This window comes from Odontesthes bonariensis, chromosome 19, assembly GCF_027942865.1.
Source record: "Odontesthes bonariensis isolate fOdoBon6 chromosome 19, fOdoBon6.hap1, whole genome shotgun sequence".
Classification (NCBI taxonomy): Eukaryota; Metazoa; Chordata; class Actinopteri; order Atheriniformes; family Atherinopsidae; genus Odontesthes; species Odontesthes bonariensis.
Window position 1 is genome coordinate 21,226,559 of NC_134524.1, and position 71,574 is coordinate 21,298,132.

A 71,574-nucleotide genomic window follows, 5' to 3' on the forward strand; every position below is an offset into this window, starting at 1 on the left:
TCTTCATCTGTCCATGGACACGGAAACCGCAAATTGGCCCTTCAAGACAAAAGCGAATTATCGCCTTCTCACTTTACCGTCCAACAGAAGGTGAGCAAACAAATGATCCTCAACTCAAACTGTTATTTCAAATATGACAATTATCAGAAAAACTATTGTTCAATCTACAGAGAATCTGACAATGGAATGCACTGATTTTTGGTTGGTGAAAACTATCATCAAAGTGTAGTTTAGAAAAACAAACATTTTCCCCTCATATCCTGTTTCAGTTTTCAAAACTTTATGATGATTTTAGTTTTCAGTGTCAGTTGGGACTCTTGAGCTGTGCAAATCAAATCTAAGCTACCAAAAGGTCATCACATTTCAATCAGTTTTAACCTGCATGCCTGCTCTTATTGCCTCACACCACCGTAATACCCAAGTTAACGTGGTATTAACATCCATCTGCAGAATTGGGGAGTACAAACTATAAACAAAAAGGTTGATGTGACTTAAAAGATACAATGAGAACCACTTGCATTGAGCCGAAATTAACATTGTATGTGACATAATAATGCGCCTTTATCTGTGCTGGGGTGGATTGGTTTTCCAGTTGGTACCTTTTTCACAAGATTTCATTGGGCTACATTTCTTACTGTCCAATGCGTGCATTGTGGGTAATGTGGTTCTTTAGTGGAGTCCATTTATCAAGAATCCTTCTGTCTGGTCCTTCTGTTGGTTTCGACTTCAAGAAATAAAATATCCCCCCCAAGTTTGCTTATTTGCACTTTTCCAGTGTCCCAAATGAGTCTCTGTAGTTCAGGCAGACTTGGCTGTTAAGGTGCTTTCTGGCTCCAACATTCCTATTAATCCAGTGTCCAGAAAAAGATAGAAGATTAGGAGTTTCTGTTCTAGTCCACAAGTCCATCTGGGTCAGTTGAGCTGTACACATTTCTTCCTGCTGTAAAAGTCCATTAGGGTTTGGATGGATGAAGCTGCTATGGCATAGTGTTATTTAACAGAATGATAGTGGATGTAACCATGTCAATGTCATTCAGCACACTGGAGGCCGGAATTTCTCCAAAGAGAAAATAGCAAACAAATTCACAGGTCCAGAGAGTTGACAGTTCTTCCCTCATTATATGTAGGACCTCCAGGACTCCTCCATTGACTTTTGGAATGTGGAGCGAGATATCAGCACAAGAGAGACACAACTTTATCAAGCAGGGTTTAATTCAAGCGTGCTGAATATAAGTATATGAATAAAAATGCAACAAAAAAAACCATCTTCCCTTATGTGATCATGTCATTGCATATTGAGAGGCAGTTAATGGGAGGAGTGATGATGAAAAAAAAGAAAGGCAAAATAAGAGACTTGTCAAGTTTTGATAAAGAACCGAAAATGGATCCTCTTTCTAAGGCCTTTGCAAAACTTTCAGGGAGAGCTTTACAGATAAGAAGTCAAAACAAAGTTCAAGTTCAATTCAATCCTAGGTGCCCTCGAATGAGCATCCGCGAGCCCTCCCTTCTGAGAAATAAAACGTCTACAGAAGTGGAAAGAAACTTCGGAGCCATTCACTCATGTTCGAGGTGCCTTTCGACACCACGTACCAGCGTTTTCACAGAAAATCCTCAAACATCCCATTATGCATCCAGTTTGAAGGAAGATCTACAGAGGGTGACCAACAGTTTCAATCAGCCGACACCTCAGTCTGTCTGCCCCCCCCCCCCCCCCCCCCACCCGAACCTTCACTCCCCTTAAAACCTCCAGTCCCATCGTCCAAAACCCTTCCCAGATCAGCAAAGACAGCGGCGGTCACTCTTGGTCACCTCCTCTGACGAATGAACCACGTTGGGCACAAAGCCGCTCTTCACGCCCTCCCAGCCCTCCTGGATGGTGATGTCGCCAGACCGCACCAAGGCGAAGATGTCTCTGGTCAGCTCGGTGAAGGCATGCTCTACGTTGATGGCGTCGCGGGCAGATGTCTCGATGTAGCGCATCCCGTACGCCCCCGCCAGCTTCTCCGCTTCTTGCCGGGTCACCTGCAAGATTGATTGTGTCTACATGAACGTCAACTATGTCGAACCAATCGTGCGCTATTCGCTATGCATTGCCTGCAAAGAAACATTTATAATGGCAAATCACATGTCTCCTCAGTTGCGAAGAAACGTCTACATTTTGCTTGCACTGAAAAGAAGGGAGACTGCTCACTGAACTGAATAGCATCACTCCAGAATTTGATATGGCAATAAAGTAGCTGATATATGAGCCTTCCAGTACTACATCAAATGATAGAAGTGAGCAGTTTTGTTTGGTGAAAATCCTGCTAGAATAACAGCAGTACACACTGCCGTGCAGAGCAGTTTGTACTGTCGCCCTGTCATGTATTATTCCTAATTGTGATATTTTTGCTTTCTCTCTGCTTGCTGTTTTTCAAAAAAACAATGACAACTCACCTTTGAGCCAAATGCGCGCTGCGCAAAAGGTTATTTTTAAAAAAACGGGAGACTTTGGCAGTGTTCAAAAGAGACCATGTTCCCCCAGAAAAGGACTTTTTGTCAAATTTGTGGTTTTAACATTTTTTTGGCCACTCCTGTGCTGTACACACCTGGCGCTGTGCCTCCAGGTCGCACTTGTGGCCCACCAATAGGAAGACAATGCTGTGTGGCTGGACGTGGCTGCGAGCCTCCTCCAGCCAGTCGTGGACATTCTGGAAGGAGCGGCGGTTGGTGATGTCAAAGAGAAGGAGCCCACCCACAGAGTTACGGTAGTAAGCCCTGGTAATGGACCTGCACAGGACGTAAAATACATTTAAGTCTCTTAGTGCCACAAAGAAGTATAAAAGAATAAATAGTTTGCCTAATCCCTGTTTCCTTCAAGTTAACGGCTTGCACCAAAACAACGCCCTGTTGTCTTTTCTTTGTTGCTTTGGATGGACAATAGCTTTCCGGCCGTCAGAAGTAAAAGTTTTAAAAAGTTGTGAGCAAGCAAAGTGAGTCCTGGACTTCATTTTGGTTGGCTGAACTAGTTAGCAGGACATGCTAACGTTTGTGGCTTAGCTCTTACGGCGCTGAGAAAGACGTTGATCAGGTCAAGCTGCGCATTTTCGCCCTTTGGTTTTGGTTTTGGAAAGTAAAATACTGTAAAAGGACAAAGTGTCGTGTCAGATGGAGAAGCAGAGGAGTTCATTCACTTAATAACTGTACATACAGTGAAACCTTTCATATCATATCAATATCAGCCATTAGGATGTGGTGTAAGCTGAGCCCGAGGGGCAGCGAGAATCATGGTGTTACGTAACTGCTTCATCACTGTAGCCTGACTGGGAGAAGAAATGTTGTTAGATTTGGCTCTTTTCATGCACACAAACATATACCAGACCACCCCCCCACGATGGATCTTGTGGACCTTCCCACAGAATCCTCAGAGACATGAGTTGAGCATGAATATAAGGAGAAGGACAATTATGGGCTTGAGGTAGAGTTGTATACAGACAAGTGTTATGACAGACTAAGAGGGGAAGACTCTTCAGTGGAAAGAAGACGGTAAGAGAGGATAACAGATGGTAAAAAAAAAGTTCTACCTTTTGAATGATTCATTTGATCTGACACACACATTCCTGATATATACAGGCATATTTATGGCAGCAGGACCACACAGATGAAACAACAATGACTAATAGATCTGCATCACTGTTGGGGAGGCAGTGAAGAGAGGATATCTAAGTTAACCTTACAGGACCTATTAGAGGATTATTTTGAATTTTAAACTAGTTTGTGGCTCTAAATCAATACCACAGCAGAGATGAGGAGACACACTTGTGACAAACTGTAACAAATTTCAATTAGAATATTATTAAGGCAACACTATGGAAGCAGGGTTTATCAAATCCTGCAAAAAAAAAAAAGGAAAAACCAACAATTTCACCATCCTTATTGAATTTAGTTTCTGTCCTAAAGTCCCATCATTTTCTAAGCAAGCTGAGCATTATAGTTAAAAAAAAAAAGTTTTTGCAGATCTGATTTATTAACCACTTTGTTGGTGGCCAAAAAATTGAACTTCAGGTCGCAAGACAGTTTAAAGGTTCAGCTCTAATCATTGTACGGTGCCCATGTTCTGCATAATAAGGAAACACGTCGCTGTCGCTGAGCACCAGAGCTCAGATATTACAGAAAAGTACAATTTGAATCCACGGATGCTTCTCAGCCGTAGGAAGAATCTTTGTTTGGTATTTGTTACTTTGTTGAGAGTTTGAACAGAAATGAGCGAATGCAATATTTTTCTGTTGTATTAACCTGTTGCACAACGAAACTGACACAAAAAGCGACTCATTACAGACAACAACAAAATATAAACGCAGCTTGTGCATAATAAGACGGATTATGAGACGGATGCGGATCAGCCGCTCATCACTCTCATTCTTGATTATTTTCTAAATGACCTTACTTGTCTCGCACCAGCTCTTGCCTCAGTCATGTAAGAAGCTCATTCGTGAGGTATTCCATCTGATTTGAAGCATAAACTTAGAAGCATACAGAGAAGAGATGAAGGGCTGCTCCGTGTGAAATGAATAGGAGAAAAAAATACTCAATTACAGATTTAAAAAAAATAATTTTCTCTCTTTTAAACTCAAAATAGCATCGTGCGGTTTTTGCATTTGGGCTTAAAAAGCTTTGACGTGTCTTCTTCCTGCTTGTTACCATGAAAACACTCGTCCTGCTGGCAGGTGAGATCCGTCCCCTTCTGTCACGATGACGAGTCAAATTGTGCGTGAATGTGCAGGGATGTATTCTAACCTATGAGGCACGCTTTCCTATGGCCATATCCTACCCACTGTGTGTTACAAGTTGTGTTCTGGGAGGCGACTATTCTTACTGCAGTCCATCAATGAATCAAACGGATAAAGGAACAGACGGCGATAGAGCAATTCCAATGAAATTTCAGACTGAGTATGACAACAAGAGAGTTCATTTTTACATAGATTAATAAAAATAAACCAAGATTTTAAAAAAGACAAAAAAAAGATGAGAACAAGAAGATGATATACTGGGAAAAATGGGGTGGAAATGGGAGGAAAACGTCAGAAATAACATACCAGAATAACAGCAGGCTAACGCGTTAGCATGAAATTGTGCTATTTTAACATACAACACACAGAGTTTTGCTGTTTGTAAAGACCGGTTTTAAACATTTCAGGGCTTTCTTCCTTCCATATTAAAATTTCACATCGAATCCCATTTTCATGACTCAAACCAGCACATTTCGCTTTCCATCAAACAAGACAACGTATACAACAACCTGATTTCATGGCATAATGTAGGATAGCCGCGTCGTAAGCTGTGCCATGGCCTGTACCAATGCTTCACTCTATCCCTTCCCTTTGTCTGCATGAGGAAACGGCTCACGTCTCGACAACCCAGCTTGACGGCAAAACGTGAGATAGTCACGGAACAGAAAAAACGATCCGCTCAATCCGGTCCTTTCAATTCTCTACTTTAGAACTGAGAGACTCTACATGTCACTCGAGAGCACTTCAGGTTTAGAGTTAGATGCGAATGCTCGGGGTTAGATTTGATACACAGGGTTCGTGCTTACACCTTTCCATATTCTTGTGTCATGTGTCACCCACCCCTCCATAAAAGAACAGCCAACACGTGTGCTGCCATCTCACGATTTTCAATGAATAGTGAAAAAGACGGGGTGAGATGGATGTCCCACTTTGATCTTATACCAAGTTTCTTCCAGAAGCTTCGATTCGTCAGCACATCAATGTGTCTCCATGCATCATCGCTCCGTCGTGACGTCCACTTCCCGCGTCTTACTGCTGCTCACTTAGCCACAAATGTTAACACAGGTGAAGGAATCTTATGGCGCTTTTCCACTAGCTCGCTTCGGCTCGGCGCGCTATTGCGTGTTTCCACTAGCACGCAGTACCTGCAACCGGGTAGATTTTCCGTATCACCTCAGCCCTGGTTCCAAGCGAGCCGAAGCGTTACTAAAACGTGACGTCAGCCGACTGCCTTCCACTGATTGGCCGATGAGTGTTGTTACTTTTCAACGCTGTTTTGTCTGGCGGCCAGGAGTCTTCTCTGGCTCTCTTCTCTTGCCTTCTGTGCGACAAAAAGCCACAGGGTGAGCAGCAACACGAGCGCCTCGATGTCCTCCATGCTATCCTCCTGTATGTTGTTGTTGTTGTTCTGGTCGCGCAGCCGTGTTACGACGACCCCGCCCACGTCGAGGAGGCACGAAGTATACTCTGTTGTAATGGAAACACAACCAAACCGAGCCGTGCCGTGCCGAGCCGTGCAGAGCTAGTGGAAAAGCGCCATTACAATCACTGCTACAACTATCTACAGAATCTACTGCTTCGTTTTGGACGTATGGATAAACGTACGTGTAGCACATTTTCTGATGAGGCTTGAAATGCTAAAAGCTACACACTACTTTTGAATATATTTTTGGATTTTGCTTACAAATGCGATTAATCATGATTAATCAGGGAAATCATGTGATTAATTAGACTAAAAATTTTAATCGTTGCCCAGCCCTAATAAACATATTAACTTTAGAAACAACCTATCTTGTTGTTTTCTCTGTTTGTACAAGGTTAATCTTTTAAATATCAGCTCTATCAAATTGTGTGCCGCTCTATGTGTGTGTGTGTGTGTTTTTAAGCGGGAAAATGGGGCCTTTAATTGCATGCAGAGAGTATGCCATCTCAAGTGGTCGTGGGAGCAACTGTACACGAAAGATAAAAAATGGCCCCATGATGGTCGTATTCCTAAAAAAAGATGGATTTTGGTCCGAACCATGGAAATTTTCTACCCCTACCCATGTGATGTTATTTTATAAAGCCAACCAGGAAGTGTGAAAGCTTTAAAATAAAGCTGAATTTACATTGTAAGCAGCATTGTGTAAAAATGTAAAATATTTTTATCCCTAACCACGACTGCTCTCTCACCTTAACTGAGTCATGTTGTGGCCAACCGGAAAGCAGGAAGTGAAAATAGAGTTTTAGCAACGTGTTGTCATAGTACTGACGGAATGTCTGTTGGTTTGGATCTAACATCACCCAAAAGCCACATGGCTGAAAAGTTCAGCTGCTCCATTCAGCTTTTTTTTTTTTCTTTACTCCATTCTCAGGACTCCAGTGCATGTGCAAACGCAGCTTAGGAGCCAGTTTAACTTTCCAAAGAGGTCCGAGGTCTGTTACAGCCTCCTCTGTGAAGGAAATGTCTGCAGTTCTGAAAAAAGAGGCGGTCGGATTTCTTACTATACATATGAAAAAAAAAAAAAAGACACTTTCATGCTGGATGGTTGTTTCAGTTTCTAGATAAATCCATTCAAAGCGATAAACCACAAGTTCCTCATTCTCCTCCCTGCTGGGGACATGTGATGCTAAGTCGCAGCGGCTCTACTGTTTTTCCCAGGAAAAATATTTTCTGTGAATCTTCCTCTGCTGAGGTTTGAGTTCCTCCGCTGTGAGTGACACAGCCGCTCGTGTTTTCTACTCACTTTTTCATTCTGTATCAATTCCAACGAAAAAAAAGGCCTTTTTAGAAGCTTATAACGTGACAAATCCTACTGTGCAAGCCTGATGGATGGATGGCTGAATAGTCCACTCATGGATCCAGATGCATAAGAAGGTCTGTAGTTTCACGGTTAAAACTGCATGCGTACACAGCTGTGTACGTACGGGTCTCATTGAGGTATTACACCGTATGTGTTTTATCTGAAATACATCTATTATGCATGTCATCTCTGTATTCAATCATTCAGAGAGAAATGTTGAAGCCTCAATTCAATTCTACCTATTCCTCATCGACTGTTATTTACTTTTCATATTAAGATTGCACACACACACACAAAACTGTTTTTTATTTATTCAGCAGCTTGTAAAACCTCCAACAGACTTGTTGTCTCCCTAAGATGATTTTAAAGAAAAACACAACCGCAGGGCTCCACACATCTTTTTTTTTAGGGACACACACACACGCACACACACACACACACACGCACGCACACACCTGGCTGCGTCTCCTCACCTGAAGCGCTCCTGACCCGCGGTGTCCCAGATCTGCAGCTTGATCCTCTTGCCCGGCTCGATCTCCACCAGCCGGGAGAAGAAGTCCACGCCCACGGTGGGGTCGGACACTTGGGCGAAGCGGCCCTCCGTGAACCGCCGGATCAGACACGACTTGCCCACCGTGGAGTCCCCGATGACGATTAGCCGGAACTGATACAGCCATATCGCCTCCATGACTTGGCTTTGCCTTTTATGTTTGGTCCTCTCGCGCGTCTGTTGGTCTGCTGCCGGGCGAGCGCTGGAGAAGCGCGTGCGTCAGCACGAGCACGTATGATAGAGAGCGAGAGAGGGAGAGAGAGAGAGAGCGAGAGAGAGAGGAATTAGCACCGTTGGAGTATCCCAATTAAATCATTAGCAGGTTTTACTTCGGTTTGGCTCAAGCATGGCTGAGTGACGCCGTGAGTGTCACCCTGCTGCCCGGTCTCCATTCTGTCGAGTGTGACCGTTATTGGTGCTATGACACTGAAAAGAAACTGTGAGCTTTGAAGAGATTCACATTATCTGGTTTCCTGTGTACTGTAGCCCCTTTTTATGATCTGACACGCTGTAACTGCAAGGTGTTTATGATTCAGACAAGGTCTTAAATGGGAATAACAGAACTCACCTTAGCAATAAGGAAGTTGAGAAATAGTTTCTCCGACATGGAAAAAAATCCCAATGAAAAACTGGTTACAACTAAAGGCCCAAGGCGTGATGTGATACAGTCACAATGGAAGAAAAGCAACAAAAATTAAACATGAAACAAACTCTTTCATCAGAACAGATGATTATTTCCCCCTGATTTTAGTTCTTCATAGTTTTTTTTTTAAATTGCTATTATTTGCTCTTTTTTATACCCTTGTCCAGTACTACTACTACTACGACTAATTATCACTATACACATGTATATGCAAGGCAAGGCAAGGCAAGGCAAGGCAAGGTATCTTTATTTATACAGCGCATTTCATACCACAGGCAACTCAATGTGCTTTACATAAAGACAAGGCATTTAAAAGAACAGCATAAAGCAGCAATTTAAAGAGAAAAAAAATAGAATAAAAATTAAAAACACAGTTAAAAGCAATCAAAGAAGAGGGGAAAAAGAAAGATATAAACTCAACCATACGCACACCGAAAGAGAAATGTTTTTAACCTGGATTTAAAAGTGCTTACAGTTGGGTCTGATTTCAGTTCTGCTGGTAGTTTGTTCCAGTTGTGTGCAGCATAACAGCTAAAAGCTGCTTCACCGTGTCTAGTTTGAACTCTGGGCTCCACCACTCCACATAAAGGTTGAGGGTGACTTATACGGGTTAGGGTGGTGTGATTGGTAGCACCTTCGCCCAATGGTACCTGGTTGGAATGTCCAATCTTGGTTGTCACTCTGGTTTCCTTCCACAGCCCAAAAACACGCATGTTAGGTTCATTTATGACTTTAAATCGACAATGTGAGTGCGCATGGACGTTGGCCCGCCCTGAGAAAACCGGCATGGAAAATGAATGAGGATGGAAAATGAATGAGGACGGCTCATGCGTCGCTTTAGGCCAAGGCTGTTTAAGAAAACGGCCAGCGTATAAATCATCGGACCTTTAAGCCAGGAGACCAAAGTTTGAGCCCCGTGACTTAACTTAAAATGTTCTTTTAAGAACTTCTTTTTCTTTTTTGAGTAGAGTTGTGTGAAGTAGCCTACTTATGAGGAGCTAGCGTCTCATCTGCTGTAGGCAGTTGAAAACGCTCTCTTTTTTTTTTCCAGCTCTGACTTCTCAGATTAATTTTATGTAACTAACCATCCGATGATCCAGGTTAGGCTTCGGCCTTTATAAACAAACATTCTCAAATGCCACTGCTGATATCATATCTGACATCTGTGTGTACATGAACCTTCCTCTTAATCCTGTGATGTTTATCTGCTTCTGGTTTCGTGCCAGTTGCATAATAGAAATGCTGTCGGCACACACGCTTGTTTGCTGTAAGTTCTCCAGGCAATCCCCCGCGCTATTCGCACACAAACTCAGTCAGTTGTTACATGGACTCTGTATGGGGTACCCGGCAGACGAGAGTCCATTTAATGTCAGAAGCTAATGTCGTGGCCATCTGTATTCTCTGATATCGCCCCTTCAGCTCCGCAGTGTATGAGCCAAAGGGGTCTCAATTTCTGGAGGACAGAACTCGCAGTTGTTTGAGCTTTTATTTCCCAATTTTTTTTAGAAGTAATCCACAGTAATCCCGTCAGTGTCACACATCAGTTATCTCAGAAATTAGCAGAGATGGGACCAAGTCACACATGTGCAAGTCTCAAGTAAGTCTCAAGTCTTAGCTTTCAAGTCTCAAGTAATTTTTTCTTGGGCAAGTCAAGTCAAGTCAAGTCACCTTATTATTGCAATTTTACCTGCAGAATCTGATCTTAATAAAGTGAAAAGACAAGATATAAGTAATTGTATTTAACTTCCAAGTCCGAGTCGAGTCTCAAGTCTTTTATTTTTTGTCAAGTCAAGTCACAAGTCATCAAAACAGCAACTCGAGTCGATTTGAGTCCAAGTCACAGTGACTCGAGTCCCCATCTCTGGGTATTAGATTATCGGTTATATCCATTATTATATACGAACACATCATTACCGATCCATCATGTGTCTGTCAAGGTTTTAACAGTAGGTAACAGCTTCAATAACAGAGCATGAACTGATCTGGCATTTTCATGTTAAAATGTTGCTACGCAGTCAAATAAGATTTCTATATGCTATATTTGAAGGGAGAAAACTTAGTACTGAGATGTTGTGCTGAATGAATATAAAGTGGCATAAAACTGAGGTGACAGTTAATTATATTTGCACTGTTGTTTATAAAAAAAAAAACCTGCCAACAAGAACGTCGCTACGGATATTTTCCAACAGAATTTATGGAGATTGTAAGTCAGCACTCAATAATAACTTTATAGCTCCTCTGTTGTTGCCGCCCCCCCCCCCCCCCCCCCATACTAATCCCTAATTCCAAAAAACAGCCTTTCTGCAATAGTGTGGACTTTGCTGCAGCCTAAAAGTCACAGCCAACAACAAACAGCAAAACAACACATGTTCTTGGACTGACTTGATTCAATTGAAATATATTAACCTTTTGACTGTCATCACGGTCCTTCATTGTATTCATTGTGTGATTTAATTAAAACCACGAGGTATTAGAAAATCGTCTTGTGCTTTTCTCGTCACTGGATGGCTTTATCTGATTTTTTTTCTACACAAAAGGCTGCTTTTTGGATTATTGGCTGTGGCCTATTGCTCCTTTTCTTTTATTACACGAGGCTTTGGCATCTGAAGGTAAAACCCTCCAAATAATGAAACCGGACTTTGGAGTACAGTAACAGTTTTCTATGTTTATGTCAGTGTTTTGCTGCTATCGTTCACTTGAATGTGGTCTGTAGAGACGGAGGTCTAATAGTTAAAGTGCAACGTCACATCTATCACCCTGTTTTCAATGACCTAGAGTCACATGAAAATGAGAATTGTCGTGTTTTTTATCTTAAAACAAGGTATCTATATCCAAAGATGCTACAGGTTCTACCATGTTGCTATAGTAGCCCGGAAAGGACAAACCAAAAGCATATGACATATTACACTGTGGCTGTGTTCGAAACCGCATACTTCTCCTACTTCTTCTACTACTCCTACTACTCATACTAACTTTTTGAGTTAGTAAGCGAGTTTGAGTAAGCGAGAAGTTCCTGGATGCATACTAGATTCGCCGAAATGTTGGGTATGCATCATGAGGTTACTACTCGTACTCAAACTACCCAAGATGCAACGTAACGTGACGTCGCCGATCGTCATTTCCTGTCAAAACGGCAGTTTCAAGCTAGCTACAACGAGGGTAGGTTCACTTCCTGTTTTCAAAACAAAAGCACCAATTGTATCGTAATGGCTTTCCCTATGATAAAAGGCAATGGGTATTTTATTTTGTGAAAATAACCAGAAGTGCATTGCTCACTGAGGCTAGCTTTAGGAGCGCCGAATTTGTCGGGACAAAATTGTAAACAGCCGGTATTTTGTCAGGTTTTCAACACGTTGGGGATCTAAACAACTACTTTCTCGTCTGAAAATGTTTCAAATGTTGCTAAAGTTTACAGAGTTTAGAGCTTACGTGAAATCAGCTTCAGGCCGGCTGATTTCGGCTTGGGCAGGAGAGAAATGCATTGTGGGTAAACACTCTGCATACTGTCTGATCGATGAGTATGCAGTATGCACTTATGCAGTTTCGAACACAGCCTGTGTCATTATCTAGTGAACAAAAACTAGGCCAAAATGCAGAGCCGGTGTGTGAAGAACTATGTGTACTGTATGATTCAACAGTTTGTAGAACCATCTTTAAGGAACATAACCTGAGCAAATCTTTCTCTGTATGACACGATCAACCCGGCATTAATGCTGGAGAATTTTAGCCCACTCTGCAGCGTAGCTTCAGTTCATCGAGGCTTGCAGGTATTTGTCAGTTCAAAGCTCTCTTAATGTTGTTTCTTTCCTTTTTCAGACATTTCATAGGAGATGCGCTGCTGTGTTTGGGATCATTGTCCTGTTACGCGATTCGATCCAGTTTTAGTTCGGGTCACATTTAACAAGAATACTTTGGAATACAGACGACTTCTGGTTAACTCAACGACTGCATGGTGTCCAGATCCTGTGGCCGGAGAACAAGCCCAAATCATCAGCCTTCCACCACCGTGCTTGACAGTTGGTGTGAAGCGTTTGTGCTGATATGCTGTGTTTGGTTTTCTCCAAACATGCTGCTGTGCATTATGACCAAACATCTCCACTTTGGTCTTATGTGTTCAAAGGAAGTTGTTCCAGAAGTCTTGTTGTCTGCTTGGATTTAACTTCACAAGACAGAAGAGGCTTTCTCCTGCAACCCTTCCACACAAGCCATGACCTTTAACATTTAACCCAAAAATTCTCCCAAAAAGACCAGGAGAAACTCATCCATGCATTCATCTCCAGTAGACTCCATTACTGTAATGCTCTTTTAACTGGACTTCCCAAAAAGAGCATTAAACATCTGCAGCTCATCCAGAACGCTGCTGCTAGAGTTTTAACCCAGACTAAGAGATCTGAACACATCACACCAGTTTTAAAATCTTTACACTGGCTTCCAGTCAGTCACAGAATAGATTTTAAAAGCCTGCTGATGGTTTACAAATCCCAGAACGGTTTAGGCCCAAAATACATCTGTGATATGTTCAGAGAATATAAACCCAGCAGAGCTCTTAGATCCAAGGACTCAGGTCAGCTGGTCCAGTCCACAGTCCAGACTAAACATGGAGAAGCAGCACTGCCAGTGGAGATTAAACTTTCACCAAATGTAGACATTTTTAAATCCAGGTTAAAAACATTTCTGTTCTCATGTGTCTATGCATGAAATCTGCACGCTATCTTTTAATTTATCTGGACTGTTTCTTGTTTTTAAATTCATTTAAATTGTTTTATTTGTTTCTCTTTATCATCTTTTATGTATTTTTAATGCTTCTTCCACTCCCTGCTGCAATGCATTTATTTTATGTAAAGCACTTTGAATTGTTTGTACATGAAATGTGCTATACAAATAAATTTGATTTGATTTAACATGCTAACTGTGGCCGGCAGAGTCTGAGATGTAGCTCTTTTGGGGTTTTGTTTGCAGTTTCTCTGAGCGTTGCACAGTCTGACCTTCGGGTGAACTTTCCACTCCTGGACAGATTTGGAGCTGTCTTTAATGTTTCCCACTTATAAATAATCAATCTCACTGTAATATGTGAAGTAATATGTCACGTGCTGTTGCTCATCCAAGCTGCATTTACCTCATCTTAAGACAAAACAGTTTATCTAACGTTCTATCTTGATATCTAAGCCTTAGATTTGAAAGAGGTGAGAGTTTTGAGTGGCATCAGCTTCTGCTTTATCATTTAAAAAGATATATTTATATATATATATGCTTTGATTACTGATAATTACTGATGAACTTATACATCATTGCGGTAGATCCATCATAAACAGTATAGAGTAGTGAAAATGGCACTTTCTACAAACATTTGACAGAAAATGTAGCCTATCTGGGGTATTGTAAACCCTCACTCGGGCGGGCTGTTGGCTGCAGCTCCCTCAGAAACTGTTCTGTCAAATTTCCGTTTTTCAGTCAACCGTGAGAGCAAATCTCTCTGGCACTTGGCAGGATTGGCAATCTGACCCTAATTCCAGATGCTAACAACACTTTGTGGTCCTTACTGTGTGTCAGGAGAAAGATGCACAGGCTAAGCTTGGTTAGCTCAGCGTTTAATTATTCAACATTTCCATAGAGACTCAGAATAAAAAAAAAAAAGTGGTGATGAAAGGACGATATTTTAGTCTTAAATCGAGTGAGATGGCACGTTAAATGTTTTAATCTAGGTGATTGTTATGGCCTGCTGCTCCTCATATTAAACCCTGTCTATTGGGGACAGGGCCATCAGGCGAGCAGAGAGCCAGACACATGCAGCCTCCCATCACCCCTTGCGCGCCTCTGTGGACTCCGGTTGCGTAGCTCAGTCGGTATGCAAACATAAGCGACCGAATCCCCGGTGAATAGACCCGGATGGGCAGTTTTAGGGGGTCCACCACGTCCACGACACAACGCGCCTCACGTGTCCGAATACTGGCGTGATCAAAAAACACGAATACAGCTCGTGCTGGGGTTGCGTCTTCCTGTTTTCCTTTGGCCGTCTGAGGGGATTTCATGTGCATATTACAACGAGCTGCTCGGGACACTGTGGGGTGCAAATCCACCGTTTCTTGGCACCAGATTATTTTTGGGCTAATCCACATTCCTTCGGGTGGTTATTTTTCTTGCAAGCAAAATACACACAGAACACATTGTTTTCAGGGGTCTCATAATGGCCGGGATGAAATAAAAACACCTTTTAGGCTAAAAAAAAAGAAGAGAAAAGGCCTTAAACTGAGACATTCTACCATTAGAGGTTATGGGGAAAATAGCCTACTTGTAGCAGGAGTGGGGTCCGCTTTAGGCCGGAGTTGTTGCTCTTCTCGCGCTGCTCAGGACCAGGCTGATGAAGGCTCCATGGCACCGGCGGTTCTGGCTGGATCGATGCTCGGGGCGCAGCTATGTGGGCGAAAAGCAGCACACAAAAAGCCCCCGTGAGCTCGACGCTCGTCTCGAAACTCGATGACACAGGCTGGTGCAGCTACAGTAGGCCCTAGAGCCAAGAGCTGATCTCCCTATTCGCGTCGGGCCCGATGGAGAGCCGGAGAGGAAAAGGCGCTTCCAGGAGCAGGTGCAACAACAAGCGGATCTTGCGCTTTTCCTCGCGGAGCCACGAATAAAGCGAGCGTCCGCTCTCTCTGTCGACAGCGCGGGTGAATGTGGGGGGCAAGGAGTCAGGGTGTCAGAGGGGGGGGACCCCGCGGTATCAGTTCTGTGTTTGCTGAGTGTTTGGAGGGTTTCGCCGCTGATGAAATGGCAGCAGTAGCAGCAGCATCATATAGCCTGACTCATCCCGCATCAGTACCACTACCGTAAAGGAGCGCGCAAAGGCGCAACGCGAAGCGATCTCAGAGCGATGGCGGAGCACGGAAAACACACTTTCTTAACTACAACGCCTTCAAACAAGGAATCTGGTCATTTTTTTATTTTATTCTTTATAAATGCTGTTAATTATTTAGAGGAACATGTGAAAAAAAAAGTCTTTATGTGACTACAGGACGTTCATAGCGGATAATGCACACGCACACACACACGTATGTATATATATATACACAGTCTGTGGCATATATATATAGTAAAACTACAAGCTGCAAACTCACTGCCCCGCAGCTCATCCTGCGCATGCGCAGTCAAAGAACCGTCGCAATTGTGGCTGGGAATTGTAGTTTGTACACCAACAGCACCGAACAACGCCTTTCCGTGCACAAATCTGTCGCATTGTGAGGATTCACGTTGTGATTTTTAGCATTTGTAGTATATACTGAGTTCAGCGTCAGTTTCGGGGCCGTGGTTTGGCCTTGACACACTGCAGTACAGTTCACAGGCTCAAGGGCCCCCGAAGAGACAGGGGTCCTTAATCGAAGGGATGTGATATGTCCAGAAAACAGATAAGATGTAGCCTACTCTAAATGAATAAATGTTAAAAGACCACAGATCAAGAAAATGGCAAAAGAAAAAAAAGAGGATGCAGAATGATCCCAAACTGATGTAAAACAACTAATCTGACAAACGAAAACAACCTTTGAGACATAAACTGCAATTAAAAACTGGCATTTACAATGAAAACTACAACAAAAAGAGATGTAAAACAACCCAAATGAGACACATGTATTACAAAACTACCTCAAAAACGTGTGAAAACAACACAAATGAGACACAAAGGGAGAAAAATGTGGCACGAATCAACCATGAAGAGATTCAAAATAACCCAAATTAAACGAATGGTGACACAAAAACATTCAAAAGGACCAAGAGATACAGATCTACCAAAAAAAGAGACAAAACATCCCTAAGAGTGTCTCACAAAATGAGAAAACTCCTCTTTAAGTTGTTTTGCTGCCAGAACTGAGGCACAAAACGATTTCACAGAGATTTCAAATGACCAAGATGAGACAGAAAATTGATCAAAATAGGTAATTACCAGAATAAAGACCAATGATAACATAAAGAGAAACACGTCTGTGTTGTTTATGGCTGTTTTTCTATTCGCAAAGCACCTAAAGATTTCACTTAAAACTGGATCTTCGCTAAGTTGCCTGTTATGTGTAAACAACAACAATGGTTCATCCCTTGAGCTCGGTGCCTTTTTTTTTATATACTTGTGTGATCCATAGGTCAGAGTTAAGTGGCTTAACAAACAACAAACACATTCCTCTGAAAATGTTCAAGTGCACATCCTGAACTGAAAATGAGAAGAAAAAAATGATTTTGCTCAAGACCACTTTAAAAGATAAGTAGAAAGTTTCGCTGCTTGGAATTGAAATATAAAGAAAATGAGGGATGGCTCAAGACTTTTGCACAGTATCCTGCTTTTATTGGGTGGGACAATGGATGTAACAGTGTTTGAGGAGCAGTCTCATGGGGGGCTTGCGTTTTATTGTCTGAGTTCAGTCGTTGAACAGCATATGGACCGAACTTGTTTTTCATCATTATTTTGGTTCATCATTCAAATAAAATAAAATCAAATTTATTTATATAGCACATTTCATGTACAAAACAGTTCAAAGCGCTTTACATAAAATAAAAGCATTACAGCAGGGAGTGTAAGAAGCATTAGAAATACATAAAATAATATAAAGAGAAACAAATAAAATCATTTAAATTATTTTAAAAACAAGCAACAGTCCAGATCATTGTTACAATACCTTCCCGAGCCCCTAACCATCAAAGCTGAATGCCTAACCCTATAACCCTGACCATAAAACTAAGTTTTGACCTTCGTAAAGTCCCTTTAATAATTAAACACGTGGGGACCACCGTTCGGTCCCAACAAAACACGCTGGGCCGCACAAGTTAAAGCGGGCTCCTCCTTTTGGACCTCATTAGTGCAGAAAAACAAGTTCACAAACACACCGAGATGCAAGAACTGAGGACGTGTGGGCGTGGACGTCCGGAACAGAGTGCTGACAGTCTGCGCTGTCACCGCAGGGTCCGCTTTGTGGACATGGCAGAGGACCGAACTGCAGGCGGAAAAGCGCACACCAACCGCAGACCGAACAGATAACCACACTTATAGCGTTTTGCATCGTGCAACTGCTTCTTCTTCTTTTTTTTCTTTCACTCTTTTAGGCAAGTTTCGCAAGGAGCCGACTGGAACACGCCAAAAAAAACGTTACAACTTATGATGACTACATGAACGCAAATGCTTTGGCTAGAGAGAATCTGATCTACAGTTCTTGTTGCTTCGCAGACTCCTTTATTTGCATCCGCAGGAGTCAGCAGACGCCTTTTTTGGACTTGTTCTAGTTTATTTACGCGGAAAGTTTCAAATCCTTGCGTTTTGTTTCAGTATCTGCGCACATTGGGGATTCTGACGTGCGTAAAAACAGGATTTGAAATCTGTAGAAAGACGCTCCTAGTTTCCTTTCCGCCCATTATTAGTGTTCGAGTTGACAGTCTGCGTTTCTTCCATGCATGAACCCATATCTGCCACCGGTCAACTCTTTCTCATGCGGAGCCCATAATTGGAAACATCACTTTGCCATCTTTTTTGTTGTTGTTGTGGCACGCGCTCTCTCAAACGGAGCAATGCAGCATGAGCGCCTGCTCAAAGTTTTGGTCATCGGGGATCTGGGAGTCGGCAAAACGTCCATCATTAAACGGTACGTCCACCAGGTGTTCTCCCAGCACTACCGAGCCACCATCGGAGTGGACTTCGCCCTCAAAGTGCTCAACTGGGATCACAAGACGGTGGTGCGGCTGCAGCTGTGGGACATCGCCGGTGAGTTCGTGCGTGGCTGATTACCTCGCGCCTGTGTGATAACCCCGAGCACCATCTGTGTTTGAAGAACGGCTCGAGCTCGCTCCTTATCTGCACAGCCAAATATTACTCAACATGCTCAACAGGCGAGAAAAAAGGCAAAAATAGTAGAGCTCAGCCGTTCTATGCAAACAGTGTCTGGATCTCTTGATTTTTTTTTTTTATTTCAAAGTCTTCACGTGCCCCTGACTCATATACACAACCAAACAAACTGTGTGCTCAGATGCGGCCCAATCACAAAGCATTTTCAGGTCATTAACTGAATTAATTCCGTTTTCTGCTGCTTTTCAAGTCAAACTTTTTCCATTTAAATTGGGCTGATCATGATAATGGTTAACGCGTGAATTCTAAAGTGTTTCTCTACATTGAATCAACAGTAGATAGGATCAGTTCTGAAAACAGCTCTGGTCAGTCAGGGCATAGAGGTAGGATTGTTGAGGCTGGGTGAACAGAAGCTTCATAGTGACTTTTAGAACATAAAAGGCCGCTGAACACTTCAGAGTCTTTTTCCGTGTTCATCGAAAGGCTTCCTAAGCAAATTTTTCCAGGAGGGAGACCACTGAAATGTTTCGGTTGGTGGCAAAATTAATATCAAAATAACATCCAGGTAAATGTGAGCATCTCTGTCACTCTTATCAAAATGTGGAGCTATGTTTGTCCACACTGGGTCAGCAACCTTTGTGACACAGAGTGCCAGTTTGAAATTGTCTTCTCAACGAGTGTGCCATTATCAACTATAACGCAAAGTTCGATTATGACTAGATAGAAAAACATTTCCAACACACCTGAAATTTTATTCAATCCATAGCACATCCAATCACGTTTTTAAAGATATGTTTATTAAGTCAAAAACACTGCTGTTATAAACATATTGCACTGGGAAGAGAGGCCAAAACTAAGACCACAGTGCAACAGTACAATATCTGTACATCATAACAAAGCAGCCTCCTTAATAAATCCGCCATCTATAAACGGCTACCCATGTTCGCAAAGCACTAGCTTGCTTCTGTCCCATGATTTTTAACAGAAGTAAAAACTTTTTAAGGGAGCTAGCTTGTTTATCATATCTGGTTACAGCACGTTTAATTGACTCTGCTTTGTCTGCTTGGTCTTTGAAAGTCTTCTCGTCCCAAAATGCCGCTTAACGTTCGGCACACAACATTAAGTGCACACAACACGGTCTTTCAAAAATGCAAAACCAAACTCATGTGTCCGTGAAGACTGGAATGCCCTATAGTTTTGGCCCTTTTTAGCAGCCATCTGTATTGGGTCTCTGGGAATGTGGGCGGATATCTGTCACTCAAACCTAAGAAATCAGGCCACACATAAAACGACGATTGTCATAACACAGAGGTGCCAGCGGGCCAATGTTTATGCTAGAGGATGCCACCGGACGCACGAGTGCCAAAGGTTGCTCTAAAACTGCGAGATGGCTTTATGTTTCGAGGGTGTATCGGTGGGATGAGACTCATCACCCTGGCAACAACAGATATTTGAAAATGGAGCTTTGTAACACGTGCTTTGCCTGAACTTTAATCTATTTTATTCTGAAAGGTAAGAGTAGCACCACTGCCACTGAGTTCGAAACAAAGTTTGAAGCAGTAATTGTTCCAGATGGGACACCAACCTGTGTTTCCTCAGCAAAAGTCACGTGACCTACAACACCACCACCCCTCGTACATCCTTGTCCATTGTAACTTGTAGCTAAGTAACTTCACACAGTCATTCGACATCAACACAGGCCAGTAGAAAAGCAAGCAGACCTAAATGTAGCCATTTCCCATTTGCCAACCCTCCTTGTGAAACTTGAACGTTGTGCTCTTTCCATTCACCAGTGCAGCTTTTCAACTGAATCCAGAGGCTGGTATATGTTGAATGCGGACGTTGCAAATAACAGTATTTTTCAGCTATATTCATCATTTTACTTACTTAGTTAATGTTTTTTTGTCTTCTTTTTGGTTAGATCTACCTAATTCAAGAAAATGAAAAGAAAAAAAAAAGATCATGTACATTCAAACATTCGCTTAGTTTGTTTATGAGCTTGGTGCATTTGTGAATTCTGTCTGCCACGATTATCTCCTTTTTTAAGACTTCAAGCTAAATGTATTCTCTGTTTTAAAACGACACACAAAACCGATTAAATGGTCTCAAGATCATAGAAGATGAAAAACTGAGGGGTAAAAGTCTTGCATTTGGAATGCTACTTCAGTGAAAGTAGAGGTGTTCCAAAGAAGGAGAAGGACCGAAAGTATTCATGCTGAATGTTAGCTTGATTTGAACTCTCATTGAATGGAATTAAGTTTCCTATTGAGGTTGTAAGTTAAGTTCTATTGTGTTGATAATTGCATTTCCTGTACATCGATTGGGCAACATTTCATGCAGTTAAAGTATTTACGAAAGAAGAGGCATTAAGATGCATTAAATGGGAGTGGCAGAGTACTTAACTGAGTACTTAAATATGTTCTTAGTTTCATCGTGCCTTTTTTTTTTTTTTTTTGCAGAAGGTGGATGAAGCATTTGTGAAATACTATAAATTAGTTACTTACTTACTTACTTAAAATCCGTTAGATAGTACTTCAAATCATCACCAGCATGCGATACCGTCGTTCATGCATTCGAAAGTTTTTCTCTGAGTCATTGTGATGAGGGTGCGTTAACTCGCCATTTGTTTAAACATCTGTCTTTTCTTCCTTCTGTTACTACTCAGCATAACGCTGTCCCAACACACAGAGAGTCAAACCCCATAGCACACATTCAGTAAACTGTCACGCTTGCTGGCTGCGTATTGCTGACACATCCAACGATGATGATGCATGACATGACGAGTGGTGGCAAACCGCCATTCCTGCAGATGCACACAAGAAAAGCCCTTTGTATTCAGCTTATAAAACCACCGTGTCTCCGTAATTGCAGGTAATCAGATCTATTGGGAAATTCCTTTCCTGCTGTCTCGCAGCCGTCTCTCTTTGTCACATCGACGCTGAAACACACAGTCTCCTGTTGCCGTGCGTGTTGAGTCGGGTGATAGCTGATGGAGGCCATCATTTGCATGGAGATGCGTGGCTGAGGCCGTTTGCCAGGTCGAACTTTAGAGCGGCACGGGTTATTTTGTCGAACTGCACACAAAGTTGTCACTTATCCTTTATCAAAACATTCCAGCTTTTATCACAAGATAAAAGTTAAAGCTAAAGTCCTATGTTCTGCCTGTACTATCAGGCTGTTTCTGCTGTGTAAGATCCTGTTAGATTAGGACGCTTTTGTTCTTGGCTGATTTGGTAGATCGCCTGTGTGAGTTCCCCATTGAATTGGTCACAAATAAAGATTATTAGCTTATAGCGAGTAAAGTCTGGCCCACTTAATATTCTTTTACCTGCAACAAAATGGAAGAAACAAACAGCATCTGTTTCTCTCAGGCAGCTTGTATATTAGGTGTCTGGGCACACAAGTGCACCATGCATGAGTTTGCCGTGCTGTGCAGGTCATGTGCAGCGTGTCTATCGGACGCTCACATGCTGATTCACCTCTATATTAGGATCATGTGGAGGAACTTAGTAACCAGGATAGAGACTTATTCATGTGTGTGTGAGATGTGCAACACAAAGTGCATCTTTCTGCATGCATACACTGAGGTTTTAACAGAATTTTCTCTTACACCTCTGTTTGCGTTTTAAAAGTCAACAGTCTAATGCACAAAAGCCTTGTGGTCATTTTAACATCTTTTGGTGGTTGTGTTGTTTTTGCTGCCGACTTTGTGGACAATCTTGTCGAACATTTCTACGTTTTGCGTCTATTTGTTGAAATTCTTGTGGTCATTCTGAGCCTTTAGATGGTAACTTTGTGTGTCACGTTGGCCAATCTTGTATCTTGTATCGATTATCGTGCGTTTCATAATGGTCAGTTTGTGTTTCATTTTGGTCACTCCACAAATGATCTGCTTTGTTTTTTTTTGCCTTTTCATTTTTGTTACACACCTGAACTCTTCACAATCAGTTTAACTGTCTTGCATCTTTGTAACCAATTACAAACCAATTTGTAAATATCGTTTCTGAGATAATTTGCATGCTGTTACGGTTGTTTTTGCGTATCATGTTGTCACAAAGGGGTGTTGGCAGGACACGGATGCGGACTTCAGAGGTGAAAGAAAAACTTGGTTTATTCACAAAAAAAATCAAAACAGGGTTAACAAAAAGCGCGGCTGAGCCGGATGACAAAACGAGACTGTGGGAACAAAAACATGAATATCACTGTGACAAGAAAACAAAACAAAAGACTTAACATGACATGGAAAAAGCACTTAGCGCGTGGCGTGGCGTGGCGTGGCGTGGCGTGGGAATGGTGAGATCGGGGAAAGAAATCACAAACTGAAAGGAGAGCATGGAAACTAAATAGTGAACTGAGAGTGATTGACAAATTAGTGCAGCTGGGGAACGATGGAAAGGTGAAGTGAATGAAACTAATAACCTGGCATGGGAAGTGAGGGGAAAAACAATGGCAAGACCTAAACAACCTAAAAAATGATAAAACTAAAAACATGGGGAAAACTCCATGGACGTGACACATATTTGGCAATTTCTTTGAAATCTTAATGTTTTTCGCGCTTAATTTGGTTAATTTAATCTTGCATAGGAATCGTTTTGCATTTTTGTAGTCATTCTGTGTGAAATGGCACAAATATCTGGGCCAACTCCACTTAGATCCAATTCAACTGGTTAGGCTTAGTGGACAAGTTTTGGGTTAGTTAGCATAGCCTCTGAAGAAAAACTGTCTTTTTCACAGACCAATATCTTATTGATGACCCAAACATACCAAGCCCAGGTAGAGGGCACCTTTCAGTAATCGAACCATGAAGGAAACTAAAGAGGACAGTCCCGGGAGTCGTATTTTGTAAAAAGGAGAAGCTCAGTGTAGCAGAGTCGTGGCCTTTATAAGCAGAGTTAAAAATGGCACCGTCACTCAGCTCTAATGCCAATTTTCCCAGTGGACACTCTCAACATTTCAATGAAAAAAAAAAAAGCCCTGTTTTTTTTTTCTTTCTTCTGCACACAAGAACAGAAAACTCTGTTTTTGTGTGACGTCACCCCAGTTTACAGGCACAGTGCCCACCAGAGAGTGTAACCAGCAGGGGGAAACACTAATGATCACGAGCACTGGCATGAACAACGTGGAGATAATCTTGGAAGCTTGAAACCTGCTATGTTTTTTTTGCACAGACTAAAGTCAGGAATATACTTGCTTTTTTTAATCACATGCTGACCCGGCCAACTTGCTCCGTCATGGGCATAATTGTTCACACACTTGTGAGGATTCCTACTCTGAGGCACACCGAGTTCAGGCCAGGCTCAGGCCAGAAAAAAAAAAACATGCCATCGGAACAGTCCCCTCTCCGTTTCTCCAACATTCTTCTTCGTGCAGGGGATGTTTCCTGATCTCTCGCCAGCGATTTTCACAAGCATATTTGTGACCGCGCTGTGCCGAAGACGCCTTGTACAGATCCGGGTTATTGCAGACTTTCGCTATAAGTTGTGTCATCAAAACTTCCTGCTGTATTTACCACTGCCGACCCGATGACCCTGCTTCAAAACAGGTGCGGGATACGCCAGGCAGCCATGATAAATACTTGTATCTATAATAAAAAACAAGTTCCTGGCTGAGTCTGATTTATGGTTCCTCTTACACATTACCTCATTTTTACATTTTTACATTCTCTATATGACAGAAAATGAGAAAAAACATTGGGGTCTTCTGTCATTAGTACATGCTTTTAAACAAGAAGGTAACAATTGTATTGTAATGACAGTCTTCAGATACCAGAGAGGGGACCAAGTCACATATGTGCAAATCTCAAGTAAGTCTCAAGTCTTAGCTTTCAAGTCTCAAGTAAGTCCCAAGTAATTTTTTCTTGGGCAAGTCAAGTCAAAGTCAAGTCACCTTATTATTGCAATTTTACCGGCAGAATCTGATCTTAATAAAAGTGAAAAGACAAGATATAAGTAACTGTCAGTAAACATCATTGGCCAATGTGTCCAACCTGTCCACCCCGTATCATATCAAGCTAACGTTAGCTAACTACCGACTAGGCTAACAGGATAATATTAGCTAATTTGACAAGCACTTACTGGTCAGAATGGATCTTCAAATGACGAACAAAGTTCGAAGTTATGCTAGATGCTTAACACTCAAGTCATCCAAGTCATCGTGTCTCAAGTCAAGTCAAGTGCCGAGTATTTAACTTCCAAGTCCGAGTCGAGTCTCAAGTCTTTTATTTTTTGTCAAGTCACAAGTCATCAAAACAGCAACTCGAGTCGACTCGAGTCCAAGTCACAGTGACTTGAGTCCCCATCTCTGTCAGATACTGATTTAAACTTTACTTAATCCTGAGCCATGCAAGTAAGTGAGATCACCTTTTTTTTAGCTAATCTGCGCCCACTTCATACCAGCAAGAGGAGGCCAAGAAATATGAAGATCTCTTATTCATTGTAAGAAAAGAAAGAAGAAATGTTTTCGGAGCCTGAGGAATGAACTTAATTCAGTTTGAACATTCTTAAATTAAGTCATTTTGAGAGCCAGCCAGAATGAAAAATAGAAAACTCATCATGTGTTGAGAGAAGGCGCCTTTGTGCTATTTGTTTTTTATCTTTTTCCACGAATGAAGTTAAGTTTGGATTACGATCTAATTTCAGTTGCGCAACTCATTTATTTTATGATGAACTTGGGTGTTGCCGATCACATGGCTGATACTTCAGTGATTGTCAATGGTGGCAGGAAAACCATAACCAAAAAAAATCTCACAGACCTTTTTTTTTCTTCCTTTTATCAAGGACAAGAGCGCTATGGAAACATGACCCGAGTGTACTACAGAGAGGCGGTGGGGGCCCTCGTTGTCTTTGACATGACCAGGCTGTCCACGTTTCAGGCTGTCTTAAAGTGGAAAGGTGATCTTGACTCGAAGGTAAGTTTGCCCAACGAGGTTGAGGATTGGGGAATGACAGGAGGCAGGGGGCGAGGTTAAAGAGAGAAGGACAAAATAAGCTCGAAGGCAACTACCAGAAGAAGTGAAAAGCAGTTAAAAGATCAATCCTCCACAGAAGGACCACCACAAAACCAGATACAAAGGAGAGGTTTTTATAAGACCTGGATTCACAGTATGAGATGAAACATTTGACAAATAGGCGGTCAAGTTTTTTTAGGGTTATTGATTGAATTCATGTGTTTCATGTTTCCTGTGGAGCTGTGGTCACAGTGACTGTTCACTTCTACTCCCCTCTGATGTCTCTCTTTTGCTTTCACAATGTTTTAAACCACGGTAGCCATTTCAAATCCCTCTCCAGCAGTTAATAATCGCTTAAAAACACACCTGTTCACCTCAATATTTTTTTTTTTTCAAATTATTTTTTTGGGCTTTTTATGCCTTTATTAGATAGGACAGTGTAGAGAGACAGGAAGCAGGGGGCAGAGAGGGGGGAACAACACGCAGCAATCTGCGGGGCATTCTGATGCGGGATTTGAACCTCTTGTACATGGGGCGCCTGCTGTACCCACTACATCACAGACCGCCCCCCGTTCCTCAATATTGTAGATTTTGAAGTGTTTGCCACAAAGCAACTTCTGAAAGATTTTATCGGGATATGACTCACCCTTTTCGGTAAACAGGAAAGGCAGTGGGCAAAGTCTCCCCCAACTCTGCAGAACTCACTTTGTATAAATTACAGGTTTGTAACTTTATACTTAATTTATAGCACAAAGACTAAACGGCAATAAAATTACAGCTTAGGCTGCCGACTTCCTGTCAGTGTGAGACTCCACTTAAGAAGCTGCTCCACTTGTTCTCACTTCATTTTAATTCATTACTAAGAGATTCGCAGCTTGAGCGCCACAGTCGAGTGCCTGGTTATGTCGACGAGCGCTGCCTCTCTGTAGCATGCGCGGGTCGAGTTTCCTTAGCGTTCATGTCCTTGTCGAATGGGGGAAAAAGAAGCAAAAGACAAGATCTTTGTCATTGTTTTTTATGTGGTTTTCCTGCCACCATCATCGTAGAGATAGTTAAAATATCGGATCAGTTAAGTATGATCAGAATCGATGTCGTACTGTTGGCTGTGAGTTCTTGTCCACATTGAGCTATCTGCCAACGCTGCGTATGCACTCATCAGCTAAGTGTGCTGCACCTTCCCCTCTGCTACACTTCAACTTTCATGCTTGTCCTCTGATTTGTATTTGATTTAATCCATCTATAGCAACGGCACATCTTTAATAATAATTAATACTGCAGCAATATCATTTCCCTTCCGTAAAAAAAGCTCCAGTAAAAACAGCGGAAAACTTGTTAGAATTCAGTTGCCTGTTTGCACATCTGGTAGTTAAAGAGCTGCATGTTTTGTGCCAAACTTTCATGTGTATTGTATGTCTCCATTAACTCAAAAGATAGACACTTTGTTCATGGGTGCAATGCTGGTACTCTTCTCACTTGCTGAAGCTAAGCCAACTTAAAAAGGTCAATTTCCAGATTGGCCAGCTTAACAATGACCTGCGCTGTAGACTCAGGTGACAGTTATTGGGAGATTTAAGACCGTAGGGGGCCCTGCTACAATGTATTATTTACATGTAGTGATTTTAGTCGCATTTCTTTTTACTCTCTTCTGTTTTCTCAGGTCGCCCTAAGCAACGGCAGGCCGGTCCCAACCGTTCTGTTGGCCAACAAGTGTGACCAGCGTCGCAACGGTTTGTGCCCCAAACTGCCCAAGCTGGAGAACTTCACCAAAGAGTACGGGTTCGTGGGCTGGTTCGAGACTTCCGCCATGGCAAGATATGGTTTCCTTCTCTTTTTGTTTTCCGCCTTGCTGTCAGCGCCTCTGACTTCTTCTGCAAAATGACGTCGCCTTAGACGATAGTCAATGCGTCTCAAGGTCTCTCGAAAAATGGCTCCAAATAGTTAAAAAGAACAAAAGGAGGCCAAGTTAATGCAGCAAAATGTCACGTTCTGTCACTGACTTTATGGTTGGTGAAATTCGTACAGATCGTGCAGTAACACATTTAGCTACTGCAAATGTGTAGCCGCATTTTAATGTGGTACCTCTGTTCCATAAGGTTGACCAGGACTTATTAAAGCTATCCCCTATCATGAGGAGTTCATCATTAAGAAACCTCATCCTCTCCTTTTTCGTCTTTTATAACGTTTACAGTGGAGACGTTCACTTGCACAAACGGCGCCACAGATGGTTTCTCTTGAAGTAATCGCCCTGGTTACCAGATAGAACATTTCAGCATTTTTTTCTGCTCATAATGCTGCACGACTGCACTCGTTTCCTCTCTGAACTGGCAGCTGTTGTCAGGAGTCAAAGTTTTTAAAAAGCACCATATAGTACTTGTCAACACAAAATGACAGTAACACGGGAGTTTAAAAACATAATCTGCTCCTTTGAATTATGTAAATTCCTCCTCTGATGAAGAACATTGCATGACATAATACATTGTTTCATTCGTTTTTTTTTTGTTTTCTACCACAACAATCCCAAACTGCAAAAGCTGCGTGTCGAAAAAGTCCACCCTTCCTGCTTCCACAGGAAATCAGAGGGTAAAATGCACTTGATTAACTGATCATCAGCAAGTTTAACAGTTTTGTCAGTCTGCCAGGTCTGGAGCATTCAGATTCCAAAGAGGAAACACATTAGCAATGATCTTATTGTCACTGCCCATCAGTTTGAGAAGAGATGTTGTTACTAAGCTTGTCTCCTATTATAAGGTTGGAGTTGCAGCTTTGTACACTGCCCCCAAGTGGCAGGATCATTAATGCTGCAGAAATATCAATGTTTTTTCCTATTGCATTTGTTGCCGAATGTATCAGGACAAAAATCCCTGTTAAATTCCTTTTCAACATCTGTGAGTTAAGTGATGATGGTCTAACTGATAAACGTGATGTAAACTCTGCGTCTCTGTGCACGTGTTGCTGCACAGCAGCTGTTTTTACTACTTGTCTTTCCTGGAATACATGGACCAGAGTTTTTTTTTAAAGTCCTCTCAGGACAAATTCCACGAAACTGTAATCGTGTCTTCCCACGCTAATCCGGCTAAATTGAAAACTCATGCCGAGCTTGTTTTCAAACCAAAAGAAGGAAGAAAAAGAATTTTAAATGAATCAAATTTCAATTTAAAACAACCTGAAAGCACTTGCGAAGACAAATGTCGCTTTCAGGATTTCAGATTTAGCTGGCTCACTCTGCCCAGCTCTGCCCCCATCATCCTTCTCTGACCTTTTTTTTCTTTTATCTCCGTCCTCTCTCTGCAGGACAACACCAACATCGATGCCGCCATCACATGTTTGGTGAAAAACATCATGTCAGTGGAGGAGGAGAGGGCCTTGAGCGACGCCGCAAGGAACGAGCCAGACGGCAGCATTCTTGTGCTGCCTCGCTTCGACTACAATGTGAAGGAGAAGGGACTCGGTGGATGTGCAGGATGCTCCTCATTTAAAACCAGACGTGGAGACAATGACTGAGGGAGGGGTGGGTCTGAGCACGAGACTGGAAGGAGGGGGAAGTTAACTTTGTTGAATAATTGAATAAGACACCATTAGACGCAGGTCTGGCTCCTTTGAAGGACTTTGCTTAAAACATATTTCTTAACAGCTAATGAAAGTATTCTATTTTCCGGAGATGTTTTTTTTTAATTATTATTTTAAATGACTTCATTAATCTAAAAAAAAAAAACATTTTATGTGGAAATCGTAATAAGCAGTTTCTTGTTTTTACAGAAAAAAACGAGGCACGACGATATTTGATGTGGACACGGCTGCAATTTCAGGGTTCCTCTCTGTCTTTGATTTAAACTTTTTGTTGTGGTGTGTTTCATTTAGAAAAATGAGTGCTGATGACTTTGTGTATGTCAGACAGGTTGCCATGGTTTATTTATATTTTATTTAAGAAAAATCAATAATTTGAAACAGGATTTTGTTGATGTGTCTCTTCTTTATCAGTAAAAAGTTAAGAAAAAAGAAACTTGTCCTTATTTTTAACCACCAGAGGCACTATAGAGCAGTGTTTTCTGAGCTGGTCTGCATTTTGTTCATTTTTCAACATCTTCTGGCATGGAAGCATCTATATAGCGGGGCAAAACTCCACTTTGCTTCCAAGCAGCAGTAGTCTTTTAAAGTGGTTTTAAGCAATAGTTCTCCGTGATTTCCGAAGGTCTTTCACAGTTTTTCTTTGGGAATTTAGCTGCTTTTTATTTATTTTTTTACTCATTTTCAGTCCGATCCCTGACAATTTTCAGCAAAAAGGTGTTTTTTGTTATGTTTTTGTTTGTGGGGTGTGTATGTTGGGATGTTTTAGTCACGTACCAAAATCCAATGAATCATTCAAGCGTTATATAAAGGCAACTAAATCGAGGAATTGTGTCCACACATACAAGGCTTAGCAAAGAACCAGTTTTAAATAGCTGCTACCTGCAGCTTGTCACAAAGACGTAAGTTCTTACGATTTGTTTTGTTGCATCTATGAAAAATGTCATAAAATAGTGTTTTTGTACCACTAAGGTGATTCCCAAAGAGCTATTAGCTCAGAGATGTACTTAAGAAATAGGAAAAAAATTCCATCAAAGACATGACACGGGACCTGAGAGATGCATATCGATCCATCTACTGTTCACTGAAGCCTCATCGGAAATGGTCTCCATGGAAGGGTGGCTGTCAAGAAGCCATTCTTAAGGAAGGAAAATGGGGAGAAAAGGTCGAGGTATGCCAAATGACACTGGACTGAAAATCAGTGGCAACAGGTCTTATAGAGGAATGAATTTTCCCCAGAGCCCGGAGCTCAATATTATTGAAGCAAAGTTAGGGACGCTCGTGTATCCAAGACATCACACAGAAAACTTCCTTAACTTTCAGACAGTTGGTGGCAGTAAGAAATTATGTGAAAGACAAGCTGCTAAAGCTGCCAACTGATTTGAGCGGTCGGTTTTAAAAAGTTCAAATAAACATATTCAAGGATTGCTTTATTTGAAATCTGGCCTTTTACTCTTAAAGCAGCTTAAAGCAAATACGTAAACTAGTCTAACCCTCCTGTTTTTCTGTTATGGATTTTCTCCATGAGAAAAAGTACACGAGTCAAGTCAAATCATCAAGTATTATTTAACCTATTAGCTGAGCTTTGATTTGGCTTCCATTTTAGATTTCTTCTAGCTATTTGGGGCTACGAGAACAAGTACATTTTATATATATATATATATATACCATTATATACGATTTTCTATAATCTGCCAGCTGTGCCTAAACAGACCAAAACAGAGTATTTCAGAATATAGCAAGTGTCTATAGCAAGTTTCACCTGAATGCATTCTCAATCCATCCTGAGTGCATTCACACCTATAATTAGCTCTGCTCACTTGTGATCCAGTCAACCGGGCCGCGGGCCGGAACCAGAATCCTAATAGGGCCAATATGTAATTTCATAAACGACCGGACAGGGAGTCTGATGCATCAATGATGTCAGTTGAAAAGTCAGCTGAAAAACTGCATTCTTCACATTTTTAAGGCTTTGAAACATGGCATTTACTTTTGTCTTCTGAGTGCACAAGTGTTTGTTGGTGTGATCATTGTGTATCTTGTCTTTACCTTCGTATTTGCCTTTGTCTTTACCTTTGCCTTTGTCTTTTTCTTTACCTTTGTTTTCATCTTTGTCTTTACCTTTGTCTTTGCCTTTGTCTACCTTTGTCTTTACCTTTGCCTTTGTCTTTACTTTTGTCTTTGCCTTTGTCTTTGCCTTTGTCTTTACCTTTGTCTTTACCTTTGCCTTTGTCTTTACCTTTGTCTTTGCCTTTGTCTTTACCTTTGTCTTTACATTTGTCTTTGTTTTTACCTTTGTCTTTGCCTTTGTCTTTACATTTGTCGTTGTTTTTACCTTTGTCTTTACATTTGTCTTTGTCTTTACTTTTGTCTTTGCCTTTGTCTTTACATTTGTCTTTACCTTTGTCTTTGACTTTTCCTTTACCTTTGTCTTTGTCTTTTCCTTTGTCTTTGTATTTTACTTTGTCTTTGCCTTTACCCTTGTCTTTGTATTTTACTTTGTCTTTGCCTTTACCTTTACCTTTGTCTTTTTACCTTTGTCTTTACCTTTACCTTTGTCTTTTCCTTTGTCTTTGCCTTTACCTTTATCTTTGTCTTTGTCTTTGTCTTTGTCTTTGTCTTTTCCTTTGTCTTTGTCTTTGTGTTTGTCTTTGTCTTTGCCTTTGCCTTTGCCTTTACCTTTGTCTTTGTCTGTCTTTGTCTTTTCCTTTGTCTTTGCCTTTACCTTTGTCTTTGTCTTTACCTTTGTTTTTACCTTTGTCTTTACCTTTACCTTTACCTTTACCTTTGTCTTTGTCTTTTCCTTTGTCTTTGCCTTTGCCTTTGTTTTTACCTTTGTCTTTTTCTTTGTCTTTGCCTTTACCTTTGTCTTTGCCTTTGTCTTTGTCTTTGTCTTTGTATTTTACTTTGTCTTTGCCTTTACCTTTGTCTTTGTCTTTGCCTTTACCTTCGTCTTTGTATTTTACTTTGTCTTTGCCTTTACCTTTACCTTTGTCTTTTTATCTTTGTCTTTGCCTTTGTCTTTACATTTGTCTTTGTCTTTACTTTTGTCTTTGCCTTTGTCTTTACATTTGTCTTTACCTTTGTCTTTGCCTTTGTCTTTACCTTTACCTTTGTCTTTGTCTTTTCCTTTGTCTTTGGCTTTACCTTTGTCTTTTCCTTTGTCTTTGCCTTTGTTTTTACCTTTGTCTTTGTCTTTTTCTTTGTCTGTGCCTTTACCTTTGTCTTTGTCTTTGCCTTTACCTTCGTCTTTGTATTTTACTTTGTCTTTGCCTTTACCTTTACCTTTGTCTTTTTATCTTTGTCTTTGCCTTTGTCTTTACATTTGTCTTTGTCTTTACTTTTGTCTTTGCCTTTGTCTTTACATTTGTCTTTACCTTTGTCTTTGCCTTTGTCTTTACCTTTACCTTTGTCTTTGTCTTTTCCTTTGTCTTTGGCTTTACCTTTGTCTTTTCCTTTGTCTTTGCCTTTGTTTTTACCTTTGTCTTTGTCTTTTTCTTTGTCTTTGCCTTTACCTTTGTCTTTGTATTTTACTTTGTCTTTGTCTTTACCTTTGTCTTTGCCTTTACCTTTACCTTTATCTTTGTATTTTACTTTGTCTTTGTCTTTGTCTTTACCTTTGTCTTTGCCTTTACCTTTACCTTTGTCTTTGTATTTTACTTTGTCTTTGCCTTCACCTTTCTCTTTTTACCTTTGTCTTTACATTTGTCTGTCTTTACTTTTGTCTTTACTTTTGTCTTTACATTTGTCTTTACCTTTGTCTTTGCCTTTGTCTTTACCTTTGTCTTTGCCTTTGTTTTTACCTTTGTCTTTACCTTTACCTTTGTCTTTGTATTTTCCTTTTCCTTTGTCTTTGTATTTTACTTTGTCTTTGCCTTTACCTTTGTCTTTGCCTTTACCTTTACCTTTGTCTTTTTACCTTTACCTTTGTCTTTGTCTTTTCCTTTGTCTTTGTCTTTGCCTTTACCTTTACCTTTGTCTTTTCCTTTGTCTTTGTCTTTGCCTTTGCCTTTGCCTTTACCTTTGTCTTTGTCTTTGTCTTTGTCTTTTCCTTTGTCTTTGCCTTTACCTTTGTCTTTGTCTTTACCTTTGTTTTTACATTTGTCTTTACCTTTACCTTTACCTTTACCTTTACCTTTGTCTTTTCCTTTGTCTTTGTCTTTGCCTTTGCCTTTGCCTTTGTTTTTACCTTTGTCTTTTTCTTTGTCTTTTTCTTTGTCTTTGCCTTTACCTTTGTCTGTATTTTACTTTGTCTTTGCCTTTACCTTTGTCTCTTTACCTTTGTCTTTACATTTGTCTTTGTCTTTACTTTTGTCTTTGCCTTTGTCTTTACATTTGTCTTTACCTCTGTCTTTGCCTTTGTTTTTACCTTTACCTTTGTCTTTTCCTTTGTCTTTGTCTTTGTCTTTGTCTTTTCCTTTGTCTTTACCTTTACCTTTGTCTTTGTCTTTGCCTTTGTCTTTACCTTTACCTTTGTCTTTTCCTTTGTCTTTGTCTTTGTCTTTTCCTTTGTCTTTGGCTTTACCTTTGTCTTTTCCTTTGTCTTTGCCTTTGTCTTTTCCTTTGTCTTTGTCTTTGCCTTTGTCTTTGTCTTTGTATTTTACTTTGTCTTTGCCTTTACCTTTGTCTTTGTATTTTACTTTGTCTTTGCCTTTACCTTTGTCTTTTTACCTTTGTCTTTGCCTTTGTCTTTACATTTGTCTTTGTCTTTACTTTTGTCTTTGCCTTTGTCTTTACATTTGTCTTTACCTCTGTCTTTGCCTTTGTTTTTACCTTTACCTTTGTCTTTTCCTTTGTCTTTGTCTTTTCCTTTGTCTTTACCTTTACCTTTGTCTTTTCCTTTGTCTTTGTCTTTGCCTTTGTCTTTACCTTTACCTTTGTCTTTTCCTTTGTCTTTGTCTTTGTCTTTTCCTTTGTCTTTGTCTTTTCCTTTGTCTTTACCTTTACCTTTGTCTTTTCCTTTGTCTTTGTCTTTGTCTTTTCCTTTGTCTTTACCTTTATCTTTACCTTTGTCTTTTCCTTTGTCTTTGTCTGTGTCTTTTCCTTTGTCTTTGGCTTTACCTTTGTCTTTTCCTTTGTCTTTGCCTTTGCCTTTGTTTTTACCTTTGTCTTTGTCTTTTTCTTTGTCTTTGCCTTTACCTTTGTCTTTGCCTTTGTCTTTACCTCTGTCTTTGTCTTTACCTTTGTCTTTGTCTTTTTTATAGCCCTGCTCTGTATTTCAAGGTCAACTGTCCCTAAATTTTGTCGTTTTTGATGTCTAACTTTTCATAAACCATTTAATGTATCTAATATCTGATCAGTTGAATTTGGTCATTCCAAACCTGTTTTCAGGTGTGACATAGCTAAATATTTGCACTTTTATATTTTATCTCAAAATAGACATGGCTGTTGGCTTTTAACCTTGAGACAATAAACGTCTGTCATAGAAATACCATGTAATTGGTGTTTCATTGACTGGATTCTACATTATTATATAGAATCAGCCATTATCAGTCATTTCATTTTACGCCACTCTTAATCAAAGCATCGGAAGATATTGTGTTTCTCAGTTAATGCAAATATCCTAAAAATAAGCAAATGATTGTCAACTTTTGGTTTTAATATACAACTTTCAGTTGATTTTTTCGTGGCACAGCTCACTTTACATTAGTCTCTTCCCTTTTCTATTCCCTGTGATGAAGGATTGTCAAAAGCAGTAATATGTGTGTTTTGGTGGACCCATCATATTCTTGCTTTTCTGCCTGATAGGTAATACAGTATAATTTCATTGCATTTACTGTGTCACAGTAATAGTCGGTTTCGCTGAGGAGAGTGCTCCTTTGTGCCATCAGTAATGCTGTGCTGCAGATGACTCGCAAAAAAAGAAAGAAGTCACGTTTATGGCCACTGGTCACCCTCTCTCTGTGTATGAAACACACGTGTCTCCACCAGATCGCTCTCTGTAAGTCACGAGGCCAATGCTGAGAAGAAATATGGTGAAGCCGTTTTTTCCTTTTAAGATAATTTCGGTTTCTGTACAAGTAGATGGTGCTACAAGTGAAAGAATCACAGATTGCTTTTTTTTTTTTTTTTTTAAAAAGAAGCCTATTCTTAATCTAATGGGAATATTTCAACAACCTGTGCACAGATACAATGCAATGAAATATATTTGCAACTGGCAAACATCAATGAGATATATCCTCATACTTTTTGTATATATTTTTGGACTGATAAGTGCTTAATTAAGACATTGCACCATATCTCACTTCCTTTTTGTAGTTTCTGACATCAAATTAGAATTCACACTGAATTTGATATGTCTATCCATCACATCACATGTACTGTTCATAGTTTTAGTCATTACATCAGGGCACGCTACTGTCTTTGTTCTATTTTTTTATATATATATCTGAAACTGATAAAGGCTAAATGTACTCCCTGGTGTAGGAATGTCTTCCTTTGTTTTCTTTTTTTTTCACATTTACATTTTGTTTTGAAAGATGATCATTTTAGTTCCAGGTTAATTGGAGTCTAAATTGTCCCAAGGAGTGAGTGTGAGCATACATGGTCGTGTGTCTCCTTTGTCTCTGTGTGACCTGTCCAGGGTTTACCCTGTACCATTGACACCTGGGATAGCTGGGTTGGTCAAACCAACCGCGACCCTAAATTGGATTAAGCGGGTATAGAAAATGAATGAATGAAAGATGATGATTTCGATGCCACCAGTTATTGTGCGACCTATAACTGGTTGTTTTGTTGAGTTGTAGTTTGTGTTTGTCATTCGGTTTCAGGGTTTTGCTTTTCATTCTTGTTTGTTTACATTCAACTTTTCAGTTTATGACACCTGCCCACCTAGTGCCTGTTTAGTGCTGAGTTTGAGTCCGCCTCTTCCCATTATGGACTGTGACACTAAAAGCTTTACAATCTTTTTGTGTGTGTGTGTTTGGGGGGGTGAGTAAATAATTTCTATGTTTTATATATCAGGACATACTGAAAATAATCAGATCCAGAATATACAAACTCATATCAACAGAAGCACATGAAATATTATACCATGTCATTATTTATTTAACAAAAACTACGCCAAAGTGCAGAAACTGTGTGCGGAAAACTAAATCGACCTTTACTGTTTCCATGGCAATGAAGAGGGTAAATCACCTAGGTGCAGATAATCAAATGCACTTGCTTAATTGACCATCAAATGTTCGCACCTCTACATGAAAGCAAACATTTTCTTTAGAGCTCCGTGTCGTGACGAACAGGAATTACACAACGTTTCAATGGCAGCATATTGGTCTGTGTTCGGCAGATATTGAAACACAAGTTGTGACCTCATCGTCTCTTTCTCACAGACGAAGCCTCGGTTGTCTACCTCTGGTTTGTTTCAGGCAAACTTAGAACTGGGTTCTTCTCAAGCAGCAATGTTTAATTTTTGCTCATTTCTCACCAGGAATGAGCCTTTCAGCCTTTCAAAATGTATCTGCTATCTGCTGCTGAAAGGCACTGTAATAAATTCAACTAGGACTAAGCTGCACTTGTGCTGATTTCATACAGACGACACATTCAAATCCTTCAAAAAATGTAAATCAGAAAAACCAAACTACATTCCAGATTACTAGAACTTTTGTTCGTTTTATCTTTTTGTCAGCATGCTTGTTCATCACATACTGTAAAAAAAACACGAACTCTTACTCTTCGGCAGATATTGAAACACAAGTTGTGACCTCATCGTCTCTTTCTCACAGACGAAGCCTCAGTTCTCTACCTCTGGTTTGTTTCAGGCAAACTTAGAACTGGGTTCTTCTCAAGCAGCAATGTTTAATTTTTGCTCATTTCTCACCAGGAATGAGCCTTTCAGCCTTTCAAAATGTATCTGCTATCTGCTGCTGAAAGGCACTGTAATAAATTCAACTAGGACTAAGCTGCACTTGTGCTGATTTCATACAGACGACACATTCAAATCCTTCAAAAAATGTAAATCAGAAAAACCAAACTACATTCCAGATAACTAGAACTTTTGTTCGTTTTATCTTTTTGTCAGCATGCTTGTTCATCACATACTGTAAAAAAAACACGAACTCTTACTCTTGTTAGGTGTAACATTACTCGACCTTGTGTCTTGACATTTTTGTGGCTTCTGGAGGTGTCTTTTGTCAGCTTCTATAGCATGACAACAAATTCACTTGAATAGCTGTAGATGCGAAGGGCTCAGAGGGAGATTTGATTTTGCGTCAGTGATGACGTTACATCCTGGAGCTGTAGGGTGTGCCAAAGAGCAAACAAAAAAAAAAAAGCCGTATTTTCAAGTGTTGCTTTAAAATGAGGCTTGGCTCTTGGACTCTTCCCAGGACTGGATGGACAAGGTCACCCCAAGGTCAGGCGAAATGCAAAAAAATCCAAGAGCGACATCTCAGACTCTACAGGCCTCAGTTAGCATTTTAAATGAATAAATAAGACTGAATAAGTTTGGCTTTTTTTTTTGGATGGGTAGCCAGGACAAGGCCTCTTCTCTCTAAAAAGAACATGGCAGCACAGCTTAGGGTTGCAAATAATGCATCTGAACAAACCACAAGACGACTGGAACAATGCCAAGTGTCGAGCAGGATGATGGAGGGGAGCTGATTTGGGCTTGTATTCCAGCCACAAAGTGGGTCGTCCTACAGGATGATGATCACAGCGGCAACTGTAGAACAGAATGTCGAAAAAGAAGGACGAATGAAAGTCTTGCAATGGTCCAATCAAAATTCAGACCTCAACTTGATTGTAAAGCTATGGTAGGACCAGAGGAGAGTTGTGCATAAATGAATGCCTGTGCTCTTTTTCTTAAGGGGAGTGGGCCATAACTCCACAAAGATGTGAGAGACTGTTAACATCATACTGAAAGTGATTAATTCGGGTAATTGTTACTAAAGGTGGCTCTGCAAGCTATTGAATCGTGGAGTGCACTTTGTTTTTCACACACTGCTTCTGTAACTTAGTTTTAATCAAATGTTTTTTCAGTGTCATTTTAAGACCATTTCTTTAAAATGATACCCTGACATATAAACCCTTCCAACTAACGGAGCAGACTTTCGATTTTCACTGAAATGACTTGATTTAAAAAAAAAAAAAGGACAGTTTATGTGCAGAAATGATCAGCCATAAACTGTGCTTGAAGGCAGAAAATGACCGCTTTTCATCTTTTGAGGTAGGCTCTATGTTGCAGTCGTTTTCTTCAGCGTGGCATCTTCGACTCTCTCTCTGCGTCCCTCTCAGTCTCACTGCCGTTGACGGAGGAGGAAATGCAAGTACCGCTTGTTCCTTGAAACGTACAGACTCTTCTTGCCTCGTCTTTGTCACAGCACCACTCTTTTTTTCTCTGAGACGTTGATTCATATCATTACCCGGCTGCAAAGCAAGGCTGACTAAAATCTGTGGGAGAAGCAAGGAGGTGAGAGCGTCAATGCAGAGTGAAAAAGGAGGAAGGGGGGGGGGGGTCTTGTCACATCTCCACAGTGCATTTGTAACAGACTTTCTTAGTAATTCCTCTGTTGCTGAGAGGCAGTTGTCGTCTGAGGAGCTGCAGGCTGGAAAATCTCCCTGACTGAACTGATTTGATTTTATTCTTTGTCCTTGCGGAGGAGAAATTGATGGTCTGCATCTTTTCCTGCCTTTTTGTTGGGAAGCCTGTTGCAACTTTTGAAGGCTGACTACAGCAGAGGGAACATTTTCCACATTTTGTGCTGTGAGTTCAAACAGATTATGCAATTGTTTTTATTCCGTTAAAAAACAAAAAAAACTTTTTCCTTGTTTCCATATCCGTCTTGTTGTCCAGTATCTTTGCAGATGCTTTTTTAACATCCCACATGGCAATTATCTTTTATATAAGCAGTTTGCGCAGTTTAAAGGCAGAGACATTAGTTGAGGAGCAATTTTGGCAGATTTTAGTGACTTGAATTTTGTTTAGAAGGACAGTATTCCTCAAAATTAATTTCAAAATGCATAGTTCTTTTCTTACACCTGCTTGAGTGAGGCAGCTTTTCTCGAATGCATTATGATGATATATCTGAGCTGAAACTCTGCCTCATGTCATATATCTATGATCACGTGGCTAACGGTGGTAGTTTTAGATTTATTCACATTCTGTTCACCGAAATTTGCAGCATCCCTTCTCATTCTTTATATTCTCTCTTCATGACAAAGCATTGATACAGTGTGATCATTTGAAATGAAATGTTTTCTCTCTAAGTTTCCAAATGTCTCTTGCATTCTCAGTTTACCCAGTACGCCATGAAGACGGCTGTTGCTGTTAGAACCATCGTCAGTTTGCTGCTAACTTTACACTTGAGCAGAGGTGAGTGAGCAGCTGCTTATCCTCCAGTTTGTGACTTAGGCTGTTGCTAATACTGTCTACCCTGCAAGGGTCTTTCGTTCTGCTCTGCTTGTAGTTTGAAGAGAGCTTTAAGAACATGGTTAATCTACTATGAAATGCAGATGCCCGGTTTCAAAGGAGTCCTTGAGAAAAACGTGCATTCATGCTCTGCTTACACATGTCAGTGCATTCGATAGCATAGAGTTTTTCTTTTTCTGAGAAAAGTGGTACTTCAGAGAGAAAAAGAAGAAGGCTTGCTCTCTGCGAATGATGGTCATTATTGCGTTTTAAAAAGCCACCCAATCTTGAGCATCGGCAGAGGCAGAAAAAAAATTGCGACTCTCTGCCTGATAGTGACCGAAGCAAATTCACTCATTTGCAGAAGCTCATAAGTGTATTCTAGGAAACTGCAAAGGGTGGGCATTGTAACAGCCTGCATGCAAGCACTGGGGACTTGATTAAAGACCTCATATTATGCCTTTCAGTTTCACACTTTTCATCAGTATGGATAGGCACATCTCTTATCGGGGACGTAAAGGATCTGCAAAGCCACCAAAGTCCCCACCAAAGGGATTAATTATCTCCCAGCATCAGACCTCCCTGACAGGCCTAATTTGTAGTCTGGGCTTTTTCTTCTTTCTCTCCTCTACATCAGCGTGTGATACATTTGTATAACGCCTGCTCTGTGGCTCTGTGGCTTCATGCCTAAATGAAGAAAAAAAAGCAGCTGCCTTACATTCATTTTTGATCGATCCACTGACTAATTGGAGTAGGTTGGGCATATTGGCAAAGGGAACCTAAAAGAAGCTAAAACTGAGCGTTTCAGACAAGAGGCGCTGCCATATTGTACAGCAGAAGAAAAACAATGTGGTTTTCCTTCTGCTGTAGGTTTTTTTGACATTACACAATCTAAACCTACTCTAGCAGTACCCTATAGAAATTATGAATCGCAACACGAGAGTGAAACGTGCTCCTTAATGCAAGAAGAAGCACCCATCCAACGGAAATTTAAATGAGACAGATGTGGCAGGTTTGAGAACACACACCTGCCACCTTTGGATGAAAATATTCGGCAGCTAAAAAGGTGTTGATGGAGCTCGATGGAACAGAAGGGACTCACTCGGGTCCCTCGATAGATTGAATGTTTGTAGATAGCCACAGTGATCCGTGCTATATTTGTGGATAAATCTTAAGTAAAAAAAAAAAAAAAAAAAGCAAGTTCTTTATGGTGTGAATGTCTGTCCAAAAGATCAGGGTAGTCTGTTAGACATCAGTTGCAATGTTTCAGTTTGGACCACAAGTTATTTACCACAGAGCCCAGAGCTAAACATTGACAAATGTGCTGCAAATTGGTTTCTCCCGTCAGTTCCCTTAGAGACGCACATTATTCATCCCTGCAGCCATGGGACGGTTGGTTCTCAATGCTTCTACAAAGGCAATTAACAGTAAGAGGACACTTAGCCATCTGAAACATCAGTTTTAAATTGTGTTATTGCCTCAGTAATGCACCGTGTTGAGTGGTACCAATTAGGTTTCTGCCCAACTGATGCACAAGCGAGGAACTCCAAGTCAGTCTTGCATCATGAAACAGTGTTGTGTGCCACTTGTGAGATGACACCCTCTCTTGTACCTTTAAGCACTAACCGCTTCATGTGTCCTTCAAGGCTGTGAAATCACACATCAAAATAAGTCCCTTGTGATGATCCGACAGCTGCTGTTGTGACAGTTAATTTAAAAAAATACATCTCATAGTTTGTTTTGACTTTTTATCCATATTTAAGTTCTGAAACTGAAATCAACATTTTGTTGAAATATGGATTTCACGTCAACAGTTTCCTTTTTTTAATTTATTGCTTCGAAATGGGAGAGCCTGATTACGTCTGTGGTTTATGTATGCACCCTGTGCTCTTCAAATACCCTTCAAAGGCCGGGTAGAGGGTCTCAGAGCGGACTCATCAAGAATTTCAATCAGCCCTGACGAGACGGTAGCACACTTGATGCTTGTGCATAAATCATATCTCTTTTTTATAGTTTGTTTTCCTCACTCCAAATCCATCGGATGGCCTTTATTGTTTCCTTGCAACACCTCAGTATACTGAGCTGCAATGTTGGTCACTTTACCAATGGAAGTTGGCCTACTAACAAACTATTTGCCGAAGGGAAATTAACATTGAGACATGTTTGATCAACCTGAGTTAAGTGACCTCTATACCTACAAGAGGGACAGATAAAAGGAATGGTTGCTAACTGTGACCTCAGGATAACATTTAAAAATCAAGTGTCTATAAGTTGCAGAGGCGCTTTTTTCAAATGTTGGTGATGTGACTTTTATTCTACTATTATGAGGCATAAAGTGCTCATCTATTTACTTATCTTGACTTAATTTCATGCCATTTTCCGCCTCTAGATTCAGTGGCTCTCAATTGTTCTCTTAAGATTCTTTTAAACTCATTCATAGCTTCCACCTAAATGGTTTACTTTCGTCCCTTCTGTGTAGGCAAAGGGAGATTTAGCTGTGAATAACAGTTTGTTCTGTGACACAAAGCTGTGTCACCTCCAGTTCCTGGTGCGATATCAACATCCTATTTATAAGCCTTTCCATTTGAGGCTAAACACACACACACACACACACACACACACACACACACACACACACACACACACACACACACACACACACACACATATTTATCTATATAGATATATATATACACATACATTTATAGTCTTCAGTTTTTTTAGGGGTTTATGTAGCAACAACATCACATGAACACTAGATGGAGTTGTTTTTGTTTATTCAATACTGAAACATGAAACTTCATCTTCGTGTTTTTGGACTAATATGTAAAGCTTGGCTACGGACTCACAAAAGCCAGCAGCTGGTACAATTTTACAAACTCATACCATACTTTACCTCTATCCATAAAAAAACTTTTTAATTCATGCCTTTCTTTTTTACTTTCTGATCTTTTGTAGCCCAGAAATCCACTGAGGACTCCACCATTGCCTCCCAAATCATTCTCAGCCCTCAGACACTCATCAGCCTCCTGCTGCTCGGCCTGACCGTCACCCTGTCCGGCAGCGTCTACCTGTGGATCCTCAGATACGTCTGCGTCGGCTGCTGCCAGCCAGTCACTGTCGGCCCAGAGTCAGACGCTCTGACGGTGATGGTGTGAAGCCATGGGCCTGTCTGAATTAGAGCTCTGCTCTTTGACATCCTTACAATCACACAGATTTTTCACAGGTAAAAATATGAACCGGCCCGTTACTAAAGAGCTCAGATTGTGACACGACAAGGATGTGACTGTCAAGTCGTTTGCTGCTTTTGAAGGTCAAAGAATGGACAAATGAATATTTAATGTGAAAATGTGTTAATTTGCTAAGAAAAAAAAGGTCATGAGAAGGACGATACATTAACTGAAATGTATGATCCTTTCCAGTATGGAAAGTATTTGTCAGTAAAAAACTTTGTTCGTAACTTTGTGTGCACAAGTAAAAGAACTGTCATAAGTTAAAAAACTTTACGCCAAAAAAAGCTGACAAGCATGATTGAGATCGACACACAGTGGTTGTACAGAATAAGAACAAAGAGACAAAGAGAAAAATAATCAAATCTTTCCATTTGTTTGATTTGAACATGATTCTGCAAGCATTGAGCGAGGCTCGATGCTGAAAATGTTGCCGAATTTAGATGTAGCATGAATAAGATGAAGCGTGGTGACCTAGTTTGATTTCATTACACAAACTCAAACCAGTGTACCCTGGACTTGGGCCAACATGGGGACACACCATTTTGATTATCCGGTGTTTTGATTAACATCTGTGTCAACTGATTGTCACTTTGGTGGTTTGCCAATTCACTTTTTTTTTTTTTATTACAAACTCTGACATCAGTCTTTTTAGCATTATGAGGACAATAATAATATTGTCACCTTAAGCTAATGTGGAAGCACACAACTGCCTGTTTTTTTTAAATATCTAACTGACACAAAAGAATGTTAGCATCCATGATACCCTCTTTAGCTCTAATTTTGTCTCCACCAGCTCTTGTTTAAAAGAATAAAAAAACCTAAATTTTACTGTTAATGCTGTGCTAGGATCTGGCTGTGCAAGTTGGTACCTGTTGTAAGGTTTGAAAATTGAATGTTACATTAGCTACGCAGCTAAAATTGTCGCCTCGAAATATGTGGAAAGGGGTTGAGATAAAGCAGTGGGTCCTGATATTCAAGGCCCACTGGTTTATCTCCAGCCCTTATCTAAGATAAGAGAGAAGGACGAAAAGACCAGAACTGCCAATTTGGGTTCTAGAAAATCAAAACAGTTAGCTGAAAGATGCTAAAAGGCTCCGTAGCGGCAAAAGAAACTGAAAATTGTGCTAATTTTCCATTACACAAATACAAGTCACACATTTAAAGTGGTGGAAATTTCACTTGGAAATTAGGAAGGACAAGGAGCCTACAAATAAAAAAAAATCTAAAAGTATTTTTGGTATAAGAACCCATCCTGTTAATTTACACATGTATCCTCTATTAGAAATAAATATCTGGCATAAGTAACAAACCAAATTGATTCGAAATCAGTTGAAACTTTTTATGTATTTTGATAGTTTTCAATTGTTGAAAAAGCCGCTGCCTCCAAAGGCACGTAGGACACATGGCTGAGGGGCGTAAAACAAAAGCAGAAAGTTTGAATTTTCAGTGTCACATATGTGGCTCTTTTTTAACCTGGCTAGATCACCATAGTAATGCACTGGTCATAACCTGCTCTGAAGCAGTTTATGTTCAGAGTTTCAGATTAAATAATTAAATCAAAATTCCTGTCCTACACTATCTTCTCCACAGTCCTTTAACTGTTCTACTTCAGCTGTAATAAGCGACTTTTTTTTATTCGCTTCCCTCCACGAATGGTTAGGGTTAGGAGTCCGATGAGCAAGACTTAAGGACCAACAACAGCACTAACACAACCAAGAGCAGCACACAGCTCAGGTTATTTCTCATGTTTCTGATACTGCCCTCAAGTGGCAGCAAAAGACTAAAACATGGAGAAATGTGCTTAGCTCCAGAAGAGGGAGCACACTGAATCTTGTTTTACGCTTGAAAGCAATTCAAGCCATTCTGAGTACAAATTCAAAACCTTACAAAGCTTTGTTTTTTTTTGTGTCTCTAATTAGCAGAAATAATTTAAATCCATATGAAGATATCAAAGTTACATCTAGTTAACAGTTAAAGGGATAGTTTGCCTCTTTTGACATGAACATTGACTTACCCCCTGCTGCGTACTGTGAGCAGAGTTCCAGGCTCTTTTTGGCGTTGACGAAGGTAGTCCGGCTGGTTGGCTGGGGTGTAAAAATTAAAGTGTTTTGCTTCTCAAAATAATATGCGTTCAAAAGAGTAATACATTTGCGTCACAAAATCGGTGTCCCGGAAAAAGTCAGACCTCATAATCGCTTGGCGCTATTTTCTCTCTCTTCGTATCACTGCGTGCTGCCGCCTGCTGATAGCTGCGCCTGTTACGGTGTTTACTGCTCGGAAGCAGGGGACTGCTCGGTCTGCACTTTGGTCTGCACGGTCTACACAGCACATAGTGATACGAAGGGAGAGAAAATAGTGCCAAGTCATTGTAAGGTCTGACTTTTTCCTGGACAACGATTTTGTGATGCAAATGTATTACTCTTTTGAACGCATATTGTTTTGAGAAGCAAAACACTTTATTTTTTACACCCCAGCCAACTACCTTTGTCAACGCCAAAACGAGGCTGGAACTCAGCTCACAGTATGCAGCGGGGGGTAAGAAAATGTTCATAAATGATATTGCTAGTATGGGATGTCATACAGCTTCATGTCAAAAGAGGCGAACTATCCCTTTAATGTCTCTTTAGTCGTGTCCCCATTTATACTTTACACAAGGTAATTTGATCTATCAATAATGTATTAATATTAAAAGATGCAGCATCGTTGGTGCCAAAATAATTATTTGTGTTTATAGTTGGAAATAAACAAGTGTGATAACCTAAGAATATCATTATGCAAATGTGGATTCGATATTGATAGTCATGGGTTATAGCTGGAAGCTATAGCTATTCTAATCAGGCTTCTTCCCATTTATTTAAAGATAAATCTCCTGTTACCACTTTATCTGACTATCAGTACTCTCTACATCTGTTCTTGAATGAAAAATAACGTAACAATTCAGATAAGCGAAGAGTCACCTCACAGACGGTCTGAGTGATGGACTGAGCATATCTGCAAGACGACGACGATCAAGTTTGCATCCTAACAGATCCAATTAAACTTGGACTGTCTCATCATTCATCAGCTCCCTGCCTCCAAAAAGCTGGCTGTATGAATAAGTGATCTGAGAGAATTTTGAGCAGCCTTCGGGCTCCACAGTGGCGGTGTGATATTTTAGTGTGTAATTAGATATTCATACACAAATCCACAGCTTCTCCACCGCATCTGTGTTTACTGAAGAATTTATCTAAGCGCTGAGGAGCAGTACATTCATAAGTTATGTTTTTCAAGCTTTGCATTGACAGTTTCCATTGATTGATACAGCTTTAAAGATTTATGGCTCAGACTGGTCTGAAACATACAGTTCTTCCTGACATAAGCCTGACAGGATGAGCACTGCATAGACAAATAGGAACCTTCGAGCAGTCAGTCTCTGCCAAAGTGCTGCAACTGGAGAAAGATGCTTATATTTAGCAGTGTTGTTTTGTATTAGTGTGCAGACTGTAATTGTGCTATTATTGTCTTAATGCCAGCATATCTGTACATCATCATGTGTAGTTTGTCAAAAATCACAAACACATGTTACATTTCTTACAACCTTCTACACACACTAATGGCCTTAAAGGGAAAATGTTGGAATTAAAACAATGATTGTATAATAACTACATGAGTTTTTTTTTTTTTTATCTCTGTGAGATCAAACTTTGCATGTGTGAGTTTGCATCTTTTCTTTAACTGGGGTAAAGAAAACATGCTGATATGTACTCGCACATTTAGGGCGAAATGACCAACTGGACAAAAAAAGGGGCCCGTTTGTGTACGATGACCCCACACACTGCAGGAGCCCAAAGCACAGTGACCCTGAGGTGCAAGTCACAGCAGTCCATCGCAGGGGCCACAAACGAGACACACAACCATGCTCGCTCCCACCTAGGGACAATTAGAATCACCAATTAACCTAACATGCATGTTTTTGGAGCACCTGGAGAGGACCGAGAGAACATGCAAACTCCACACAGAAGGGCCCCAGCTGAGAAGTGAACTTGGAACCCTCTTGCTGTGAGGTAACGGTGCTAACCGCCACACCACCGTGCGCCCCCACACAATAACATTTCAGACAAAACAAAGGCAAAACAGAAAATACTCAACAAAACATTAGAATAATGGATGGATTAACAAATAAGCCGGCGGGGCACAGACCCAGCCTGGAGCCTTAGAGGCCCCTCAGCTGCAGGCTGCGTTTGAAGTGACTCTTGTAGACTCCGTTCTTTGGAAGAGAGCCAGAGAACCTGATATATTTATCAGAATATCTAATCTTATTTCTGTGAGGTGACTGCTCTTGTCAATCTTGACATATTATCAGCCTCGGTGAGCACATGCCTATGTTACTGAAGCATAAAGGTCAAGACAACCAAGAGTGCTCATAACGGTATAGCTCTGCCGTTGCTGAGCTTCTCCATCGATCGTGGTCATTGTGATCTCACTGTAAATTATCATCCCAGACACGCTGGAGTCCATTTACACACCATGAATGCGGTGCGTGTACCTCGGGGCCTCAGCGCTCTCCATCTTTCTCTCTGCCAATTCTGCCAGGTGACCCCATCCCTGTCACCTGCCCCAGTAATGGATTTCCTCATATCTCTCAGAACACACTGGCCTTGGGTTAAGCGTCGGCTCATCCTGTGATTGACAGCTGAGAGCCCGTTGCCAGGAGCTACAGGGAGGGTGCCTGCATCCACACGTGCAGTTGCCATGGAAATAGGGAGTTCAGGCCTTCTGCCTGCAGATGGCAACACCGCACTCTGAGTCTAAAGGGACTGATGAGATGAGTTTGAGGTCTGAAACTTCACCCTGGCTCTTGCCTCTGTCTCTTCTGGGTGCTGCAGTTCTTTCTTTGCTACATCTTGTGAGCGTAAAAATGAATTCAATGACTGCACCTGCTGCACGAGCAAAGCAACGAGTACGGCAGTCTACTTTAAATGCAACTGGTGGAGTTTCATACTTGAAAGAGTTGAACCTGGGAACTGAACTCTGAGCTCATTGCAGAGTTAACCACTTCCATCAACCGCTGCATTTACTGTTTCCTTTTTTTTCTTCTGCGGCATATATGTTCGTCAGCACGCTTATCTATGGAAGCCCATTTCCGCCACTTAATAAAAATAAATTTAGAAATACTATCTCATAATTATGAGATAGTATCTCATCATTTTGACTTAGTTTCTCATAATTTCGACTTAGTATTTCTAAATTTATTTTTATCAAGTGGCGGAAACGGGCTTCCATACATATCAGGTGCCTGGCAGGAAAAATAAACCACATTAACAGAGTCTTGCTGATCATACATAGATGCATACAAAGCATCACCTTCCAAGTGCTGATAACGTTGCTTTGTTTTCACATTACCCTCTCTGACAGCTCGGTGGATCAGACATCACCATCTGGGAAAGTCTTTTTTCCCCCTCCTGCTGGGAAGGAGTGTGGGCGTCAGAGAGGTCAGTGCATGCTGAAACCCAGACCAGCGGTGGTTTTCCCAGGAATTCGCTACCTGGTGCTGCTGCTGGGTTCAGTTTGCAGTATTTCTCACCGTTGCGGGAAATACTGCAAACTGCAGCTGGTTCTCTGAAACCGAAACTGACGAGAAGCTGTCTGACACCTCACAGGTAAATTACCCCACCGTGACCTGGCTCTCCATCTTTGAGGCGCATCACTACACTGCTTGCCTGGGGGACTCTCCGGTTATGTGCAGCCAATTCTAAACCAATTCACCACTAAACAGGCAATCTGAGTTTATTGCATTGGGACACATTGCTTGCATGAAAGTAGTTGCAGTGAACTGCTTATGCTGGCTGAGAACAGCAGCCTGGCACTCACATTATATCCTACAGTCTACACTATGTGTAATTCAGTTATGTTCTGCCAGATATTTGATTTATTCAGCTGCTCAGATCCGGTGTGAGACCCGCTGGGCCGCGCGCTGATTTTTCTGCACACCGTGTTCCACATAGTCTGGAGTCAAACAAGGACACGGCGGATGAGGAATTATTATTTAATAAATTTGTATCAATGTGGCTCGAAAGGGGCGTTTTCAAAAGAGCGAGCACCGAGTATAGAGTCGGTTTGTTTTATTTAAAGCGCGAAAAAACGCTACGATTGAAAAGGTTTTCAAATTTGATGACTTTGTCTCATAAATTCCGCTACAGTTGAAAGGTTTCACTCACTCGTTAGTTTCTGGCCAACAGACACGCGAGACGTTCACAAACTGTCGAAAATATAGCAGTTACTCTTTGAACCCGCATGTGGCGCGTATGGAGGAAGCAAAACAGGCGATTTTTATTTTAAAAACTAATTTTGTCTCTCATTTTTGGTTCATATTTCTTTTATCTTGAGACGTATTAAGAAATGTACAGGATAGAAAGCCTCGGTCACAGGGTCATTAAAAAAAAGAAGAAGAAGCAAAGTAAATACTTAGTGCAAGTTTTATGCATGACTTTTCAACCCTGCGGCAGGAAGCGTATTATTAACCACATTTTGGCACACCAGCTATGTGTGAAAAACAATTTGGAAACCGGAAAACCCAGTACTTTAACGCACAGGAACACGTTGATGTATGCAGATTTATGTAGATTTATAAATTCTGAGGCGAAAACGAAGGTTTGAATGCAGCACAGTTGTGAGATCAGCTGATTTTTTTACGCTGCCATTTTGTCCGGCAGAGCAGCAGCCAGTCAAGTCAGTTCGTAAAGGGAAACCACTGAAGTGACTTCACAGACATTGACACCGGACAGGACCTTCGGAGAAAAACCGTGCCGGTAATGTGGTGGCTTCAGACGGAGGACAGCGCCAACTGTGCCTGAGGACCGTCGGAGGAAACGAATGAGCTCCGGGAGCTGTCATTTTCAACTTACCGGGTCTGCCGGCTTGGGCTTGCTCTATTGCTGGCTGGCACGTTAGCTAATCCCGCTAGCTACTCGGCTAACACCAATCCGCTCGTTGCATCTTTTCTTACCGTGAGAAACTGCGCCTGTCCTGGCTGTCAGTTTTGCAGTCTCCTTGTTCAAACTTCAAACAATGTGCTGTCCAGTTCTGAGTGAGTTTTTACACCGGAACAGGGGTTTCTCACACACTTTGCCGAGCGAGCAGTGATAGCTTAACAGCTCAAGCTAACAAGTTGACGTGGAGGAAGAAGTCAAGATTTTTTTCTTCTTTGGATTGTTGCGTTTGTTGGTGGTGTTCGTCAAGCTGTGATTTCCCAAGGATTACTGCTTTTTTTTTTTTTTTTTTGCCCAAACCGTAGGTGGACTTGTCTCTTTAGTGATACCAAATAAATTATTCAGGTTACAAACCAGCCAGTTAGCTATGTTAATTTCTGGCCAGAAAGTAATTTCAAGTGTTTGCAAATTCCACAGTGGGACTCTTTCCTGGTTCGAGTACTGCAACGGAAACATTAGCTAACACAGACTAGCTCTGATTAGTGTCGTCGTGCTTCTTCTTCTTCTTTTTTTTGTCATTCTATAGTGAGACGGAATAAGCAGTTGCCAAACAATTTTACTCCAAAGAAAAAGTGCAACCTGGCTGCTGATTGTAAAAAAACAAAACACGTTACTTTTCTACCAAGACTGATCTGACGTTGCGGCAGATTGCACAGGTCTTTTCACGCACCTGGAAAAATAACTTATCTGTGGGGTGTGTGTGTGTGTGTGTGTGAACCAGCTCTTTACCCCTACGCTTGACAGCGAGGTCACGTTGAGCTGTGTCCCCCTGGGCCAGTTTGATCCAGTGATCGGAGCGTCATTGTTGTGCTATTTTGGCAGATTGAGGAAGAAGCGGAGGCAGAAACAGAAGCGATGTCTGGCCAATCTATTACGGATCGGATCGCGGCCGCGCAGCACAGCATGACTGGGTCTGCAATCAGCAAGGCTGTGTGCAAAGCCACCACACACGAAATCAGCGGACCCAAGAAGAAACATCTTGACTGTGAGTATGTCCTCGTGCCGGGTGTGATTTTTGCGCGTCAAAAAACGCAGGCGCGCCGCTCTCTTTTCTGGGCTGCGGCGCTCACATTCCTTCACTGTGGCTGGCTGGTTGTGGACAGCACCAGCTGAACACATCAGGGGCATGCAGATGTTTCAATCCTCTTTGAGTTTTATTTTGTTACCCAGTTCTTAGCCAAGATGGCAAATGTTCAGTCCAAGCTTTAGCTATTGATCATCTTTATAAATGGGTTCATCTAATGATATTTTCCTGGCTCCATCTGCTTATTTTTTTAAAAGTCTTTTAAGATGTTGGAAATGTATTTAAAAAGAAAGAAAAAAAGGTCTATGTCACATCCCAGTGCCCAAGGATATGTGTTCAGTTTGTAATTGTTATCGACATGAACGTGTTTCCAAGATTATCTTTCCCAATGTCTCGGACGTGAGCTTCGGAAGCTTTGATTTGAGTGATTTCATTTCTAGAAGCCCTGGCAGAGTCGCAGATTTCTGTTGGCTTTGTGAGAACTGAAAGCCTCGTAAGACCCAAGTATATGTCAACCTGTCCCAGTTATCACAATCTCACCTCACTGCACTGTATCTTTAGCTGCCAGTGGTCATTTTGCATCCTGTTCGAAAAACCTCTGTTCATCTGTATGGAGTCGGCTTGATGAAACTGGCAGATATCTTGTATTGAGATGACGCCTTTCGCCTCAGGTGCCCCCCCCCCCCTTTTCTTTTTAACAGTCTCTCCCGCATACGCTCAGCAGACTGCATCTCAGTGAGCATCTTGTGGCGTTACATCACGAGGTTAGTTGCAAAAGGCAAACGCTGTATAAATCCTGTGAATACGTTTTGGTGACTTATTCCTCGTTTAGTTTTGCATATCAAAGCTGGTGGTGAGAGGCGCCAATACCTCTCCTCTCAAACTAATAATGGTGTGGAAGTCACTGAGCAAGTGTCCATGTGCTGCCGACTTTGCTGTGATGGTGCCTGTTTGATTAGCATTTGATATCACTAATCTTAGACATCGATCTTTTGCATATGTGGTCCTCTGGGCGGATGCCAACTTGAGACCACCGTGGTCCAGTTTAATCAGGTCCTTAGTACACGGCGGATATTCATTAGCTGGTTTTATCACCATCTTCGATTTGCTTTAAGAAGACGTGAGTACAGAAAGGGTGAATTCAAACGGTGGAAAGGGGTTCAGTTTGTTTCGAAGAAGACCTGGAAGAATGAAAGGGGGAAACGTGTCGCACCAAAAGACGACCTTACTCCATTTTCGTCTTGTGGATGTCCACCACAGCTGGTGTTGTTTTTCATTTTTGTATTGGTTTCCGGTTAGGATAAGCACCCACCCTGCTGAAATGCAACCTTAAGCAGTGAAGCCGACCCTCTGATGTCTCTGCACAGTCCAGGTTATCTGCCTCAGATCAGTGAATGAAAATATCAGCTTCACATTTCTTTTATGGGCATGTTAAAATCCTTGTTTCAGATTTGCTTCGCTAGTCAATGGGAGCCCAACTACTGCCTTTGATGATTCTCTTTATCGAAGCCTTGATGAATGTTCAACCGACCATCAAAACATTAAGAAGTGCAGCTTGTCGCTTGTTTTTCGGAGCAACGTTAAAAAAAGTGTAAAGGTGCTCATTCTCAAGTAAGGCAAAACATCAGAAAGAAAGCGTGGCTTACCTTATATTCACAGGGAGACGGATGGACTGACAGTCTCAGAGATCATGTAAGAAAAATCACATTACCCCATGTGGTACCTTTTATTCGTTGGGCAAACCTCTCACAAAACACTTACAGGTTTGTCAGCTGAGACCTGAATCAAATCTTTTCCGTCCAGCTGTGGTAATGGAGTGGATTATTGTGTTCAATTGCCAGCACGGCCCACTCAAATTCAACTTGAGTCACATTGAAGGTGGCATTGATGCAAATGGTTTAACAGGAAAAGCAGAGTGAATAGATGCATCAGAAATGAGAGTGAGTCACACTCGGTGGGCATGTGTGCGGCAGTGCTGCTGCCTGTGTTCGGCAGTGTGTTGCTGGGACTAAATGTGCTGAAATTCTGTTTCTGGGAACTGCCTCTGACGGCACGGGACGCTCGCGTTTGATCGATGCCTTCGGCTCAGCTGCCTCGCATCCGTCAACGCCTCCTCGCTCACAAGACTCAGCTGCTGACGTTCAACAAAAAAAGTCACGCATTGTCCCCGCTCCTTTGTGAACCTGGCCAGACCTTAACAACCAATCCACCATGTCAAGCTTAATCATTGCAGGTTATTGATTTCTTTGTGAGAGCAACAACCCCGGTGCCGTAGGGAGGGAACAGTCGGTGAAGGTCTGTTTGTCTCGCTCACCATTTTTACCGTATTCTCGGGAAATAAAACCAGCAGGCAGGTCGTTTTTTTTTTACTCGTAATTCAGTCAGGCATGTTGTCAATTTATCGAGAGTGAGAGGCCGCTGGAGAGCTTTAGCAAACACAGACTGTAAAATGATCTGATCCCACCTCTAACAGGTATGAGTGTAACCCGAATGTTGCACTGGAAGTCAGAGAGGTTGGTTCACTTGGACCGTGGTTGTATGGAGATCTGTCCAGCTGTGTGATTATAGGGTGGCTCGATAGCCTGGTGTTACATATTGGTCTTTGTTTATTTGATTTATATTACATTGATTGGACTGCTGGGACCCCCCATCTCTGCACAGGAACCGTTCCATTTGATGGAAAATACAACCGTACGGGAGGGTGTTGGAAATCCAGATTTCTAGAGAAGCTGCACTAAAACGCCAGGGACAGCCTGGAGACCAATGACTCTCCACCTCTTGTGCGCCACTCGGTGATGGTCCAAGTGGGGAAAAGCTCCTAGGAGTGATGCTGCAAGCAAGCCTGGCTGCTTGATGTCTGATGTCAAGGCTGAACGCTCTTGTTTTTATTGAGCATTTATGCGCACTGAATCATGAAGGAAAACGAAATGAACACTGAAGGCTGGCAGTTGTTTGGCATCCGCTACGGTTGGTCCGTCAATACCAAAGTGCTACAAATAAGCGTTATAGTGACAAGCCTACTAGTCGGTCCATGGCTGAGGTCATCTTGAAATTATTGCCCAGTAATCTTCCAGAGGAGCAAAATCCCTCCCAGATACGGTCGCTGCAGTTGTGAACAGGGTGCAGGGATAAAAAGGAGGCGCTTGGCCCCTCAGATAGCCACCTGCTAATAAGCTATCAAGTCCCCCATGCGTGCCGAGTCATCTATCAATGGAAAGAGAAACATGGAGACCTGACAGGCTTCACACTGAAAACTTATGCTTTGTTTTTTCTTTCCTTTCTTCCTTTTTTAGGTCTATTATTATTCACAAGCCCGAGCCCCTCACCTCTGCTCACACATGTAAACACCCGAGCATCACTTTCTATGGCTCTTGGCAGAGATTCACCCCCGAGCAGCTGCGGCTGTCTGACAGCAAGCTGTGAATAATCACAACAGGATATTTCTATTGAGACCTAATAACCAGATAACCCCGGCAGCAGCAGGCAGCGTGGAAGAGTTTGGGGGTGGGGGTGGGGGCGGTGGGTGGGCCGCTGTTTGCCGCAGCAGCCGTGACCTTCACGCGCCGCTGGCGAAAATGAGTGCCGTTTTAAAGCCATTTAGTGTCATGATTGGGACTGTCCACCTCAATTAACCCTACCAAGTGAGTCGTGCGGCAAAAAATGCCAAAGCCTTCCCCCATCAGGTTTGAAACGCTCTCCTATTTATGGAGACTGTTGTCATAAAAACCAATGAAGGAAGATGACGTGTGCCCCGAATCCGTGTCACTGTTTGCACGCTCGCTTGAAGTTTGCTGGTCGTCAAGGTGAGAGACATCGAGCGTTTGATCCAGCCTCTGTAAGCAGCTGAGTGATTGCCGCGGCACATGTTTATTCTCACTTGGGAGGCCGTTTCTTCACTTAGGCAACTTCAAGACGGTGATGGTTTCACCATCTTCCGTCTGTTAGAGAGAAGTTGGAATAATTAAACCTGAAGCCAAGTTTCCTCTTCACCTGCACTCTGTTGTCAGGGGAGCAACTAGCTTGTCTTCTCTAACATTTTCCCCAACCCACACAATTCAGGTGATAGAACATCTAATAATCAGAGCTTGGTGGCAACTAGAAGAATTACTTGGTGCTCTTGGCATTTATCAACTCTACCAGTTGCCTGGAGAAGGATTTTTTTCCCCCAGCACTTAGGCTACGGCTACACGAAAACGAAACGAGGTTTTTTTTGAAAACGGGTACGAAAATTCTTGCGACCACACGGCAGCGCGCTGCTGTAAAGAATCAGGTCCAGACTAAAACGGATGAAAACGATTAAACGATGCAGTACACACGCCACTGTGTCACGCCACGCTGTTAGACAATAGAGAAGTGTTAAAATTGGCTCACAGCGTCAACGTATGACTGACGCAAAAACGTTTTAGCTGTAACAATGGAAACGAAACGAGGCCGTTTTCAAACTTTCCGACTCTGGAATCCGTTTTCAAAAACTATCGTTTTGGGGTAGTGGGAACGCCGGCTCCGTGTGGCCGCGACAGCGAAACGATAAGAAAAAGTATCGTTTACAGTGAAAAACGTTTTTGTGTAGCCGCAGCCTTAACCTCAGAGAACAATTCACACCTTGATGTCACATAAGAGGCACTTGGTAGTCATACGAGAGTCACTGGAGTTGTTTAAATGAATTCATAAGTAGCCGGTAAGCCTCTTCCAACTCCCAATTGATGTACTGACATTATCGCACTGCAAGGATGCGCAGTGTGTAGAGAAACTGGAAGATTGCTTGGATTTAAAACCAACAAACAAACAGAAACACGATAGTTTTCTGTGATGTCAGCCAGAGTCGGGATTGTCAGTTGGTCCTTAGTTTCTTCACTCCACATGAATGCGTTGCTGCTTGTTTTTGTGAAACGAAGATGACCAATGAGAGAAGATTTTGCGCAACGTGTTAAAGTTGGCCCCTAGGATGAATAGTATGAGTCCAAACATTTGAAAATTGGGCTAACACACCCAGATAATGCAGGTGGGGACTGAAAGCCTCGGCATGTGCACACTCAACTGGATTCAAGTCGGGCCTTAGTGCTTTGTACACGCTTCAGAGTTCTGTTTTTTTTTTTTTTTGTTTGTTTGTTTGTTTTTTGTTAAAACAGTAAAGTGGAAGTGTATATTGATACAGCCAAAGTCTCAATAAAGCTAATCTCATCTCCATCTTTCATCAGACAGCTAAATGTAGAATGAAACCCAGATTGAAAATCGGCCCAGAAAGACTTTGTCAACCAGCAGTTGTTTTAAGCATTTTCAGTCGGTTTTAGGTTAATAAAAACCTTGTTTTTTTTAGTTTTTTTTTTAGCCACAGTATCATGTGAGAAAACCAGCTTTCAGGTAACTTAAAGACGACATCTGTGCAGTTAATTTAACTTGTCTTGCTTGTACGGTGATCTCTGCCAGAGAAAGTTAGACGCAGCAGAATGGCTCGGATGGTGTGTTACTCTGGATATTTGGTTCCAGAGTTGTAGTTGTTAAGACTATAGCAACAGTTGCCTGTGTTTCCCAGCATTGCTGCACAGAAATATTTTGTTGCCAGGATACAAGACGCTTTGGTTCGCACTGTCGGCTATCACCAAGAGTCTTGTCCAGGGCCCGATGCCTGTGGTTGAAATCATTTGGGGAGTCGGCTAACACGACTTACATTCATGTCTTTCCTCGTGTTTGTGCTGTCTTTTAGAAATGTGGAAAGATGAGGAAAAAAATCTACAGGACTCTCAGATTATGACCTCAGATTTTTGGGTTGGGTGCTCTGCCAGGTGCTCTTGTGTTAAAAGTGCGTTTTCCCACTGTTCTGCTCAGTGGCAGCTAAGCACACGGTCGCATAATACAAAATGCCACATCATTTCTACTAGCTGGCTGAGCTGCTGACCCACATGTCCTTTGTCATCATGTTGTGTTGGGGCCATTTTTAGCCAAACCTTAAAAACTAGGCTACGCTTGCATGACGAATGGATGGGACGCTTGAGTTTGCTCCACATAAACACGAGCTCCGTGTGAGCAGTCCCTGGGTAGTGAGTTATTGAGCTCGGGTGGATATACGGTTTGCATACCAGCCTGCAGAGAGTCGGTGCCCACTCATATTTTTTTACAGCCCGAGGTCAGACAAACCTTGCGGGCCACTTTGACGTTCATTCATTGTGCATGTGTGCACACATGTGGCAGTGTGGACACTTTCAGTTGGTAGTTAAGAAGTTGAAGGGGTGTTGTTTTGACTATCTGATCACTTGAATTTGATCCCCGGTCAGTCGGTAACGTCTAGTTGGGCAGAACAAAGGATGGACAGCTTGATTTGCCGTTGTTGAAATAAGATGCAATACCTTAGCCTGGCTGACGCGTCCACATCTCGATGAGATGGTGGTCTAGGAACTAGGTGTGCATTTTCTCGTATTTGAGGCGTGGTTTGCGAATGCCTAGAGTTCTTTATTGGGCGCTACGAATGTCTATCAAATGGCGTCTGGTTCTTCCCATGCTGCTTTGCGCGCGATTCATAGCCAATTGTATCACTTATACCAGATGACGTATGTAGAGCGACAGTAATTCGACGAGGAAGAAGAAGATGCTTTACTGTGTATGAGAAGAGGTTTGTGCAAAGCTACTTAAAACACTTTCTAAGGCTGCATCGAACGGTAACGTTGTGTCCGCTGCCATGTTGGATTAACACTGTACAAGCTTTGGTGTCGCGCATAGACGTCGTCATCGTCTTGCTGCCCCCCCCATTCTGTGCAAAAATAAGGGCGGTGGTTTCCAGGCTGCCTTTGCAGTGTGATACGAACTTGATGTGTCAGGACACAGTGATGCAGGCTCTGTTTGGCACGTGTGAATTATGTGGAGGAACCAAAGACATCTTTTTTTTTGGGCTTTTTTGCCTTTAATGGATAGGAAAGTTCAGAGCGACAGGAAGCAGGGGGCAGAGAGAAGGGGAATGACATGCAGCAAAGGGCAGTCCGATGCAGGACTTGAACCAGGGCCAGCTGCAGCTATAGGACTATAGCCTCTTGTACATGGGGCGCCTGCTCAACCCACTACGCCACGGGCCACCCCCAAAGACATCTTTTTGTGTGCCGATAAGACGCAACCAACGCGTGAAAGAGGCTACTGAGTAAGAGGCGAGCATAACGTGGAGAAAAACTGGCCCCATCAGTTCGGTGTGAGCTTGTATAGAAAGCATTACCACACAACATTGCGACGGAAATGTAAACAATAGAGCCGTGTTCATCGACCAGGTGCAGCGATTGTTCAGATCGCTATCTGACTGACTTACCGACACTTTGAAATTTCTTGGTCAATAAAACAGACTAAATATTTCTCTCAGAAATATAACCAAAAGTTGAGGCCACAGGATTGGTCCACTTGACATGTGACACTTGGCTGTATTTACGTGATCTGTCAGACTGATGTTTCTGTGAGACATTCAGTACACCCCCCCCCCCCCTCCTCCTCCAGAATCACCAAGCTGCTTTTGCACATTTTTCGATTTGAGACTAGTCTGGGGAATTACTGAACATCAATGCTGAACACCTGTGTTTTTTTTTTTTCAAATGACCTTTCACAAAGATTTTGTGCTATTGTTGATCACTATAATCCCTCACCCTACCCTTGATGTAGTGTTTCTTGGCCCAACGTTGAACCAATTTTCTTTGCTGCGAGCTGGTTCTTTAGCTTTTGGTGCAAGGAAGAAAAAAAAGAAAATGGAGGTCATGCATTTGGCTCTGAACAAGCGCTGGAAATGCCTTAATTACAAAGCCATGAAACAGAATCCGTGCCAGCGTTAACCAGCGAGGCTAACTAGCTCCCATTTTTTAAATTTTTTTTATTTGCTTTTCAGTCGGGATTGCACAATTCTATTTTCTGATGTTCCCCTCGCATGTGTTAAATGTTGTTAAAGGACAGATGTTTTCAGTTACTTATTGTTGGTAGCCAGTGCTTTGTGGGCTTAAAAAGGAAGGAAAGGAGGGAAGAAACTTCAGACTGTAGTGCACAGTGAGGCTGAGGGGAAAAGCTGCACATCTGGCCTGAGGCTTGGAGACCGTCTCCGCAAATATGTCCAAAATGTTTTTATTTTTTTTTTATTTCTCTTTTGAAAAATGGTAACATATGTACGTAAGCTGCTGTATGATTACGGTTAATTTTTTCTTTTTTTTTTTCTTTTTTTCCTCGCATAAAGGCTGCGAATAAGTGAAATTACAGTTTGACTTTCAGGCCCTCTCTGCTCTGCCGTCACTCTGTCCCCGTATATTCTTCTTTTTCATTACACCGTGTACACACGCGGGGTGATTTATTGCCATCCAGAGTCCCACTATAGAATTTTTTTCAGTGGATTGAAAAGAGTTCAGGGCAGTTTTTGGGACATATAAGGATACAGAAAAGCCAGCTCATTTCCTGCCAGTTTGTTTTGCTTTGATTCCAGCCCTGATAGACCTGCTGCTGGGCGTAACTGGTTCGTAACACAGCGGTGACGCCTGTGTCTTAAGTAATTGTAGGTGATTCTAATGCTATCTAAACAGAGCGGGAAAGCCCCTCCCTGACTGCAGAGCAGAGATAGGCCCAGTTTGGACTACGAGGCAGGAAAACGGCTTACTGCTGACTGCTGTCTGGATACGTCTGTTTCAAGTCGAGCCCGAGGGAATGCACGTGATGTGAAGTGTTAAGTGTGTGATGCTCTGTGTGTGTGCGCGTGGGAAGAGGGTGAAACTGCACTGCAACGGTGTCCATTTGTCCCACAGCAGCGCTTCATTTTTCTTTCTTTAACACGATTCGCAATGCTTTTGTGTGATACATTCATATTTCAGGATTTCAGGGTCCACGATGAATTTGTGCAATGACGTTAATCTGTCATTTAAATTTGCTGCTTGTTGTTATTCCAGTCCCCTGCCATTCATTTTGTCCTGCATTTCACAGATTTAAAAAAAAAAAAAAATGTATCCCTCATTTAGTCGTATGTTATTGTGAAAATAAACAAATCCATGACATCTTCAGTTATTTTTCCAAATCCGAACCCCTTTAGGAGGCATCTGGCGCTCGGGCTCTCGTCACTTACTGTTAAGAGCGCTCGGATCGAGAGTTTTTGCTCCAGTCTCCTATTCCCGGGAGCAGGATGGGCCGAGATTGTCTTCGATTTATTTATAATGTAAAACTATTTACAACGGTTCTGTTTCTAACCGCACTTTATATAGGTAATAGATTTAGAGATGAGAAGATGGCTTCTTAAATCACAGCACTTGGTTATAAGGAAGAGATTACCTTTTTTTTTTTTTTTTTTTTTTTTTTTATTATTATTATTATTATTATTTTAATGGTAAGTCATATTTTATGAAAGATGGAGCAAAAGTTGGATGAGAAAAGCACCAAGTTATCTAAAATCCTGTTAAGGTTATAAGATTAGCTGATGAGTGAAGGCGTTTTTCTTAGGGCTGGGCAACGATTACAATTTTTAATCTAATTAATCACATGATTTCCCTGATTAATCACGATTAATCGCATTTGTACGCAAAATCCAAAAATGAATCCAAAAGTAGTGTATAGCCTTTAGCATTTAGTTTTATTTTAAATGTGCCATATAAATGAAAGTGCCATAACATTTGTTGTGCAAACACACTTTTAGCATCAGCATCTTTATGTAGTTTTTATGTAGAAGCCTCGCTCCACTGTCTGTTTCCTTGAATGACTTGCTGCTATCAATTGTGTGTTTTGCCTTTAAGTGATATTTTAGACTGGAACTACTACGGTGATAAGACAATTCAACTTGTTTTTTAAAATATTTATTTTGAAATGCGTGCTTTTATGTTGAAACAAGTAAAACAGGAAGTAGCGCCGGTTAGCTCCGTGAGCTTCACACCGAGACCGAGGAGCACCTGTAACGGTGATACCTGCTAGTTTATTTTTATTTTATTACTCCATGCTTCGTTGTGTTTGCTGTAACTGTGTGAATGTGATGCATTCAACAGACTTTTAAAATAATAAAACCTGCGTTAATGTGCGATAAAATATGTATCGGCATTAAATAATTAACAAGTTAACGCGATAATAACGAGTTAACTCACCCAGCCCTAGTTTTTCTTCCAACCAAAACGTGACCCCAAACGTTAACTGTCCCGTAACGACTTTGAACGCATCGCTTTGTGCTGTAATGACGCATGGTCAGATTCAGCCATTGTGCGTTTAGAGAAAACACCCCGACTGTCATACGAAGGCGCTCGTTTTAGACGGATCGACAGTCGTGTGGAAACATTTATTGAACTTTATGGTAACACAAAGGCTAATGAATCATAGCTTCTTGACTTAATTCCACGTTTGAGACGGCGAGTTGCCCTCTCGCAGGCTTTGCTCAGAAGGCGCAGCTCTCCTCGCCATTTGAAAATGACGATCGGCCCTTCCGATCGACCTTTTAAGTGACCACCGATCACATTATATAGGATGAGTAATGGCCGATAACGGTCGGTGACCAATCAATCGGAGCGCCATGACGTACGGTACAGCTAAAAGGAAGAGAAGGCGAGCTCACCTGTCCATGCGCAGTGTACATGAGTTATAAATGCTACTTGGAAATCAATGATAATGAGGCTAGTTAAAGTCGTGCGTTTAATTTAGTGCCGTCATTTAGAAGCGGTGCAGCTTGGTGTTTTCAGGAGGTCCACGTTAAAGCTGCACTGATCAATACCTTTTACAGTAATAATGGATCAATGGATCATTGACTCCCGCGCCAAGTGGTTATAAGCCTTTCTGAAGCATTTAGGCTCCAAAGATTTAATTTTTTATTTTAAATTTTTTAAATACGCAACTATTGTATTTTGACCTCACACTGGTTATTCACTGGTTATTCATCAGCAACAAGAAAAAAGAACAAAACAACAAGCCAAATGAGGGCATCTTATGTTAATGTAACTAAAAGGAGTCAAGAGGAGTGTAAAATGCCCCGTTAGAATTAAAACTGGATGTTAGAAAAAGTGGCTAATAAGTAACATAATTAACATTTTAAAAATGAAACGCCCAAAGAAACCTTTCCACGTTTTGTCTGACCAAAGATGCATATTCAAATGGGATTGCGACTGTAACGAGTTCCCCCCCCCGCTCTGGAGTAGATGCAATCAGAGCATGATTGGAGAATCATGATTAGGCGGTTGAGATAAAAGCGACTCATTCTCAGCTGATCAGCTTAATTGGTAGATGGCATTTTAGAGATGAAATGCCGACTTAATCGGTGCTAAATCAAGAATGAAATGCCTGGATTTCTCCCATGGTTAGAAATGGAAAGTACGCTTAAAACCAGGGAAACCTCCCTGAAAGGTCTGTGTTAAGTGTCCTTCTCAAGAGAAACCCTTGGCTTCACAAATCCAATGTACCGTACTATGCTCGGGGAACTCAGAACACTCATTTGACATCACTTATTGGGTAATAATAGTACACGGTTTGAAATAGGCTTTGTCTGCGTTGCACGCCTGTTTGGGAACATTCAGTGCTTCTGTTCCCGTCCTGTTCTTATGTCCAGTTATTTTTAGCCGTGCTGTCTCGGGAGTCTTTGGCTGGGTTCAACTGCTAATACTTCTTCCCATACTCTACCTGTGTGCATGTACAACTGCCCGCTGTTCCCTCTGCTGGAGTTGGTCGCCGATGGTGACGGAGATCACTGCGTGATCCCCCCCGAGATGTTACAGTGGAGACTTCAATCCCACTTGCTTGGCGTGATTTCCGTGAATTACCCCCAAGAAAACAGTGCAGTTGGAGGAAAGACGAGGGGATGTTTGTCTAGTTTTCTGCGACGAGGGTTCAAAAGGGAGTAGGAACTGCTTTTTTAAGAACTTCAAGGGAAGAATTGAAGCCATATAACCGAAGCCGGTCTGTTAATCAGGCCGCATCCGGTGACTATCATAGATGCCACCTTCCAATACTTCCTCGTTCATGTAAATGCATGCAGGATCTCATCTGGGTGGACACATTTTCTCCTCCACTCCCTTTCATACTGGTGAAAGGCAGCCATCGTGTCACGGAATGAGGCTTTTACTCGCATTAAGGCAATTTTAACTCAGAACAGTCGTAGTTGGGATTTAAATAGCTCCAATTCTGCACTTTAATTTTATTCACATTGTGCCAGTGCACAACAGGAGCCGTCTCATGGCGCTTTCAGGAGAAAGCGAACAAGTTAAGCACAAGTCCAGTTGTATGCAGTCCAATCATAATCCGCTTCATTCTAATTGGATATCATTGTGTTCGGATGCTGTGGTCACATGCGAAATGATGAAAAGCTTCACGGATTGCGTTGAATTGAGTTTTCCTTTGGAGCCATTTTGATGTCAATATCTCACGTTACCAGAAACCGTAAAAGACAAATGGAGGTTCAGTTTGTGACCTTGTATAGTCGAGACGACGGGTTTTATTTGTGTCTTCCATGAGCTTTTGTTTCCAGCATTTACACAAACTAGCTCATGCTGCCACCTTGAAACAGTGGAACTTATGGGCTGAGATCTGTCGCACTATTTCAGCCATGCAGCCATCGGAGTTCATGTGTCATCATTTGATTTTTACGTCGTGCAGAAATGAAGCCTGAACAGAGGCCGCCTTTTGCGCTGTGGCGGACGGTCAATCACAGTTTAACTCTCCGACGCCGTTAAGATGAATACAGATCAACGGCGGCGCGTCTGCTGCGATATCGGCTACATTGCCGGTAAAGTGAGCCATCGCAGAAAGAATTGAATGCGACGGCCTCCGCTGCTGTTGGGGTGGGGGCTTTGTTTTTTGTCCTCCACACTGCAAATGATATTGTTTTCAGAGTAAACAGTGCTTTAAATGCCGGCTCGGTTTCGGTTCAGAACCAAAGAAAGCGAAGGACACATTTTCAAATTTCAGCAGGCTCGCATTTCTGCTAAATTCCTCCCACCTCTCTTCTGTCTTCTCCTCCTGTCAGGGGGATTTGAGAGGGAGGGAGGGAGCATGTAAGCGGAATCCTCTTTGGAGGCAAACCCCTTTTTTTGCAGTCACAAACACAAAGACAGACAGAGGAGAAAAGGAGATTACTCGTATGCCAGACAAGGTGCTGATACTGGGGAGTGTTAATCTTTAACAGATTGGGGCCTCGGGGTGCCTGCAGTGTCTGGCTTTTATCCGTCTGATGTCTGTTAGTGTGCACATCCGTACCTGCGCAGCTTTTGAATGAAGGTCGCTCAACTCTGCGGCAGCGCTCGTGTTCAGGTAGCTGTGTTATTACATCTCAATAATCTTGGCTCCTCGGGGATTGACCAGACCAGCAGGATGGCTGAGGAGTGTTGCGGCTTCGTGCTTTAGCTGGATCACCAGCATTCAGGCCTCTGAAAGTACCCAGTAGAAAAAGCACCGACTCCCCCAGCAGCCCGAAGGGGAGATGTTCATACCGCAAACTCCTTACGTGACGATAGAAAAGAAGGATGGGAACATAAGTAGTCATGAGAAGTCTACAGACGTCTTTAACTCTCTTTAACGTTGGTTCACTGAAGCAGTTGTCTGATCTGCTTATTGTGGGGAAGTCGCTGCTTTTTGACATTGAGAAACCGAACGGTGAAAATGCCAGCTTGTAGTAACTTCCTGGATGTCCTTATCTGAAGACTGGTAAGACTGGTTAATGATACGTCTGCAGTCATATGCCTTTTCAAAAATATTTTGACAAGGAACCGCGAGAGAAAAAGATGAAAACCATCCAGATCCCCTCCTCCTCTTCCTCCTCTTCCTCTTCCTCCTCTTCCTCGCGGCCCCGCAGAGCAGCTTCAGCCTGTGTGCCTGACATCTAAGCTAACGTTCACACAGTCATTTTACCGGGAAGTGCGACCGAAATCAAAACGCAGACGTTGTCAAAGGGGATTGGGATCGGAACAAAAGGCTTTATTTGGAATTGAGCAGCATTACAGTGCAGTATGTCGGAGAGAGGCAAACGGATCTGAACTGTGTCGACACTGCCTGAAACCTCAATGCATTGTGGGTTGAGTTCTTTAGATGGACGGATACAGTTTAACGATCAGATTTGTTATATTTTCTTCAAAGAAAGTAGCAGTCAGCAGTATTTGTTCACATAACAGTGTTTTTTTTTTTCTTCTTTTGAATAGTTTTTGCTTAATAACTTAATAATTGATGGAATATTCAATAGAATATTGAATTGGCTCTATATTTCGCTCGAGTGGCCTTTGTCAGATTCTTCATTTCCATCACTTTTAAGGCTCACAACACAAACCATGAATTTGGTAAATATTGATAAGAGATTGGGGGGGGGGGGGTGAATTGTTCAGAACGAAAGCACATGTTTTAAAGCTTTTAGAGGAACTTGGATCTTAACAGGTTCAATATTTAAAATGTCCTCCGTTGATTTGTCCAGATGAATTTCTCTACACAACCATCCTTCCAGGAATTCCAGCTATGTGAACCTGACCTCCTGTCTGGGGGTCTCCGAGGGGACTGAACTGTCGAGAGAACAAACCGTGACGAGCATGAAAAGTTAAGGCACCGATGTCCCATTGTGTCCTCCTAAAGTTAAAAAACCCCCCAAAAAAACCAAGTCAAGTTCAGACTTGAGAGGCTGGGTGCGGGTCGGTTAGCGAAGGGGATAATCCACCTCATGGGGTTCTGTCCCAGGAGGAGGCTCGATGAATCATCCGGACCCGACTTTAAAGCTTTCGACAGCATCGACTGTAAGGGCCTCATATTCTTATCCAGTTGGCCGCCTCTGTTGATCAGCCCGTTTTCAACATGGATTTTGGTCGTCTTCTTTGTCCGCTCCCCATAGAATCCGACCGAAGTGTGCGGCGACTCCATGTCTGTGTTCGCGATGGTTTTTCTAATGCGCGCTTTGGGCAGAGGGGCGCCGACGTTGGCCAATGCAATAAGAGCGCAGAACGAAACGGTCGGTTCAGATTGCTGCCACACACACACGGATCTGTACTCCACTGGCAGAAACACCGCTTAGTATGACTTTAGCTGTCAAAACTGCAGCGGAAAAGAGTTAGAATAAACAATATCCTCTGTGTTACTACAACAGTTTTCAGCAGCAGCAGTGAGCACTTCCTGGGGACTAGAATGCTGGGGGAAAAAAAAAACTGCATTTAATTATAGTGCATTGTTGAGGTGCTTTTTTTTTTGTGGGCGGCATTGTTTCATTTATGGCACAGCAGCTGATCCTGTGTGTCTGAGATGGATTAGATAAGGGAGGTGGGGGAGGGGAGGGGAAGAAGGAAGAAGGCTTAAAGGGAGGCAGAAAGATAGGACGGTGAACTTTTTGTAAAAGTTTGTCTGCGGGTCGAAAGATGGGGTGAAGGAAATGCAACATGTGGAGAAACGTGTGTGTATCTGCAGTCCCTTGCAGCAGGTGGATGTGGGGGGAGTTAAAGGTGGATCCAGAGAACAGAGGCGAGCACAGATTGAAGGTATCCAGCTGGACCAGATGTGATCTCTGCCGCCTCCTCCTCCTGCCCTTCTTCCTCTTCTCCCTCTTCATCTGACCACCTGCTTTCTCACACACACACACACACAAACAAGGCTGCCCTTCAAGCTCAGGGGCTCCGGTTTTATACCAACAACGCTTTTTGCAACACGCCTCATTATCTAACGCCGAGCCTGGCTCCTCCGTCTCCCACGCCGGTCCCTCGGTACCAGGAAGCCTCCGCTTGGTTGTGTCTCAGGCTCAGAGAGGTCGGCAGCCGACGAGCAACAATGGGCCTCAGATCGGAGAGGAACAGAGGGGGCCTCTGTTGAGAATGAGATCATTTACAGAGCAGACGCTCCTCACACACGTGTATGTGTGTGTGTGTGTGTGTGAGTGAGTTACTCAGGTGTCCGCTCTGCTGATGTATGGGGGAAATGATCTTCTTAACAGATGAGGATGGGGAAAGGGAAAAAAAAGAAGACCATACTCGAACAAGACAGCAGAGAGTCATTAAAAAAACCCTTTTGTTTGTGTCCAGGTCTGCTTCATATGGAAGGTTGCTCCTTCTGAACAGGAGGTTCCGCATTAAGCTGGAGCTTTCTTCCCAGCATATATTGCAAAAAAAGTCCATAATTCTTTCTCTTTTACAATGAGGAAGGTTATTTATGAGGGGAAAACATTCAGAGACTTCCTCTTCCCTTTAACGTGCGTGTTATAGATGATGAATGTATTACTAAAGCTGGGCTGCAGCTAGCAAAGCACACGGTTTCCAGAAGCTGAGGATAATTAAAAAAAAAAAGAAAGAAAGAAATTAAGTGATTAATGAATGAGCTTTGGAGTAAGTGGAGTTTTTCACAGTTGTTAAGGAGCCACGATAATAGTTTGTTTACACTAAAGGTAGGAGACTACAAACTCTTTACAAGAAAGCGAGCAAGGTTGTTCACCACCGCGTTGAGTCGCAAACACGTCGTACGAAGAAAGGATCATTCAGGCAACGAGCAGTTGTGTTTTTTTCTGCAATCGGAAATTTACTCGAGCTCGTACGACGTGAATTTGCAGTTTAAATTAAAAAAAAAAAAAAAAAAAACTAAAAAAAACTACCTTTATTTACTCCGAAAGGGAAATTCTTCCCTTCAAAACTCTCTTTCATAAATCAAATGTAATCTTTAGATGCATGAGTGATGGAGTCTGAATGTTTTTGGGGTTTTTTTGTGCTCGGGGTGTGCCGGAGCGTACCCAGCAGAGCTGCTGCTGTAGACCACACGCAGAGATAAAGTGAGAGGAGGCTGATGCAGCCTACAGTGGATTCCTCCAAATTGTCTGGACGGAGAGACGCTCATGTCTCGTGTCTAATCATTTTTTCTCATTACTCTTCATCACTCGTCTCCTCCCTGTAATTTTTTTGCCATTCATTCCTCTCTGCAGGACTCTTTCACCACTCATCCCTCTGTTTTCTCTCTCTCTCTACACCTTCCCCTTCTCGGTGCCGTATGATTGTCTCGGCCGCCCCGGCTTCCTTTCTCTCCCCAGCGTTTGGGATCAGGGGCATCTGATGCTCTCCACTCTGCCTGATTAAGTCGGCGCATGTACCCTCTTTACATTATCACTGGCTCACGCGGACACTCGTGCGGGAGCGTCCCCGGCAGACCTAATCAGCCCTTCTCTTAGTGCACTCTCTCTCGTGCCACTCCAGACCCGATTGGGGGGGGGGGGGGGAACATGAGCTGTGACAAAAAGGAAGGGAGAGATGGACGGATAGAGGGAGACGCGGAGAGAAAAGGCGGCAACAAATTAAAAGTTAAGAGTGCAGGGAAAGGAGGCGAGTAATTCATTAACAGATGCACCGATCGTCCTTAATGCCCGTTCCACGTCGGGGATATTAATTGTTTCCAGTCGGGCCGTCAGAATGTCGGCCGGTGATGGAGGGGGAGGCCAGCGGTAAGGGCATGGCTGCCATTGAAAAGACAGGCTGTGTTCGAAACCACATACTACATACTTGCATACTCATCGATCAGACAGTATGCAGAACGTTTACCCACAATGCATTTCGCTCCTACCCGAGCCCAAAACAGCCTGCCTGAAGATGATTTCGCTCAAGCTCTAAACTCTTTAAATTTTAGCAACATTTGAAACATTTTCAGGTGAGAAAGTAGTCGTTTTTTTTGTCGTAGACAAAATACCGGCTATTTACAATTTTGTTCCGACAAATTCGGCGCCACTAAAGCTAGCCGCAGTGAGCAACGCACTTCTGGTTATTTTCACAAAATAAAATACCCGTTGCCTTTTATCATAGGGAAAGCCATTACGATACAATTGGGATTTTTGTTTTGAAAACAGGAAGTGAACCTACCCTCGTGGTAGCTAGCTTGAAACTGTCGTTTTGACAGGAAATGACGATCGACGACGTCGCGTTACGTTGCATCTTGGGTAGCTTGAGTACGAGTAGTAACCTCATGATGCATACCCAACATTTCGGAGAATCTAGTATGCATTCGGGAAAAAAGTCAGTATGAGTAGTAGGAGAAGTATGCGGTTTCAAACACAGCCACACATTCATCCTGCTGATGCATTCAAGTGGCTGGAGCATTTGAAATTCATACACAGTCAGCCACTAAACGCTCCGGTTGGCTGTCATTCCCACCACTAAATGCAGCTAAATGGATGGATTGTGCTGTAATGCAGCTTTGCTCTCATTTGTATTGACAAAATAGCCACCTGCCTGGTGTGTGTGTGTGTGTGTGTGTGTGTGTTTAGTTGGGGAGACGTGGGAGAAATGCCGCGTTGAGTGAATGATTTAGAAGGATGCTGGACTGGAGGTCGGCTGTGTTTTGCCGCTCTGAGTGTGGCCGAGCGCTCGCGGGAGATGTTGCACTAAAGGATGCGAAAAGGCTCACCTGCACATGCTCAGGCGTGCGTGCGTGCGAGCGTGCGCACACACTTGATTATGAAGATGAAGTCTCGTTTCAGGAGTCTCCCTCCGCCTCAGTCCACCGGTGGCCTAATCAGAAGCTGTTTCCGTAGTTACCAGGTGTAAGCAGCTCGTGATGCCCTGTGGCGAAGAACAAAGGATGGGTGGAACAGACGCATGAAGAAGAGATGGAGAGCGGGGCTGGAAGGGGTGGAGGGGGTCAGAAAATTAAAAAAAAAAGGAAAAAAAAAGACTCTGATGTGAATGATCAATATAACTGTGTGTCTGTATTGATGTTGCATGCGGTGAGTGGGAACGCTGAATCTTTCTAATAAGCCAGGGGACCTGAACAGATCGATCGCCATTAAAGTGGAGAACAGTGAAGAGCGGGCGAGCTGTCGGGTCTTTGGTCGGATTGTATCGGGCACCTTTTTAGATAAAGTTAAAACTGAAGAGGTTTTTATGCATTGGGCCCACATCGATGGCTCAATAAGCACTGAGGCTTTTCTCTTTATTCGTGCCAAGGAAAAGAAACTAACATCTGTCCTCCTTTTTTGTCACCACTCTGAAATAGATATTCTGCCATTTTTATAGCTTATTTTGGGGGTTCTGACCATGTTGATGCAGGACGAGTAGGATTCTTTCCTTTCTGGGGTCAGTGTTGTAACGATGAATGTATGCCACACAAAACATGCATATAGTCACCAGCTGATTAAGTAAACCAGCTTATTCTTCCTCAAAGATGATGGCTCACCTCCATCCTTCCAGGCTATGATAAAGTTTTGGACTCTTTTTCACCTAATTTAAATGGTTTCAGCCATTTCTATGATTGTTTTGCTGCGTGCTGAAACATGATAATCACTGCAGTGCTTTTCCACCTGGTCAAACCCAGATGGGTGACTATGTTTTTGGCTGGGCTGTGTATTTTCCATACTCATGTGATATTTCAAACCCCTCTCTGTATAAAGGAGTTCAATGCAACACCAACACGGGCAGTGGCTCCTATTATTTGGGATTCTTCTACCCGGCTTTTTCCTTAGAAAATGTGGCGACTTATTGATTCCGATCCAGTGTATATCAGCAAGACTGCGAAGCTGAATCCAGACCTGAGAACACACACTGCAGCCTGTTGGCTGCTGTAAAAGACTTGCACTTGTCGGTGTCATGGCATAATAACGGCTGCCAGTTCTGCAGCTTGATAGGTTCAGTTTCCCTGAATGAATGACGCCTGAACTTCTGCTGAGACGTGTCGAGGGAACGGAACCGGGTGAGATGGGAGACGAAGCCGCTGAAAGTCGGCTCTGCAGGCTTGTGTGTCTGTGATCTCTTTGCGTGTCCGAGTGTGGAAAATGAATTTGCTCCCCCCCCCCCGGTTCTCGGGGAGTCGTTTCTTTGCGTTTCCGCTGGTGTGTGTGTGTGACTGTCTCCGTGTTGTCTTTTTGTGCACGCCAGATCTGATCCACTGCACCAATGAGATGAACGTGAACATTCCCCAGCTGGCCGACACGCTGTTCGAGCGCACAGCCAACTCCAGCTGGGTGGTGGTCTTCAAAGCCCTCATTACCACCCACCACCTCATGATGTACGGCAACGAGGTAGGAGGCGCGTCCACACTCACACACACACACACACACACACACACACACACACACACACACACACGTCCACCCAAATAAAAAGAAAGAAAACCTTCTGGGGCAGTTGGTGCAAGCTCCATCAATAAGTGATATTATTACCTCAGTCTGTGTGGCACACGTGCTCATAAATACAAACACACAGGTTGCAATCTTTTATTCATGTCCACATCACCGTTCTGATCAACAGTCGGGGTGTGATTGATGCATATGGGATGCAAACGGCACGTGGAGCTACAGAGGATGTATATATTGGACACAAGACATGAATGATTGAAATGGCTGCGGAGTGCGGAGAAATTAATTGGCTCAGTACGAGCTGGAGGCGAGATGAGAAGACGAGGACGGCAGCAAATGAATAATCAAATGAATTGGCTTCACGAGAAAACAGGGGGAGGGGGGGGGGGGGGGGGGGGGGGGGGGTTGCAGACTGAAAGAACGATCGTCTCTGTGGCTTTGCAGACGTTTAAAAGGCGACCCGACATGAAACGTCACAGAAGACTTTGTCGTCGGGAGTTCAGATCAAGACCCGTCGGCGAGAGCCGCCCCGCTCTGCACGCACGAGCGCAGCTTCTGAGAAGGGGAGACGAAGGGAGATTCGTGTTCAATTCTCCGAAGATTTGTCAACTGCTAAGTAGACTGGAAGCAGAGCGCGCTTTTGTTCTTCAAACAAATTGTTCTAGTTTGCTTTTTTATTTTTTATTGATCCTTCGGTTTGCAAACTTTTAATAATTCACAGCTCATTCCCCCTAAAACACAACTGATTTAACACAATGCATTTTACATGAAAGCGTGCTTTGATATTCAGATGGGCTCGTGCCCTTTGGTGCTTACTGTAGCGTTGGAATTCTGAGTGCATATTTCATGGAAACAGCAGTCCACGCACTATGAGGCCGTGTCTTTTATCATCACATAAACTGTTTGATTGCTGAACTATTTGCAAACACGCACTAGGATTACTACCACAGCGCTTCGTACGACTTCACC

General features: G+C 42.2%; 3 protein-coding genes across 8 annotated transcripts in view; 2 read left to right on the forward strand and 1 right to left on the reverse strand.

The window, feature by feature from the left end:
• Positions 1-1,720: 1,720 nt before the first annotated feature.
• Positions 1,721-15,554, reverse strand: rab39bb (RAB39B, member RAS oncogene family b). The gene is made up of 4 exons (XM_075451218.1): positions 15,035-15,554; positions 8,026-8,304; positions 2,589-2,769; positions 1,721-2,022 (listed from the first exon to the last, which is right to left on the reverse strand). The coding sequence occupies exons 2-4, from the start codon at positions 8,238-8,240 to the stop codon at positions 1,777-1,779; spliced, it is 642 nt and encodes a 213-aa protein (XP_075307333.1). The 5' UTR covers positions 8,241-8,304; positions 15,035-15,554; the 3' UTR covers positions 1,721-1,776.
• A 2,154-nt stretch (positions 15,555-17,708) lies between these two features.
• LOC142368634 (ras-related protein Rab-38) lies at positions 17,709-29,450 on the forward strand. Its single transcript, XM_075450842.1, has 4 exons — positions 17,709-18,478; positions 25,336-25,466; positions 27,163-27,312; positions 28,797-29,450. The coding sequence occupies exons 1-4, from the start codon at positions 18,172-18,174 to the stop codon at positions 29,004-29,006; spliced, it is 798 nt and encodes a 265-aa protein (XP_075306957.1). The 5' UTR covers positions 17,709-18,171; the 3' UTR covers positions 29,007-29,450.
• A 19,884-nt stretch (positions 29,451-49,334) lies between these two features.
• LOC142368805 (phosphatidylinositol-binding clathrin assembly protein) overlaps positions 49,335-71,574 on the forward strand; it is a 74,859-nt gene continuing 52,619 nt past the window's right edge. For 4 of the 6 annotated variants that reach the window (XM_075450993.1, XM_075450996.1, XM_075450994.1 and 1 more), the window contains exons 1-2: positions 49,335-50,603; positions 70,406-70,548. In XM_075450993.1, the coding sequence (XP_075307108.1) occupies positions 50,474-50,603; positions 70,406-70,548 (273 nt within the window). In that variant the 5' untranslated portion in view covers positions 49,335-50,473. The remainder of the gene's footprint in view (positions 50,604-70,405; positions 70,549-71,574) is intronic. The other 2 variants (XM_075450991.1, XM_075450992.1) reach the window with 2 other exon arrangements.

Bases quoted from the DNA above. Each gene is read 5' to 3' on its own strand.
- rab39bb (XM_075451218.1), bottom strand. From the start codon at position 8,240: ATGGAGGCGATATGGCTGTATCAGTTCCGGCTAATCGTCATCGGGGAC. The intron at 2,770-8,025 runs GTGAGGAGACGC...CGTCCTGTGCAG, and splicing joins GCGGGTCAGGAGCGCTTCAG to GTCCATTACCAGGGCTTACT. The intron at 2,023-2,588 runs GTGTGTACAGCA...TCAATCTTGCAG, and splicing joins ACCTGGAGGCACAGCGCCAG to GTGACCCGGCAAGAAGCGGA.
- LOC142368634 (XM_075450842.1), top strand. From the start codon at position 18,172: ATGAACCCATATCTGCCACCGGTCAACTCTTTCTCATGCGGAGCCCAT. The intron at 25,467-27,162 runs GTAAGTTTGCCC...CTGTTTTCTCAG, and splicing joins AAGGTGATCTTGACTCGAAG to GTCGCCCTAAGCAACGGCAG. The intron at 27,313-28,796 runs GCAAGATATGGT...CTCTCTCTGCAG, and splicing joins GGTTCGAGACTTCCGCCATG to GACAACACCAACATCGATGC.